The sequence below is a fragment of the Pithys albifrons genome, chromosome 1, assembly GCF_047495875.1.
Source record: "Pithys albifrons albifrons isolate INPA30051 chromosome 1, PitAlb_v1, whole genome shotgun sequence".
NCBI classification, from domain to species: Eukaryota; Metazoa; Chordata; class Aves; order Passeriformes; family Thamnophilidae; genus Pithys; species Pithys albifrons.
The window spans coordinates 41,172,958-41,245,046 of NC_092458.1; positions in this window are offsets into that span (position 1 = coordinate 41,172,958).

Genomic DNA, 72,089 nt, shown 5'->3' on the forward strand with positions numbered 1-72,089 from the left:
CATTAGGAAAAACGACCAAAAATCTTAGGGAAGTCTTTGACTATTATTAGAAATAAAAGTTTGTCTACTCTGATAATAATTTTTTCAAAATATAAAGTTTTTAGTACTAGAATGAAGATTTATCCTACTTAACTCTAGATGATAAAGAGTCATGAGACTTTCTGTGAAGTTAACAGGGTGGCTGTGTGACAAGGCTTTAGCTTTAGATGGTTAATGGATTTGAAATGATAGTGCATGTACAATTATGTTGATTGCACTGAGCAAACCCAGTCTTTTGGTAATATGTAAATACTTTATTTCAGCCTATTAGGTGATTGAACAACAGTTTACATAGGTTTTCCTATTAGGAGAGAGAACCATGCTCTGGTCAATGGCTGCTTATTTACTGGAGCAACTTCCAAAGTTTTCTAGTTTTCCCATACCACCATCAACCGCCGCTTCAGCTGTGGACAGCTGCTGGGATAACTCTTTCCAGTGAGTATCACCTCCTTGAACTGGCTTTTCTATATGATAAATTGTTCGTGATTGTACTATAGTGACATTGTAGGGCAAAATAAAAGTCTTGAGATTTGTTTCTTGATAAGAAAGAAAGGAATCATTTTCTACTGGTGAGTAGGCAGTAAATAGATTTCCCAAAGGAATTGCATATAATTAAGCAATTAACACACACAGTCTACAACAAAGGCTAAAAAAAATATTACCAGAGTGGACATTGTTGAACAGTATTTCTTTGTTAAGTATTATACAAATTTGTCAACTCAAATTAGTTTAATTCTGCTAATTTCCAAACCCAGCGTCTGATGGCACTTGAATGCATGAAAATATACATCTAGAAATTATAAACATGTGACTATTACCTTTTTGAGTTATCAGGACATTGTTCTTAATTGTTCAGATATTCATTGCACATGAATATACAAGAAAAAAATAACAAAACATTGGTGTTAAGCTTGCACATCTCATTAATGTGAAGATTTCAGTTCAGCTTTGCAGAGATGGGAAGCTGGACCTAAATATGTCAAATTGTAACAATACAAACATTACATATTAATACAACAATCGACCCAGATCATGCATCATTTGCTCAAAGAGAATGACTCATAGTCATAAACATAAGGTTGGTAGGAGTGAAAGGGGAGGTTGGTGCACTTGAGGTAGTCTGCTAAATTTAAAATTATTTTCCTCAAGTCAGTAAAATCCATAGTAAATAGAGGCTATTTAAGGTGACATCAAAAATCACTACGAGGTAAAGAATGTGACCATAATTAATGTTACAGGAAATTACCTTTTTTGTCATACAGAAACAAGTAAGTATTTTCAATGTCTGGAAGAGAAAGGTATTGTCACTTAGACAATAGATGACCCAAAATTTCACCTGCCAGCAAATGCATCACACTGTTACAGAGTGCAAGTGTTACTAAAATAGATTATCTTGACCTTCAATAGCATGTCTAGTTTTCCAATTTTAGGGGTCTGATCAGTATTCACACCCTTCCTGTATGTTCTGGGACTAGGTGGCCTAAATCTGGGCTCTGAAGTTTGGACTAGGCCGAAGCTGTCAGCTGACTTGAGCTGGGCTGAGCTAACAGCTGACCTCTTCTAGCCAATAATTTTGTATTCCATACCACATTATGACATCATCTCCAGGGAAGTAGGAACCAGTGTGGGAGTGGTTAAGGCAGTCACTTCTCAGCCTTCCTCTTGGGAGGACGCACGATGCTGTCCCAGGGGGGATGGAGAGGACCAGGCCCACCACTGGCTCACAGGGTATCTCAGGAAAGTAAACTGTGTTGTTCTGGGTCCCTCCTTTCTCCTTGAGTTTGTCTCCCTGGGGAATGAGTTTTTTCTTAAGTAATGTGTAGTTAAGACAGTAGAATTTGTGTGTTCGTTAAGAAGTGGGAAATTTGTTGTTGCAGACTTGTGTGAGTGTATATTTGTACTCTCTTCTAATTGTCTCTTCCTTTCTGTAAAAATAGATGTAGTTTTAGTATAAAAATGGATTGAAGTGTTTTTTTGTTTTTTTCTTTCCCCTCTCTTTTCCTCCCTTTCCTTGGTGTTAGGAGGGAGACTTTTCTCTCTGTGCTTGGGGGTGTTGGCAGTTGCTTATCTCAAACCAAGACACTGTATTATCCTGCAACTGTACTCTTTCCTGGAATGCAACCCGGAACATGTCTCTTAAGTAACGTAGCTGTCTACCTATTACAACCTGGTCCAACTTTACCGGGTGTTACATCTTAATTTCAGGCTTCAAGAGACTTCACTCACACAGAGTCTTGTAAAGCCCTTGTTTCTTTGGTACCTTGAATTAGCATCCCGAAAATAACCACACATTTTTCTCTATGAGATTTCTTTATAGGCATTTTCCCAAAAAGGGTTTTACAGAGATAAACATACAACTTCTCAAAGCATTACAACAAGTTACCATGATTAGCAGGCATTGCCAAAGAGAACCTTTGTTACACCCAGCAAACACGAACTTCATGCTACTTAAAGTGAGATTGAAACGGAAGTTAAATCCAGATAATAAATGTTTAGTTTACCAAGAAGAGGAAGAAAAGAATAAAGGAGGAGTAATTAAGAGAAGAAAAAGAGAGTAAAAGAGGGGAGAAGGAATATAGTTACCACTCAGAAGGTCACATGTGGATGGCTCCAAAGGGAACAGACCAGAGCCCACAGTGGAGACCTCGTCCTGCCTCCTTATCTGCTCTGGTGGCCTCTGACCCCCTGGCCACTCTGGGCTCCCAGGCCAGGGTGAGGGGCCACGTTCTCTCTGTCCCCGAAAGTCTCAGCTGGGTCAGGGGCTCCAGGAGCTGTGGGGGTTTATAGTTTTCCTGGGCTGTTTGTGACTGGCAGCTGCTCTGGGGCTGCCCCCTGTGGGCTCCAGGCCCTGCCATGAGGGATACGACACTACCACACCTCTGTGAGATTCGACCCAACCCTTCCGCCTTCACACACATGCCCCCCCCCACAAGATGGTTCTGACCCAATAATAGCTGATCTGGTGTGTAGCACTACCCACAATTTTGCTGAAACATCACTCCAAAGTATTTGCCTTTGGTTTTCCATCTGCATTTGAGTAATTCTAGGCCCCTCTGAATGAGTAATTCATACTGCCTCTTTTTATCTCTTTACATATCCTTCTAAACACCTTCTCTCCAAGACTGAGTTTCATCACTGATTTACGTAAACTTCTGCTAGCAGCTAAACCTGGGAGTGTCTCTTTTCTAGAGTCTTATGCTAAGACTGATAATGAATTACATGATTCTTTCAGTCTCATTTTCTTTAGCTGGGAAAGGAAGCTGAAACATGGCAAAGAAATCCTGCAGAACCTTAACCACCTTGAAAGGCTACCCTGGAGGAAAAAAAATTGCAAAAATAAGTACAATTAGTAATTGATGACTAAAATTTAAAGTTATTTGTAGCAAATTAAGAATGAAATGGGTTTTTACTCCTTCACATGAAACTTGTCCATGAAAACTAATAGGACTAAAAATTATACCTAGTGTCACCTGAACTGATTTATTCATTTTTAGAATGCCCCTGAATCTGTGTACCAAGCAAGGCAAAGTAATGACATTCTGGGAGAAGTGAAAACTCTCACTGCTTCCCTGCGCAACTTGTCAATTCCACATCCTGAGGCTGAAAAGGAAAACTAGGCTATAGCAAAACTGGAGCAATATATTAAACTTCTGTTGCTCATTTATTCATTGTGAAGGAGTGCTCCTGGTACACATCTGAATACAGATGACTTGCAGTTCTGACCCAATGCATACTGTGAAGCATAAAAACTATGTCTAGAACCTATGAGGACAAGATGCAAGTGCCATGTATTTTTAGCTCATTGTTTATTAAACAAAATGCCAAGTTGAGTTTGCAGTGAGCAAAGAGGGCTTGCCAGCAAGTAAAAATGTACAAAAAAAGTGAAGTCTCCAAGCTGAAATTAAAACAAGCGATAAAGCGGACAAGCAAAACAGAATAAGCACATAAATATAAGGATGACTTGCACTATTATCCCATTCTTCTTGTGCATGAATGCACTGTTATGGAGACACAAAACATACTTTATATGTTTCCTTATGTCAGACTGGCAGTACATTGACGTATTTTAAATGATAGTATCATTTTTAGAAGTCCTAATCACACAAAATTTGGGAATGAGAATGATATTCTGGGGGACTCTTAGCATTATATTATCAGTACATTGTTCCAGTAACGCTACGTGAATTCCTTCTTTTTATTTTCTTGCCTCTCAATCTTTTATTCATTTCTTAAAGCCCCACATGATTTCACGTAGAACTTCTTTTGAAAGCATCATTTCTTTGATCTACATTTTTGTGAGCTTTCAATGTCTAGCAGGTATAAAACGTATGTCTTACTGATTCTCATTGCCTGAAAAATTGTTTTGTTTATAATTAGATCCCTGGACTCCATGGAGTTAGCATTTAATTTCATTTATACAGGTGTAAATCAGCAGTGAATTAGCAAGCAAACTGGAAATAAACCTGAGAAAAACAATACCAGACTTTGACTCTGTACATCAGTTGTGTATCTGATGCTTTTTTTGAAGTTAGGGTCAGACCTGAATTTTGATCTTATTCAAATATTGTTTTTTCTTGCTTGATACCAAACCATGCTAGAACAAGACACACTACAAGAAACCACAAGAGAAGCTAAATCTAAATTTCCATACTATTATCATGCTGAGATATTACCCTTATCTTTGACTTTTGATATTGATAACCCAGCTTGTATTTTATATAGTTTTTAAATTAGACACAAGCTGGCTCTGATCAATCAGTCGAGACTGAATGAGGAAAGGCGAAACGGGATGGAAAGAGCAAGGATTTTTATTGCTGCAATCACAAATTACATAGTTCCCCAAACAAGACTAAAAGAAATGGCAGACAGAGAGATGACATTTCTATATTCAGGTCATCTTTGAAGACATGACTATATTGATTCAAAAAAACATTAAAATATCTGTTAATATCTGTGCTACTTACCAATTCATTAAAAAAATATTGCTACTAGGACTTCGTATAAAAGAGACATTTTTCTTCTGTTTCTATCAAACATGTCTGTCACAATGCATTTGCTGTCATGTTAGAAAAGTAATATTTCTGGAAAGTAGCACTTGTGGGAATTCCATTACCCTTAACGTGGTAGCTGGGTAGTGTTGTAACTACCTGAGGGCATTGCTTCCAGGCAGTTGTTTGAAATATTTAATTCCACATAAATCAGTTCTGGTACAGTTCTGAAAATGTGCATAGCATATTAATGTTTGAAGTCCTGAAGAAAAAAAAAAGCAAAAAAAAACAAAACAAGCCAACACCTATTTTTTTTTTCTTACACTTGCGACTTGACACTGAAAAAGACAACACTTTCATTATTTATTTTAACACCTGAATGTCCAAAGCTTAAAATAAAAAAAAAAATGAAGTGGTCATTGAGCAAAATTCATACGAATGTCTTTCTTGGAGGAAAAGATATTTCAATCATTTGATCTTACTTTCCTAAAGATATCTGTAGTCTCCAAAAGACAGTGAAAAATATTAGCATTCCCTTGAGATCTTCTTGGACCACGCCAAAATTTATAGAGCCATAGTGCTAATTTCTTAGTCCTTTTGTTAGTGTTTGTTGGCAGAACAATTCCTTGGAATGTGTGTGAGTTATTCTTAAAGTATTAAATTTGTGAATTAAACTCTAACAGCAAAATCAAGGCCTATATATTTCCATTTCCCATTGGTTTATGTTTACAGAAAGAGTAGAGTGTTCTGCCACTGAAGAAGGGTCCTTTCACGATATTGGAAAAAAAAGAAACACTTTTTTTTTTCATTTTAGAGAATACTGATATAAAAAATATTCTTTTTATACGTCTCTGTAGGACAGACTATGTTGAGCAGCTAGAAGGAACGTTGACTCAAGTGTACAATGCCAAAAAATTGTTAGCTTATTCACCAGTACAAGATAGTGGTTTTAAGATTTTGTAGTCTATTTGAAATTAACACTGCAGCACTTTAGGGGAAAAGACACTCAGAAGCAACCAAAACATGCTCATTGTCTCTGTACTCAGTAATGTGCAATGTAATTTTAGCTTTTTTAAGTGGTGCTTCTGCCAGCACACTGCTAACAGAATATTGTGACAACATGTTCTGTCCTTTAGATAATGAAGAAGTGTTTTCTATGAACTGTCTTTCATTATGAATACAAATAGGTATTGCTGTAAAGAGATTTCTTGACTTGTTGTATTTCAGTGGCAAAGAGGAATCAACTGGAGATTCAACATTTAGGATATTAATTGGTATTTGTTATGAAATAGTTGCAATTTAATAATTAATTAACTTAGAAAAAAATTAAAATGTTTTCTTGTATTATTGTCTCATGTAAAAGACAGAATATCTGTCAAAATACCAGTATCTCTTTCTTTCTTAATGGATCTAGTGTGAGGAGCCTTAGATCTAAATGAAACCACTCCCCCTCCCCCCAAAAAGCAAAGCAAAACAAAAAAAAAACCAAAAACCAACCAACCAAAAAAAGCCCCAACCAAAAATAACCCACCAAGCCCCAAAAAATGAAACAAAAAACCCACAATACCCCACAAAACAACAACAAAACACCAAAAACCCAAACACAACAAAACAAGGTAAACACCTCCCCACCAAAAAGTCCCACAAAAACCAAACCAAACCAAAAAAACCCACAGTAACAACCAACCAACAAACAAAGGAAATAGATATCCTGAGATGTCCACCATATATTCATTGATAATGTTAGCTGTCACCTTTATATGAAATGGCAAAAAATGTTCCAATCAATATTTTCCACACATGTAGATGCAAATGTCCCATACAACCAGAAAGATTTTCCACAGCTATGATAATATTAACTTTCTGACATTTTTCCTTCAAAAATAGATATGTTTCTATTGGACTATACCTGTCCCTAATGTTAAATCCTTCCAAATGTGGAAAATTTGAAATTGGAAGGAAAAGGAACATTAGTCCCTATGCAGCAACTAGTACCTGCAGTTCAAGGCTTTTAAGAAAAAGTCTTTCCTACAAAACTTTGCATGCATCTCTTTTTGGCCTACTTTTATTTTTTTTTTACTCTGTTGTTTCACCACATGCAGTTTTCTCTGTGCAATTTATGTCCATATTACTGTGCAGCTTCTGTCTTCAAAGCCAGGTCTTACTGTTTCATCATATACCTTACCAACAGGTTGGTGATATCTCAGTATCTGCTTCTGCCTCTTTGAAAATAACACAATTGGTGTTCATATCTATCAAAGCATACCTTTCCCCTTGAGACATTATACCAAATCTGCATATGCCAGATTTACTCATGGTACTGTGAATAAATCTCAGAAGACCTCGTACAATATTCCTTGTAACTTTATGCTATATCTTAACACTTTGTTTCTCCACTTTTTTTACCTGGTACAGAAACTGTGTCATTCTGGACTGTAAAATGGTCCTTTCCACTATTTTCTCTGTCACTATCACAGATTTTTAGAGGTACGGAGCACTGAAGACACCTTGGTTCTTCAGAATATCTGTAAGAAATATGCTAGTTCACAGTACTGAAAAAGGAATAGTATTTCCTTTTTCAAAGGAATAGTGTTAGTCCAAGTTTGAATTAAGATAGCTTGCTTACACATAGATCCAAAGGTAGGTTTTGGGAGCAGATTTTTAATGATGTCTATAGTTGTCACAGGTGGGAGTGGAAAGTTTAGACAAAATTTATTAAGGAAGCCCTGCTGGTGAGTCATGAGGTGCAGAAGGGACTTGCTTACTTTCTAAACCCCTGCTCAGAGGAGAATCTAGGTGTGGCTGAATCCAGTCTTCACCTTGGATGTTGGAATTTAAGTAATTACAGAGGTGTGATTGAACCATTTTGTCACACAGGTTTTAATGCTTGGCAAAATTAGAATATTGATATAAAATTAATTATTTATTATTACAAATGATCAGACAAATATCTTAATCAGAATTATTTACTACACAATACAAACAGCTAAAAATCTACTAGTAAAGTATAATATAGCATAAAGTAGTGCAGTATAAAATAGGATAGTGCACTATATTGAAGCAAGTATTAAAGCAATTATATTAAAGCTAGTAAAAAGGAAATAATTATTAAGTAGAGATTTCATGTAACTCACCCATACCAGTGCTTATGCGGAGATCTTTCTCTTAATCTCAACTGAATCCTGTCCTGTATCAAAAATAGCCTGGCCATTAGGACCAGGGAAGTGATCCTTCCCCTGTACTCTGCATTGGTGAGGCCACACCTTGAGTGCTGTGTTCAGTTCTGGGCCCCTCAGTTCAGGAAAGATATTGAGGTGCTGGAGCAGGTCCAGAGAAGAGTAACAAGGCTGGTGAAGGAACTGGAGCATAAGTCCTATGGGGAGAGGCTGAGGGAGCTGGGGTTGTTTAGCCTGGAGAAGACGAGGCTCAGAAATGACCTCATCACTGTCTATAACTACCTGAAGGGAAGTTCTAGCCAGGTGGGGGTTGGTCTCTTCTCCCATGCAGTCAGCAATAGGATAAGGGGGCATGGGCTCAAGCTCTGCCAGGGGAAATTTAAGTTGGAGATCAGAAAAAAATTCTTTCCAGAGAGAGTAATCAGGCATTGGAATGGACTGCCCAGAGAGGTGGTGGATTCACCATCCCTGGAGGTTTTTAATCTGAGATTGGATGTGGCACTGAGTGCCACAACCTAGTAAATGGACTGGAGTTGGACCAAGGGTTGGACTTGATGATCTTGGAGGTCTTTTCCAACCAAATTGATTCCATGATTCTGTGATTCAAGGAAAATCCTTGGAGGGCATCCCCAGCCAAGGGAGGAATCTCTATACTTACACGCAAGAAGGGTTATGTCAGATGAACCTGACTGTATGAAAAGGGACTGAACTTTTATAGTATATAGTGTTTGACTGGTAGTCACAGATCTATAGGTTGGCAGACTAGCTTATCTGTCACATCTTGTTTCAAAAACAGGATGTATATTCAAAGTCTGGTGAACCAGGATGGTTTTAGCATAATTTAACACCAAGACAGCACCTTGGCACCAGCAGTTGAGCTTGTCTGAGAGGATGCATGATGGCTTACAGAGTATTTATTCTCTGATTGGATTGTAGATCTTATTAGGGTAAGCCTACCCTGCCACAATAGTACAAAAAATTCAGTGTAATATTCTCTAGTCTCAGGGATCAATGTCAGCACTCTATCCGTAATCCAGAGTCACAGCAAAAACACTGGTTCCTAAGCTGTGAGGAAATAGATTTTCCATGTGTAGCATTCGTGTCTTGCTGTGGTACTCATGTTGCTGGGAGCAGAAATACAGATACATAGGTAGGACTAACATTCTGCTTTAGAGACAAATTTTATAATGCTGAAGTTAGGTTGACAGCTAACACATTGTCAGCATGAAGGACCTCTGCAACTCAGCCTTGCCTCTCTTGATGGTTTGGTGTATCAAAGAGTATCATCAGAGGATGTTTTATGCTTCAAAGGAAATACAGCTACTGTCATAGTGTTGAGGTATTTTCTACAAGTTAAAGGAATTCCATGAAATTTTAAAATAAGGAAAAAATCCCGTGTCTCATATTGATAAACAGAGAAGTATACTAACTTCATATTATATTTAGTTTGAAATGGAACAAGCCCTATAAAATATGCCAGAGGTAAAAAGGATATGTTGTAGTGACCAATTACCATGTTCAAGATAAAACATTTGTCATGAGACTTTATTCAGACCAATTAATTAACCTGAAACCTTGTTAAATCACACTTGAAAAGATAACAGAACTGTCCCCAGTTGTTATGACAGCAGCTGGAGTGTGTCCTCTCAGTTTATTAATAAAACATGTGGCTTTGTTAGTTCCTCCATATTTCACTTTTGTAGCAGAAAATAATCACGTTTATTGCATACTTTTGATATGAAAGAAATATTTGCAAGGCATAACTAGATCATGAATGTAATGTCTCAATTGTGTAAAGCATAAATTAAAAATAACAGTGTCTGCATAAGAGATTATTCTCCACTGCTGCACTGTATTGTCTAAGAAATTTCTCTCTTATAATTCCTAAAACAGGAAAAAAGCATAAAGATTGCTTTTCAACAAGACTTCTTTTAGCATGCTTAATTTATGTGGTTTCAAAGCATGTGTACATCTCCTGTCCATGAAAACTATCCTTCAAACTGTTCACAGTCTTTTGGGGATTTTTTTTTTTAATTTGCCAGGTTGCATTTTTAATGTTCTTATTTCTTCGGGGGAGAATCAAAAACCATTTCTATAATTAGAAAATTATGGTACAGTTTACTGAGTACAGATTACTGAGTAAGTTTACAGGAGATGCGGGAAAATTTGTCTTTGTGTCCAGATCATTAAAAAGCCTACCTATTTAATTTCAAAAATGTAGCAAGTTAAATTTGAGTAATTTATCCTTGCAATAACTCAATTTTTTGATTCTGGTGGATTTTTGAATTTTTTAACTGATTAATAAATTATTACTTACTCGGAGTTTATTAATAATAAAGAAGATAATCTTTCACCTGTAGGGTTTGAGTTTCATCCAGCTCAGCAGGAATTAAAAGCTGTTCTTCTCTAATTAATTTCATGAGTTTATACATGAGAGATTTTCAGTTTGAGCTGCAGTGTCACAAACTTATCACCACACTTTCCCTAATTGCTAGATTACTCAGGCAGGAAGAGCTTTAAAAACTCACTTAAACAGAACTCAGTACTGCCTATCTCCTTTACAAAGGGTCAAGCCTGACTGAGAAAGCACATGTGGTGAGCAATGTTTGTTACAGACCTGTGAGCACACAAAGAAATGAATTGCCTGAAGCTGTCTGGATGAAACTTCTCAGCCTGACTAGCTCTACATCAGACTTTGAAATTAATAAAATAGGTGAGTTTTAAGTAATTTAGCATTTTCTTAGGCATATGGAGAAAAATAGTACATCCTTTAAAATTCTTCATTCCTGTGTCCACTTCCGCCACTGAAGACAGCAAAAGCCTTGAGCTTCTGTACTCCCTGCAGCCCTTTCACTGGGTCCTTTTTATTTATGTACCTTTACCATACACAGAGAGACTCTCAAACAGGCAATTTAATATTTATTTGTTAACACAGCAAATATTTTTTGGCAAGTATACACAATAGATATCTGAGAATAGTGTGGTATTAAGCTAATATATTAATATGATCAGCTCTCCTCATGACACATCCAATGGGTTCATGCTGGCCAGGAATGTGCCAGTTAGGTGAGGTATGGTTGTTTCCTTGGAACAGGCTGATCCTTGATGTGGTTTTGTTGATATTCTATTTTTCCTAGGTTTTATATATTTTCATGCCAGCTGCTTTCCTCTTTCAACTTTAAGCTATTATTTTTATCTACTTAATAACACTTTTATCAGTGTTTTTACTAATCTTACATGGGTATAGTTTAATAGTACTGCCTTATGCCTCAACAAATTTCTGAGCAAGACTGAGGTTACACAGCAGAATTCACCAAACTAGGCTTCAGGTCTCAAAACTGTACCTTGTCCATTTTATCACACTCTTTTACTGTCTAACTATTCAGTTAATAAAGTCTGTTATCAATTAAAAAAAATGAAAAACAAATATAGACAATGGATGAATTTAAAAAAAAAAAGCTGTCATAACTAAGCCAAGAAAAACAAAGTTACAGACAACTAAAAATAATCTCAGACAAACCTCAAGCCTGTAAAAACTCAGTCTTGAGACCTTGTAAACTCAGTACAATATGCAAAAAAAAAAATAGAAAAGATACGTGATTTCTAACACTTTTCAGATTATTTTGAAAGACCATATTTTGTTTCATCATTTCCTCACTGTTTATTGTTTTGGAGATGCAGGAAAATTTGATCAGCAAGGAGAAATGAGAAGCATATATAATTTCACTGGGGTTTTTTGAGAAGAGGGTTTTTTTTTTCATTTTCCACATAAATTCATTAAAATTACTGCTACCAGACTCAGATGAGGGAGTCATAGTATTTCCACTATGTTTAAATCAAATACCCAGTTTTTAATTATGGATAGTTCTCTATATGGGTTATCAAAAGGGCTGGGATTGCCATTAAAGCTTTAGGTTTAAGAACCAAATTCTATTCTTTGCTGCACATCAAAAAAGTGGAGTAAGTACTTGCCTCAGGGTAATCATCTTTACACTTAACAAAATCTGGAACTGTTCCTGTGGAAAAGTCAGGTCTCATACAAAACAAACAGTGCCATTATCTGTGCTTGTGCAGTATGTATTTGATGATCATCAGTAATGATTTTGTTGAATCTAATTTATCCTCTCTACTAAAAATAAAAGCTGCAGAAAATTACAAAGTTATTAAGGTGCTACCAGGCATTATCTCATGAGGAGTAACACATATTATTGTCATTTGATGTTAAACAAAGGCTCAAAGCCTGGGACAAAAAAAAAAAAAAAAAAAAAAAAAAGAAAAAAGAAAAGAAAAAAGAAAAGAAAAGAAAAAAGAAGCAGCTTTGCAAAGCCTGGTGGTTTCAGCTGTCTCGCTGTCTCTTTATCAGAAAAAAAAATAGGAGAGAGAAAAAATGGCAGAAGAAAAAACAACAACAAAAATTCCAAAAGTGTATATATTTTTTATAGTGCAATTAAAACTGGTTTTAGTCCCACGTTGCTTCTAACTGAGAGGTCCTGTACATTTGATAGTCTGCCTTTGAAAGCTACAAATTTGACTGTAAACTTTGCCATCTTGCACAGAGTAATGACAATTTACATGTACTCCCCTAGCCTGTGCTATATTAGTTTAATGTTGGAGTTGAATTAACCTTTTACCACCAAGCGATTAAGATGCACCCCATTTTTTCCAAAAGTCATGTCCTGCTTTTAACACACAATCTGTCTGTTCACATTCTCATACCTGGTTTTTATAACTGTCTGTAAAACTGTCCTTTATAAACTTAAAAATTCAGGTTGTTCTGCTGTTCAGGAAAAAACCAAACCAAAACAAAACAACAAAAAACCAAGCCAGTTGTGCAACAGCACATTTTATAGAGTAGCTTAAAATCTACACTAAAAGAAAATGAAATTCTGTGTCAGACAATGAACAAAGCTATGAGCTGTGAGACTGGTAGAGCTTTGCATTTTGCTTAGAGAGATGGACAATATTTTTTCTTGGTTTTCTCAAAAATCAGATTATATCTGCATTGGTTCTACTTATGCACATGACAAAGGCCCAATAATAGACTGAACATATCGATCATTGTAATTCAAAGCACTCTTTTATTACATATTAGAGTGGCTGATCAGGCATAAAACCTTTTATACCTCTCCAAATGAAAACTCAATAGTTTTTCATTGTCGAGGTTGTAATTTACATTCCCTGGTATTCTACTTGAGGTCAAGTCTATGAATTTCATATTCCAGAGTCAGTCAGTTCTTTGAGGTGAGAGAAACACTGCTCTCCAGACCTTTAAGTGGAATAATCTTAAGGAACTCGGGTCTGATATACCATGTTTCTTGTCATTTAAAATTGCTATCTTAATATAGTAACAACACATCTACATAGAAAAGCAAACTCTAATTACTTATCTTTGCATTTTATACTCATAATGTACCTATATCTTTAGAACTAGAAATTATTAACTATCCCAACAAGTTTTTATCCATTTCAAGTGGGGTAACAATCAGACTTCTTGATGCCTTCTGTCATTTTGCAGATGTTCAGATCTGGTAGTATCAGAAATAAAAAGGCCTTATCTTGATGGATAACAATCACAAAATAATAAAATAATGAAATACAAAGAATTGAGGGGAGTAAATTAAATCTTTGACTACTTCACAGGGTAATAATGCAGAAAATTTGTTTCCTGAATTCCATGTTTTCCAAAGAATTGTCATGCATTATTGTCCAGAAAGCTCGAAAGAGGTCCACAGTGTGTTGGAAGTGTTTAAGATTAGGCTAAGCTACATAGATAGTAAAAGATATGCAGGCTTTTCCTAGTTCTCTCTACAAGGTGAAAATTAACTTAAAGAAAGCAAACTTGAACTTTCTGTTTCTGTGTCAGTACAAATATGGAAAAATAATAATAAAAAAAAGTTCAAAACTTATTCACTTGCAAAGTAAGACAAAACTTTTCAGCAGCTTGCTAAGTAACCCAGAAAATGGCTAACCAACATACATGTGTAGTCTTGTACACTACAGTTTCTCAGGTAATCTAACCTCATGGACAGAATCACCTTCATTTTCCCATGTCTTAGCAGACCGTAATCTGATTCACAAACAGTACTGGGATTCATAAGTAAGGTTTTTTAATGTCTTTCCTATATAGAAAAAGTGAATCTCGTATTAGGATTGACACATACTCTGTTTACAGTTGAATAGTCTTGGGTGACGTACTCACATGCCAAACACTCTGGAAGAACCAGCATCTATCTTACCCTACCCAAAGACCTGAGGGAAATAGCATCAACCCGTGAAGACTTGTAGAGAGAACAGGAGTACCTCAGTTAGTCCGCAATTCCTAGACTTTCAAAGTGCTTTTCCTTTCACACCTCACTAGAGAGTTCTTTGGAAAGAAAAATGTCAAACCTGTGTGGTAAACAGCTTCATTCAAAACTTGTACCTCATGTTACATAAGACAGTATCTGCTGTCATTTTAAAAAACATGCCCGCAGGAATCAGTGCTTCCATGTTACACAGTATCTCACAAGCAGCACTTATTAAGGGTATTGAATATCCAATTTAAATTCCTTCTGCAGTCACAGAGGATTAAGTTTGACAAAATCCTTTCCTCAGAAGTGTGCTCTTTCCTAAGTTAAAACTTTGAGGTGACTAGTAAGAGAAGGTTTTGAGACCAGTCCATTTAACTGTGGAAAATCAAAATGCACCAAAAGGAAAACCATGCAATTTGCAGGAAGGCAACTCAAACAGAAAAAGAGATAGATGGAATTCAGTTGCTGTTCAAAAAATATTGAAAGGGAGAAGAGGTTCAGTTGCCTGTGAAACTTCATGTGGGTGCATGCTAAGTCAATCTAAATGCATCTTGAGTCACCAGGTTTTTTGAGGCAGTTTTACCTATTTTGGTTTCAGGGAGTTCCCTTATGAGAAAATCATTCATATTACCTAATAAATGGAGAAAGTTTTAAATAAGGAGGTAAGATAGGAATAAAAGCTGGAGAAAAGTTTTATAGGAAGATTTCTTCCATCTATTTTGGGACTTTATAGGATGGGTCTCAATGTTCAGGCTTGTTTTTAGTTAACTCAAGGCATTTTATGAGCTGAAATCCCTTGGAGAGTGCCTACAAAGTAACCCAGGGGGTGCCTACCAAGTCTCTTTTTGCAGTCTCTGCTTGAGCTGCAGTTTCCTATTTCCTTCCTGTTATTCTCATATTTGCAGCTATAGTCACACCATGTACTCTGGTGTCTTTTTTCTTCTAGATATACTTAGTTGCTTTTCAAGGAAGAAATATCCTGCCCTTCTTCCTGTGTGTCTACAAGATATTTTAAAGGGAAATAAATGTGCAGTCAAAGAACTAATAAAATATTCTGATACTGACAGGAAGCATAGCATCTATTTGAAGACAGGATCCCCCTGACAGAAGCCAAAATGTAGGTAAAAGAATGATAAGCAATTTGAGGCTTCTTTTTTTTTCCCTTAAGATCTGGCCCTTAAGTGGGTTATTGTTTGTTTTAAAATATTTATCTACAATTGTCTTTTAAAATATAATATCTACTACTAAAATTTGCTGGAAAAAATAGCTGTTAGTGACATTATACAGATAAAAAAATATCGCAGGAAATCAGTATGGTCAGCACAGATCTCTCAGGAAATCACTAGTCTGTGTAGAAACCTTCACCCATTTATTATTACTGGAAAATTGTAAATCGATAAAAACTGTTTTACAAAAGCAATTCTTCTAACACTAATATTTTAGTGTATGTTCTTAATTGAGTGTTTATTATACGCTAATTATTTTGACAACAGAGCCAGAATCTTACTAAAAAATATGCTATTTCACAGACCAAAAATGTTATGCAAAAATATATTTATGGCTGAAAACATTAAACATTTTTTCATGACAGCTGAGTCACCTCAATTTACAGCTTTTCTTCAAAGTGCATAAATAGAAACCCTTTTTTGATTGGCTTTATATTGTTTTAAGAGAAATTTAATCAAGCCTGGATACAACCATATGAAAGTAGTCATAGTAGCAGCGGTAGTAGTAGTAAGAAGATTGATCTGGATCTTTTGTTGCAACTGGCAATGTAATAATCACATGCAGCTATGACATGGAGAATTTATATCCATTTGACAGACTAGCCCTGCTACAGCAAGACTTATCCAGTAACTGAGACAGCCAATTATTAAGAATATTCAACCTGGACAATGGGTTTAAGAAAGACAGTACAGATGAAACTTACATTTGTACAGCTCTTACAAACACATTCTTGTTGCTGTAAAATGTTAGAGCAGAACACCGTAATTAAACTGTATACAGACACAACAAAATTTTTCTGCCATTTTTACTGCACACACTATGGGCCTCTACTCTGTCATTTCATATCTCCAAATGTTCTTGCAGCCCACAAGGGGTCCAATCCTCTCAGATAGTGATACATTTCTCATAGCTAAGGATAGCAATGGAAAGCCAATTATAATAGCTTCCCTACTAGGTCCTGTGGTGTTTGAATCTTTGTAATCCTTGTGGCTTAGTTTTCTCTGAACTGGACTGTTAAATTTCTAAGAGACTGCCCTTCGAGGCAGTTACCATTTTCTGAATCAGAACTAGTGAAGAATAGAGTGGAGGAGACATGCTGTGCTCTTCCAGGGGGATTTTATTATAGTTACTTCTGTTTGTTAAGTTCAAACTTTTAAAATGAAGTTGAGGTGAAGACAGTTATGCTACACCATCACTTCTCATTGCCACTAACTTTAGAGAAGAGAAAATATTTTTAAAAGGTTGTATATACCTGCAGTTCATCCTTCCCTCCACCTTGCTAGAAACTGAACTGTTAAAATACTATCTTCTCAAGTCCAAATATTCAAGACTGTGAACTGGATGAAACATGATATGTGCCCTGTCAATAATTAATTAGGAATCTTCTTGAAGTTTAATGACATGATTCAGGATAAAAGCCAATTAAATCAAGTTTCTTCTGACTGGCAGGAAAATTATTATTTCACACACACAGTTTGCTTCTACATCAAATGGGGAGCAGCTTAAAAATTAAACACCAACTCAATTTAATAAGAGTGACCTTGAAAGGACAAAAAATGGATTCTAGATAAAACGTTATTCAATAGCCTTAGGGGGAGAAAAAATAATTTTAGAGGTTTATATTCTGCAATTTTCTTTGTTATTTCCTAGTGTAAAATCAGATCACAAACATCTACAAGTAAGGACTAATTCTACAAGAAAATTAAATTTTTAATGACTGCAACTCTTCGTGAAATTAATGAATAGTTTCACAGTCTCTCCATTTTGCTCTCCAGAACTGCAGGTAAAAATATGAAGCTTGTAAAGATTTTATTTCAGCATTTTCAGTATAAAATACTCCCATAAGCCCCATAAATTTACTTCTTTTTCAATCTGTCTATTAAAATGAAAGGTTCTTTTCCACCAGATTTCGAGAAGAAATATAGCAGATTTCTTTTTGTTAAATAGTATTTTAGGACATTTATGGAAATGTCAGAGAGAAACAGAGGAGCAGTTTGGGCTTATTTAGTTTGGACAGAAGGAGACTGAGGGGTGACCACATTGCTCTCTACAGCTTCCTGAGGAGAGGAAGCAGAGAGGGAGATGCTGATCTCTTTTCCCACGGATACAAGGGAATGTTCAAAACTATGTCAGCAGAGATTTACACTGGAAATGAGGAAACATTTCTTTACCAAAGAGGTGTTCAAACCCTGAAACAGGCTTCCTAGAAATGTGGTTGATGCTTCAAGACTGTCAGAATTTGAGGCATTTGGACAACGCCCCTAATAACATACCTTAATTTTGATCAGCCCTGAAGCATTCAGGCAGTTGGACTAGAAAATCCCTTCTAGTCCTAAAGGATCCCTTGGACTAGTAGGTCTCTTCCAACTGAAAAATAATCTGTTCTATTTGGTCATACACAGGTGTATTCTTTGCATCGTCAAACTTTTTCCTTCATGTCAGATTCTTCTTCTTTATTCTACTGAGTCAAATTGAAAAAAAAAAAACACAACACAACAAAAAACCACCTATTTTTCTATTTTGGCTTAGGGCTTACTTTCTTTTCATTTCTTTTAGCCCTCCTGTAAGACTTACCTTGAAAGTATTTGAAGTGCACTTCTTTTATAATTCAATCTATTTTAAATTCGTCAGAAATCAGACATTCTTCCTTCACAGAATAGTTATCATTAATTTCAAAGGAATTGGTCCTAAACTTTTTATGAAGTATAGAGTTGCCAAGGAATACATGTACCTAGGGTACCTCTTGACATAATTTTAAATGGTTGGAAAGAAGCTGAAAAACTGAGTTCATTGAAATAATCTAAGACTGAAATTTTTCAAGATTAGAACAGTCTCAGCAAAATAATTTCAACACAGTAATTTCAACATGATAAATTTTATGTAAAAAATATTTTAAATTAAAGAGGATACAAAATGTTATGGAATACTACCACTCTGCATTAAGAATTACATATTTCATAAATTCATTATTTCTGATCATTTAGTCCAATTATTTGTTCAAAGCAAGATTAAATTCAAAATCAGATCAGATTTCTCTGGTCCTTCTGTAGTCAAGATATGAAATTCTCCTAGGTCAGAGATTCCACAACCTCTCTGAGGAAACTGCTGCAGTGCTTAACTTTTCCAGGACACTGCTTAACCCCAACATTTACAATATTTAAAGTATTTCATTTGATATATATTTAGGTGTGTCTCTGCTCTCCAGACAAAATATAAATCACAAGCCATTCATGTTGTTGATTTTTAAGCAATGTATGTGCTAAATATTTGCACTCTGAAAGTGACTATTTTTCTCCTTTGACTCAAAAATACCTGATGGGAGGGAAGGAAGATGGGGCAACCAGGCTCTTTTCAGTGTTACCCAGCGACATGACAAGAGGCAATGTGCACAAAGGGAAATACAATGACATTTCATCTTAAGAAAAGAAAAATAATTACTTTGAGGGAAGTAAACACAGTTGCCCAGAAAGGATGTTTTGTTTCAAAACCTGACTATACACAACCATAAAAAACCAGATCTGCCTGACCCTGCTCAAGCAGGTTCAGATGATCTCAAAAGGTTCTTTCTAATTTCAACAACTCTGTGACTCTGTGATTTAATTGCTCTTGGTTATCAAAAGGTATATTAATCTCAGCTCATTTCTTATGATATGTTTGTAAATAAAAGCTCCCTTTGTAATGATCATTTAGAACCCCCTTGGTTCTCGAGAATAGTAAAACACTAATTATTCCTCCAACCTGAATCATCAAAAACAAACAAAAGACTTTACAGAGGCATTCAAGGTGTGATTAGAATAATCTGAGCTCAACAACAAAGTCATAAACAATTAAAAATATAGCAACTATAGCAAATAAAGGTAGATGTGCAATTAACTTAATATTGTGTAAAAATCCACAGGATGTCTTCCAAGTCCACAGGAAACCACTAAAATGCTAGCAAAGCCAACAGACAATGAAGAAAGCTGCATCACAAGAAGTAGAGACAGGAATTTAATCATATTAATGGAAGGACTAAAAATGCATTAAAATAGCTAGCAATGTGCTATGAAAAATTAAAACTCCTTTTTCTTGATAATTTAAATAAATTAAATAAGAGAAATGGCTGTATTCTTATCTTTGAAATTGCCCTTTGAAAATGTAACTGGGCAGTCTTAAATAATCACAGTCACAAAAAGTTATTATCAGAACATCCAAGCAACTGTATGAAGTAAAAATTGAACTATTTTCTCTTCCCTAGATGCATAAAAGTGCTATTGCCCCCAAGGTATCATTACACTAGTTCTACAAAGACTCAATATTCATTTAGTGCTTTGTATTCTATTAAATCACTTTTTCTTTTGGTATCTTTCCAGGAGCAGATATAAATTAAAACCACACCTCTAATCCCTTTCAGAATATTAGCATATCACTAAAAATAAATATTATTATTTTAAATGGAATTTCCGTGGTATGTAATTAGTTATTCCCTTTAAAGATTTGTAAACTACAGCTTTAAGGATTCAAATGTGTAAGAAATTGATTTGGACTATTAACAATTAGTATTTTTAGCTACTTATAGAGGGAAAAATACTAAATCACCCCCTTGTATAACTTGTCTTCCTTCCCTCAAAGTAAAAAATAGAACTAATTAATACACTTTTTTTCTTAGTTAACTTTGTTTCTCTTTTTTAACAAATTTGGCTTTGCCATTTGTAAGCGTTACTATTCAATCCACAGGAATATTTGATTGTTAATGTATTCAATTTCCTTACTGTCAGGCATTCCCTCTTCTCCTTCCAAGACAGAAGGCTGCCATCATAATATTTATAATGTTGCTATTTTATCTTGATTTAATTTGTAAAAAAAATGTGGCTTGATAATTATCCAAATATAGTTCAACATATATCTAATAGTTTAAAAACAGGAGCTGTGTGAAATATGTGCTTTCCTAAACTGACCATTGGAGACCAGGAGAGACACGCTAAGGAAACAGAAAAAAATCACCAAAAACTTATTTATGGTACACTACATCACAACCTATTCTTTATTAATTGTGAGAGAAGTTGAGATGATTGGCTCAAAGCAGATATAGACTTCTAAACGTAGCTATCAGATTTCAGACTGAATCTCATCAGAAAACTGAAAACTTGCATAACTGCTTATACATGCAGAAAAAGAATTATTTGGACCAGGAATCATTGACTGCTCACTTGAAATAAAATTTTTTGTTTAAACACTTCACTATCTCTCTTATCTTCATGTAACATCTCCTAAAGATTTTAGTTTTGTATGATAGTGTTAACTGCAACTTTGGGTATATATTATAACTGTCGTTATACCTATATAATACACAAGCATATCTCATATATGCTTTGAAGTTTTAAAAACTAAATTCTGTAAAAGACTGAATTTTCCTTGTGAAAAAAAACCCCAACAACTAGATACTGGAGTTACATGTTCTGAAAATGGTGAAATGAAATATGTTATCCATTCTGAAATGAATAACTCATAGAATCACATCAACACAGAATCACTGAGATGGAAAGGGACCTCTGGAAATCATCTACTCCAACTTCCCAATCAGAGAAGAACCATAGTGCATCTTCTTAACACATGTCCACCAGATATTTACACACGTTGATAAGATCCTCTTGAGCATTCTGTTTTTCCAGGATGAGCATTTCCAGCCCTATCAGCCTTTCCTCATATGACAAATACTCCCTTTCCTTAATCATCTCCATGACCTTTTATTAAACTTGCTCTTAGTGTATCTACATGTCTCTTGCACTGGGGAGCCTAGAACTGGAACTGGCATTCCAGATGATGCCTCCTTTCTAAATCTTTCCTAGGTGAGGGCTGTGTGTGCATGTGTGTGTTATGAGCACCCCAGTGCCAGCAACTGGACACAAACCGGCAGCTGAGGGGCTGTATTTTCACGGTACCATGACTGAAGCATATATGCATACATGTGTGCACATGTGATTGTTAGCAAAAGCACAAGTTGGAGGAACTGGTGAGGGGATGAAGTCACTTAGGAGCAGAGTTATGTGAATGAAAGCACTGGGGGATTTGTGGCTTGCTCTCAGGAAGTTATGGCCAGCTGTGTGTGCAGGTGTGTGACAGATTGTACTAGCAACTGAAGCAGGGCTGTGGTCTGAGGGGCTTCTATGTGCAGGTGCAAATAACTGGGGAGAACTGGGATCCAAGCACCTCTTACTGATGAGACTGAATGAGCCCCAGTGCTGGAGGGATCTACATTGTACAATACATATCACTAGTGGAACTCCTTCCTGCTCTTTTAGTTTAATCCCAGCCAACAACCACATACTATGCAGCCACCTGCTCACTTCCCCTCCAGTGGGATCGGGAAGAGAATACCAAGGGTAAAAGCTCAAAAACTTGTGGGTTGAGATAACAACTGTTTAATATGGAAAGCAAAAGCCACATAAGCAAGCAAAGCTAAACAAAGAATTTGTTCACTGCTTCCCATGGATAGACAGATGTTCAGCCATCTCCAGAAGAGCAGGATCTCACAATGCATAACAGTTATTCAGGAAGAAAAATGTCATCACTCCAAGCTACGTGTAAAGATGCACTGCCCTGCCCTGCCGAGATTAGGCCTTGCCACCCTCCGCACTTGTGTTATCTAGGGAGGTGAACATTTTCTTGTTAATTTTCTCCTCTCTTTCTGGGAGGTTTCTCTGGAAGAGTTTTTGGGTGGTTGGAATCTGTATTATTTCATTGGGTGACTCGGCAGTTACTGTTGTTAGTCTGGTTTTCTTTTTCTCCCATTTGTATATATATGTATTATATCAAATTCTGGTTTTAATTGTTTTATTTTTGTATAAGAAGCTTGCTACTTCAGGTTTTGGGGTCTTTTTTTTTTCCTCTCCCTCATTTTCCCTTGGCTGGGGGGGGAACCCTTTTTCTCTGTGTTGGGCAGTTGGCATTCTGCCAGCTCAACCCAAGACAAATGTATATATGTTCACTCTGCATGTACATGCTGGTAACACATCTTAGAGACATAAAGCAACAGCAACCTCACCCTCTTAGGCAGTTGAATCTGACATGATATATCTGCTTCTAATAACACAGAAACATCCATGATCAAAAATCCATGAGTTATGGGTTATGACTTTGATTAATTTTAAAAGGCTGTGGTAAGTATATACTTCAAGTGACTAAATGCTAATTCTTAGAATTTTATTTTCATAATTGCCCTTGGCCTGTGGTTATTAATTCTTACTATTACTTAAAGAAAATTTTTAATATAATTATTCATAAGCGTATCTGCTTACAGAACCTACCTATATAATTTCTAATCCTACAATAGTAGATACAAGCCATTAATTTCTTTCTAGTGATGAAATAAAATTTTATTTTGTGTATTTACCTAACAACTTCCAAAATTCTTAAGATTACAGTAATCTTGGAAATAAGCAATATTTTAAACAATGGCTAAAATTATTAATCTCATTGATAATTATAGTACTTTAAGTGACACATGAGATTTTAGATATTCCAAAATCTTTTACCAAAATCCTGATTGAACCAATAATGTGTACTAGACTCATTAGATAATTTGTATCATTTGAGTTACACTTCTCTTCCTTCAAACAGAGAACATCCATAGACATAAACTTTAAGAGGCAGATTATGGTAGTAGGAGGAAAGATTAAGGCAGTATATTAAATTATTCTCTAAAGAGAAAAATGAAAAATATTTTTGGAAGATATACACTTCACCGTACAATGTCAATGCATAGATTTGTAAGAAAACTACATATTTCTCAAGAAAGCAACAGATATTTCCTCTAATATTCAAATATTTTATGTGTCTTACATTTATCGTGTTCTTTAGAGAAGCATCACAATCAATATCCCAGGGAAGTGAGGATTTTCAGCTGATAAATTAGGTCTTTATTTGGCCACTTCCCTCTCCTTTTTTCTTCAAGGGACATTAGAATAATAGGTATTCTAACCTTCATTTCAGTCTGTTCTAGCTATAAGTAAATTACATGGAAAGATATAAGTGATTGTTCGAAATTTGTATTAATATACTGTTCAGTGCAAGACAATATATATACTTAAAAATAAACTGAAAGGTCATCTGTTAAGATCAGTGCAGCTGTCCAGACAGATCTCTGGTGGGAACATGCTACTACCCACATATCAGCTGCAGGGTGTGCCCTGCTCTTCTACCAGTATCAAATAGCAGCAGTGAGAACACATGTGGGTGGTGTGCCCAGGTAGAGGAACTCCTCTGCTTAGTGACAGAGCTCTGAGAGGAAGCGACTAAGTTGAGGAGCATCAGGGAGTCTGCAAGATAGATAACTGGATTCACACCCTACCTTCCCTGGGGCAGGCCAGTCTGGTAGACAGAATGAGAGATATGGAGGATTCCCTATCTTCTCTCCACTTGTCTGAATGTATTGGCTCAAGGGATAGGGGATAATGATGACAAATTCCTACATGATGCAGCAGGTGTGTCTCTTCTATGACGAACTCATCTTCCCAGGAGCCCTGGCATAATAGGCCTCTTCTCCCAGGCAACAAGTGAGAGAAGAGGAAATGGCCTCAAGTTGTGTCGGCAGAGATTTATCTTTTTAATGTCTTGAATTTACACAGTAGTTGTAAACTACATGGTTAGAACCATAGACTGGTTCTAACAATCTATGATGGGAAAAAAACCAATGGATCAGAAAGAGAGAATGTATTAACATATGTTGTCTTCCTTTAATATGTTTTTCAGAACATAATAAAGCAGTCTTTACACTAAATATTTATTTTTATGGTAATATTAATTTTATGGTTTTATTCTATTTATTCAGGTCACTTCCAGAAGAAATAAACTGGGTCATCTTATAGAAGGTTTATTCTTAGATAGAAAATGGTTTTAAAGTTACTTTCCTAAATAAATAAAAGAAAAACTTACGATGCTTATTTTTCCAATAGCAAGATATATTTTACTGGTTTCACTGTGGAGAACAAATTTTGCATTACAAAAGTCAAAACAGATTTTAACTAAATTCCACATTCTTCTTGGTTTTTTTATCAAAACCTTTAAAAAGGCAAAAAAACAACCAAACAAATTAATACCATTTTAAGCTCTTTTATTTCTTTTTTAAGCTGTTGTAGTCTTAAATCAGACATAGAACCTCAATACTCTTTCAGGGGACACTACTTTGCATTAGTAGAAATGCCATTCTCATCATGCTGATCAGTAAGCAGGTTTTCTTCGTTTCTTTCAAAGTAATTTACATTATTCTTTCATTTGATGAGCTAAAGCCAGATTTGTGTCATCTACAAAATGTGGCTTAAATTTACTTATTAGTTTTAAGCAGATTTTGATAGCAGAATATAAGACAGAAGGATTCCAAATTCAATAAAAAAAAAAGGCAAAAAGAAAGCAAAACCAAAACAAAAAACCCAAATATTATGCTGTGGTTTAACTCTGTTAGGCAGCTGAGCACCACACACCTACCTGCTCAGTTATTCCCTGCCCTATTGGGATAACTACAAGAATCAGAAGAAAATTTGTGCTTCGAGTTAAAGGTAGTTTAATAGGAAAGCAAGAGTCATGCACACAAGCAAAGCTAAACAAGAAATTCGTTCACTGCTTCTGTTCAGCTATCCCCAGGAAAGCACGGCTGCATTACACAGAATGGTTACTTGAGAAGACAAATGCCACTGAATCACTCTGAAAGTCCTTCCTTTCCCTCTTCTTCACCCACAATTATATGCTGAGCATGATGCCCATGGTATGTAATATCCCTTAGGTCATTTTGGGTCAGCTGTCCTGGCTGTGTCCCCTTCCCATGCACCTCCAGCTTACATGTTGGTGGGGTGAGAAGTAGAAAAGACCTTGACATGTAAGCACTGCTCAGACATAAATAAATCATCCCTATGTTAACAACACATGTTTCAGCACAAGTGCAGAACATGGACCAACACAACATGCTGTGAAAGAAACTAACTCTACCCCAGAAAAAAACAGTATAATCTAACAAATTAACAAACAAACTAGTATTGCTAGATTTTTTTGTTGTTGTTGTTGTTGTTTTTCCCTTTTGCTTTCTTCAGTCTTGAAAATCTAGAAAGTTTGGTTTAGGGATTTTTGTGGGCTTTTATTTAGAATCCAAATGCATAAATTAACTGCAACATAAGTACCTTAGAAGCCAAAATGTTACTCAGAAATGAAATGGCATTTTCTCCAGCAGCCAGAACCTATATGTAAAACCAGCATGAATTTGGTAGGACAATACAGAGAAAGTGAATACCATAGACAATCTTTTTCAGAACCACAGCTTAGGCATATGATTTTTTGCACCATTGTTACTCATGCTCCTTGCTATGTGATGACATTCTGAATACATTGTTTTGAAGCAAGTCCAAATGGCAAGTCATTATATTGTAGAAGAAAACATTTTTAACTCAAAATCTTTATGCTTCATAAATTTATAGTGGAGATAAAGTTAAATTAAATTAATTTGTTTCAGGAATAGATAGCTACACTTTTCCTTACGGGTGACTTGACAATGTCAAACAGCCAAGTAATGAGAGTGCCAAAATCAAGGGCTCCCTACTACAGATCCTTTTTCTTGTGAGAAGGAGTACCATTTTTTTAAACTAACACATGGCCTGTGTTGTGAGTTAGATGCTGTGAGAAACTGGAGAAAATGATTACTGGCTCAGAACAACTGAAGTGGCAGGGGGAGGGGAGGAGGCAGGGCAAGTTCTGCAGAGGTGGGATGGTGCAGTGCTCCATACCCTACTCCTGGAGCATCTAATCCAGCTCCAGAATGTCTATTAGCCACTGGCACACCAAAAGCTCCACCTGGGGAGAGGGCCCTAATAGACAAGAGCAGATAAAAGTAGTTGCATAAAGGTACACATAGGCACAGCCAATTTTGGATTTTACAGGAGCTGAAATTGCACTGGAATTCAAGTGTTGATTATGAGTCTTTCTTTTTCCCTTTCTTTCTCTCTCTCTCTCTCTCTCTCTCTCTCTCTTTCTCTCTCACTTTTCTTCCCCTAACTTCCTCTTCTTGTAACTTAAGTTTGGATGGCTTAGAGTTTGCTAAGTCAATACTTTGCAAAATGCTTTATTTTGAATGTTGCTTTAAAATTTGCCAAGTACCTAGAGTGTGATGTTATATTGTCTCACTCTGCAATTTAACTGCAGTTCAAGCTCAAAATATATACATAAAACTTTGCAATGTGGATGAGCAAAAGGTGTTTACTTGTCTGTAACAGGATTTTTTATATTTTTTTGCAAGCTAAAGTTTGTTGTCCAATCTCCTGAAAACTTTGAGTTTTCCCTAACGCCTTCTCAGGAAATCGAAGTACCTTAAGCCTCCTTTAAAAAACTTGCTGAGGAAGTCTGGGGCTTCAAAGGTACTTAAAATCAAACTGAAACCAAGACAACAACTTCCTATTCATGTTTCTCATGAAAGGTTAACCTCACTTACATCCAAAAATACTAAATTACTTCCTTTATAGTCTGAGATTCCTTGGGTGCCTAACTGCAGAGGATTTCTTAGGCACATCTGTTCTAAGACACTAACATCGATCTATGGTCAGGTAAACTGAATTAAAATCCCTTTAAAGACTTTGAGAGCTTCCATGTGGCACAACTGACTTCATCACTAGTGCTGGAGGTGCCTAGCTCCAATATTTAACTAGAAAATTGCAAGTTCTTAGTCCCAAAGGAAGATAAACGTAATCATTTGCCAGGAATATGACCACCACTAAAGTAAAGAATACTTTAGTCAATCTCTCTCCATCTATATGGAGAGAGAGATGAAATCAACCCTGAGAGCAGGAATAAGTGTTCCATGTTTTCCAGCTCAGCTAAATATCTTAAGCATCAGATTTTATGTTGTCTTCTCTATTACCTCTCTATTCTCTATTAGTGACTTTTATATGCCTGATTGCAAATTAAAAACTCTGGGCTTTTAAAATCAAGAATTGGATGTCTTTATAGTCAGAACACTGTCATGGAATGCAAGGCCTCTTTCTTCTCACTAAGACTGAATGAAGTGTAGAACCATGGACTTTCTACATGCTGTATTTCTTTCAGTTCTCCACAGACTCACTGAAAGATATAAATATTTACTTCTCAGACTGGATCAACCTTGTAGTTTGTAAAAACCCTTGGACATCTCTTTTAAAAGTGGTTGTATCTCAGCAGATCTTTAGAAACATTAAAACTTCTTAATTTATATGCTAGGATAATTATACAAAATAAAATGATGCAAATACCTGAGCTAAGTGTGCAATATTTTGATGAGGTAGAATCTAGGCTAGTCACCTAAGTTAATACTAAGATATATTATATGAATTCCAAAAACTTATAGATTGGAAATATACATGCTCGTGTCCTTCCACTAAGGTGCAGTTAACTCACTGTAATTTTTATTTGAAACAGAGTTGCTATTTACAGAAAGTTATAAAGAGAAGACCTGAATGTATCATGTGATAATTTATGAGTACTTGTTTGCATCTTCACTTGGAAGACCTACTTATGGACAAGCTCTGCAGTTTAAAGTTTAGTAGACAGAAGTTGCCTTTTCTTAACACCTGTTTGTTGGTACTTGAATTCAGAAATGGCAACATCACCCTGACTGAGTTGCCTAAATAAAACCACCCTTCTGAATTACAAGTCCTGTTGTAAACAGTTGAATACGTTTTCCTCATCCAGATAACAAAGCTCTCTGTATATATTTTGAACTTGAATTGCAAATAAATTGCAAAATGAGTCAATATACGATTACACTCTCTAGGTATTGAGCTCTCATATTCCAAGGACCTGTAAATTAGACTTTAGCAGAAAAAGTGATATTACTGAAATAAATGGACACATATACACTGGCTGCTTGGAACATGTAAACTTAACATCTGAAGCAACAATTCTGCTGTTTCATCTCTTTTCATCCCTAACAGTAACCAACAGGGGGTATCACAGTTTGCTACTTAATGAGTTATAAATGATCTCATTAAGTGTTTCCTTGCAATTGTCTTTGCACTTCATTAGTGAGGTGGTTGTTTATTAGATTGGAATTTTATTGTCAGTCTAATAATTCATTCAGTTTTAGTTACATTTATAGAGGTTTGGATGATATTGAATGAGGATTTGACAAATTAGTTAAAAATATTGCTCTCAAATAATTTATTCTTCAATAAGAAGTATTTTTGATTTTTCCCTTTAGTGGATTGAACTAAATGTTCAGGATGATATGCATCCAGTATGTTTTGCAGATTATTTTACCCAATAAATCTTCTATTTCATCAGATTTATTTGTCCCTAGAATTTGGAATTTGGAGGAAATGGCATTTCCTATAATATACTTGTATCAACTTAGTAAATCAACTGACAAGCAAGTCTGTCATAGGCCAGAATGGACAGAAGGACATTATATGTTTAGTGGATTATTAGATTGCAAAAAGGTTGGTTATTCATTATTGTGTTTATGGGTTAAAACAGACATTAAAAAAACTGTGTAAAAGATACACTGTGAATGATCAAGAAAACAGCTATTACAAACAGTTACAAAGGAAAGGTATTATACAATGTCTGCCATTTCCTATAGGTCAGGATTTTGGTCAGGAAGGCAGAAATAGCATAGCAATTAAACTGTATCTCCTCCAGTTTAAAGGCTTGCTATTTACAGATTCTATTTCAAAGATTTACTTTGATTTGTAGGTATCGCTTTTTTGGTGACTAATGAAGATTGTGGTGTTCAGCAAATACTCCATTGAATCTAGACAAGAAAAAGTCCATTACTAAGATTTTCTTGAATAGTCAGCATACGATTTTGCTGAATGTAGGATCATTGCAAGGCCAGTTCACAGACTGCAGTTTGCCTGTAATGAATGATAATGATTATAGACTTGTATACTTTTTGCTGTCTTTTGTAAAAACAGTAAAAAAAAATAAATTCTTCATGGTGTTGTCAAATTGTCACTTTAATATATTCATGAACCCACACACATAGTGTCCAAATAGATAATGATATTGAAAAACTGCCAGTTTCTTATTTTAAAAGTATACATGGGAGACCATTGGAGACAATTGCCTTACATTAAACCTTTTTTAAGACAAGAATTTGACGTGACAAGAAATAAAAAGTGTATACCTATCAGATATGGTAGTGTATTTAGGAAAGAGAGAAGTGAATTTGTCATATCTTAAAGGTACAGGCAAAGAGTTGTTCCAGAAGGCAAACTAAACCTAAAGTGATTTCAGGACTTAGTAATGACATGCTGAGAACATACTCATTAGAACTCAAGACAGAAGTAAATAAACACCTATATGTTAGACTTAGCTTTTTCTTTTTTTTTTTTTTTAATTTGCAAAACTAGATTTAGAATTATGTCTTTCTCATGATCTTTTTTCCCTATATGATTTTGGAGAGTAAGGTGAATAGTACTGTTTTCTTCCATGAGAGGGTTATGATTCAACAAGATCCCTAAGATAAGAAAGTTCAGCTGACAAAAAATTTAACCACAATCTGCCAATTAATATGAGATTCTGTGGTAGAATAGAAGCAGGGACTAACCCACTTTAAATTAAGTACTGAAAATGGAGATAGATATCTCCCTAAACATCTACATTTAGTCATAGTTCAGTCACTCTAGAAGAATTAATCCTGTATACACGCTTGTACTGTAAAGGAAAAAAGTTCATTGTAAGAAATGTATATTATTTTAATCTCATCTGAATATATAACCATATATCCCCCTGCCTCAAATCTTCTGTTTACCTGCATAAAGTTTCATCATTTCATAGAAGTGCAGAAGCATCCATGTTGAAAAGGACCTTCAGAAGTCACACAGTCCAACTCCTACACGAAGCACATCCAGTATGAGCAGCTTGCTCAGAATTGTGGCCAGTCTGGTTCTGAATATCTCCAAGGATGGTGATGACACCAAGAAGACTGTTTCTGAGTTCAATCAAGCACACAGTGACAGACCTTTTCCTTATATCTAGTCAGAATTTCCCACATTTTGATTTTTTCCCACTGTGTTTTAGGAACAAAATTTGTGGCTCACTGTCTAAAATTCTGACTCTCCTTTAGTTTGTTTTAACAGTCTGTTATTGGAGGGTGTAGGCAGCAGTAAGATCCCATGGAATCCTTCACTTTTCAAGGCTGAACAAACCCAGTCAGCTCATACTCTCCTTGTACATCATGAGGTGCAGCCCCTGTACATTTTGATGGACTTCTGCTATACACACTTCTGGTTGTCAGTGTCTTTTTGTTCTGTGGAGCCCCAAATGGGCACAGTCCTCTTGATGCAGTCTTCATGTCTTCAGATATCAAAGAGAAAGGAATAATCAGTTCTCTTCATCTACTGGAAGAGGATTAAAGGCTTAAAGTAACTGTTCTGGTGCAATAGCTTTCTTAAATTGTGCAGCATTTCTCCTTCAGATCCTGAATAATGCCCCACTTTCTTTCTGTCTTCTAGTTCTGCTGTGTCACTGCAGGGGTTTCCTCTGGTCTGTCTTCTGAGGTAATCCGGACAGCTAAATGTGGGTCACATAAATGAAAACCCCTTATCGATACCACTACTCTCCTAGGACAGTGCTGTCATTTTCCCCCCTTTCTTTCTGAATCTATCTTGAAGAAAGTTGTCAGATGAAACATAGACCTAACCCACTGAAAATTACAGATTGGTACTAAAACAATTACTAAAAAGCTTACTTTAGAACGTAAGGAAATTCCTAATATTTCACCGTCATCATACCATGAAGTACACCCATGCAGAGGAAGTACAGGTGGAGACACCTAGAGAGAGCAACATAAAGGGAGTACGGCAACTCCATTTTATATCCATATGTTTGGGGACTGATGCTGCTCTGTCAAAGGACTGGGCTTACTAGACAACATTCAGATCCTCAAACTCAGGAGTGGTAGAATGAGAATATTCCAAACATTGGTCACAGTGTAGCCTCAGCTTTCCAAAGTTTCTTGGTAAAGAGACTTCTAGCCAGAGGTCAGAATAACTGAGTAGGAAGAAGAAAGATCTTTTCCTATGCTTGCTATCAGCAGAATGTCTAAACTGTCCATTCCCAAATGGTACATATATCAATACCTTTATCTACTTTGTTCAAATTTTAGATGGAAAAATCCAGATCTGATAAGGCCTGGAAAAAAGGTTACTGAATGTTGTTCAATACTAAATGTTAACTATTGTGTAAAATACCTCATTAACCAAGGACAATTGTTATGGTGTAATGTCTGCTGGTAACTAAGCATCACACAGCCACTCATTCACTTGACCCCTCTGCAAGGGGGAAGAGAATCGGAAAAGTGAGAAAACTCATGGGTTGATATAACAACTTAGAGCAAAAGGCACACACACAAGCAAAGCAGAACAAGGAATTCACTCACGACTTCCCAGCAGGCAGGTGTTCAGCCATCTTCAGCAAAACAGAGCTTTATCATGCAGTAGAGTAACTTGGCAAGATAGATGCCAGCATTCTGAACACCCTCTCCTTTCTTCTTCTTCCACCAGCTTTATGTGCCGAACATGATATCATATGGTATGCGATATCCCTTCAATTAGTTGGGCTTACCTGTCCTGGCTGTCTTCTCCCAAATTTTTGTGCACCATGAGTCAGCTGGTTGGTGGGGTGGTCTAGGGTCAGAGAAGCACCGCTCATCAATAACTAAAGCATCCCTGTGTCATCAACACCATTTTCAGCAGATATTTAAAACAATATCACCATACCAGCTACTATGAAAAAAATTGACTTTATTCAAGCCAAACTCAGCACATTTGCATATGCAATTATCTGTAAAGATGAATAGTTAAAAAAAAAGACATATGTATCTACAATATGTTGGTTACCCTAACAGCTTGATTTAATTTGAGTAAATGTCATCTAATTTTCCTATTTACAGCTCTTCTTTTTCAGTATTTGTACCCTTCAAATATTTCAAATTGCTATTCGCATTAGCAATTTCCTGTAAGCAATTTACAGTACTAAGATTCTTTATTCTTTGATATTCCCATTAGTTCTTCCAGAGAGTGAATTTGTTTTATTTTAATTTCTAATTTTTTTCCAGTCTATCAAGCTATTCTTCATTTTAAATTGTTACATCTACTCTGTGTTCTAAAATCTAATTTCTAATACCAAAAAGCAAGGAGTATCTGACTTTACATTCCAACATCTTTATTTATGTAGTTCAGTGTTGCGGTTTTTGTTGTTGCTGTTGCTGTTGTTGTTGCTACAGTACCTTGGAGTTCACAGGCATTTGCTATTGTCTTCACCCCCAGCCAACAAAATTTTCCTCCCTCCTTCATATGGTCTTTTTGAACTGTTATTCCCCCAATGCGCAGCTTGAATATTTCCCAAGAGTAAATATCATTTTATTTCCTGCCAATAACTCAAACTTCCTTTGGTCTTACTGGATTATTTCTTTATTCACAAAGGTTATTTGCAATACATTCCAATTTCATATCATCTGAAAATTTCATTAATGTGCCATTTGCTTCTCCATCCAAAACAGAAATAAAGTTGCTAAATAAAACTAGGTCTAACCCAAATCCTGGGTACACCTCCTTGGCCACTGCAATTTAACATAACTTTGCTGATTGACCTTCAGGAGTTTTCCATCAGTGTGATGGTACCAGTTTGAATTACTTTAGCAAAGAACAATGAGGGTTTCACATTAAAACTATTCAATACAAGAGATATGAATATGAATTTTGCAGCCAGACTGTATTTCAGGTCATGAAAGTTTCTAGATCAAGTTTAAGTGTATTTGTTAGAAAGCTGAAGTTCTGAAATAGCAGAGATTATTTGCGACCTCTGCATGATGCTAGAAGATATTACACATGTTCTACAAGAACTACCCTGAGACCAGACAGGATACCCTATACTATTAAAACTGACACTAAGAATTGATATTTAAAATTAAATCACTCCTTTATTTTCCATCTTTACTCCATGTAGTTCAGTAAGTAGCTCAGACAAAGTTCTTGGCTTTTAAGCATGTACATCTTCTGTGTTGTCTCCTGGAGGAGTCCACTTTTTTCTTTTTGACTAATGAAAATTGACAGTAGAGCTAATTTTAGCTAACACTAAAAAATATCTACAGTTCAATGTGGCTTTCCACACAAAGACATCAAGGAACATTTCAGATTTTCTAGGATATATGAAAACACCCTCACAAGGCTAACACAAAAGATATCAGAAGTATAGGAAAATCAAGATCTTCTTGGATAGCTACAATACCCCAAACATCTCAAAAGCACTAGATTCCTATCTGTATACAATGAAATTAATCCTCTGTGTTCCACTCAATGTCTGAACAACTCAACACCTTACTTTTATCGCCTCGCCTTTTTACCTGTATAGTATGGCTGGGCTTTGTGAATGAAGATTTGGGAAGGGCTCTCCCCACCTGGGTGTGTCCTTCAAGCCTGTGCAGTGGATTTTTTTTAGGTGAAGCACAACATGAGTGAAACTGGCCCCACCTTTTGCTCCTAAGGTTCATCTGCCATGGCTGAGCGAGCTTGAACGGTGACAGCGAAGTCCTCAGGACTAGAACCTACAGCCCCTGGTATTCCCAGGAGATCTGCCATCCAAGCACTAACCAGGCCTGACCCGGTTTAGCTTCCAAGATCTGACGGGGTCAGGCTTCAGGGTGGCATTTAACTGCCTCTTTTTACCTGTAGTTTTAGTCTATAACCCTATACTAAGATCTCTTCACCATTCACTTTACAGCTCTTGGTCTAAACATTCTTGTTACAATAAAGAGAGCCCAATAGATAACAAGATAATAGTCATTTTCATATTTGATAAATATTAACCAATTAATAAACATGCACAAAGCTTAACAATAAATTAGCATGCAACACCCATAACTAATTATGCTTCTCTACAAAGCATTTATACAATCATAAACAGAAACTACCGCTGGAGATCTTGAAGTAGTCTCACTGAAAAGTGTTATTATTCTAGGGAGAAAACATAAAGATCATCATCTGCACTGTCAGCACTACCTGGTGTGTTGTAGAAGATGACCAAAGAATGCTTGTCTGGTGACTCAATTGCTCTTCTGACCTGGCCACTGGAGAGGTTTCCCTTTAGCTTTGTCTTTATCTGCTTTCCGTCTGATAGCTTTAAATTGATGCATGTCATCAATTGCAGACCCTAAAAGGAAGTATTCTTCATTTAAGATTATTCAAACTTCGTGCAAGAACTGTACTGTCACTCAGAGACCTACTGAAATATAAAATCAACTGCATAAATTAAAAAGGGAGAGGAAGCTGGTATGTTTGAATTAGCTTGCTAAAAACTGGGATGTAGTTGGTGCATATATCAAAATCATACATAAAAAAGATTTTCAGGTTTTTCAATGTGCATGAATTTAGATTAGATAATCTAAGTCTTGGAATACAACTACTGAAAAACACAGATGGAAATCAACAAAGAGGTTTGCAGTAATGCAACTGTTAATAAAAATAAAAAAGGGTGATACTCCCATCTTTGTTTTGTTTTGGCTTTTCTTTCCTCAGGTTTGTATTTACCAAAATTGCACTTTTTATGAGATATCTGTACATTCTTCTTTACCACAGCATGTAGATGTTTAAAAATTCATCACAATAAAGTGTGGTATCACTCATTATTTTTCATGAAGATCTTACTTATTAGAGAACATGTTCTCAAAGCTCCTAAGAATCACTTATATGTGGTTTGTAGCAATACTCAAAGCTTTTTACTTGTTTACTGCTTTTAGTTCTATAGTGTTATTTACATTCCTACATTATTTACATGGTTTGGAGCTGCTGAAGAAACAAGCACAAATAAATCTCAGTATCTTCAAAAAAGGCACCAACATATCTTGAGAGGACGCTTGAAAAGGAAAATGAGGCATCTCAAGTACAAGCTTTAAAGGTCTATTGCAGTATCTTGAAAGTGAAGTAGCATTCATGAAATAGTTAGTTTACTTTGGACAAAGACATTCCTAAGAAAGCATCTGAGGCCACTGAGATCATTCTAGTTTCCAGAAAACAGTAGAAGAGATAGCTAGCTGTTTAACTAGACGTGCAGATTACTTTAATAATACTTTTTTCTTTTTGCATAGTTTCTTCTCACTAAGATTTATTTTTGTACTAATATTGAAGATATTTAAAATATATTAAAATTGATTACAGGCATAATTATATACCTATTGTTTTCCCTATCTATGGAAAATAAACAAACACTTCTTAAAAATGCATGTCAATATAAATCAGAAAAATTCCCTCCCAGGAGATGTCCTGTGAGCTTTATAAAAGCTTGGTACCAGACATCTCTTGCCATGATGTGCATTTTAAGCATAGGGTAAGAGCAAAAGCCTTGAAGATAATGGCACTGATTGAAATATGAAGGCCCAGAACCATAAACAATATAATAATGGTGTGACTGCCTAAATCAATGGTCAGAATATAACTCACTGAATAAGACCCTCTAATGGAAGAAGGTTCAGTGGAGATGGGCAAGGGTGATATGCCTGTACAGCTCAGACAGTAATGCAAAGAAGCTGACTTAGTCTCATCACAGAGGGGACCAGAGAGTCATTTTTTTTTACAGATAAACCACTATCAACAGCTGAGTAGATCAACTGGTGGTGTAAATATTTCCCTAAGTCAGTCAGACTAGGAGGAGTAACCATATGGCTCAGCCTAACAGAGAGTAGAAAACCTAGACAACTAGCAAAAAGTATTTCTACAGACTTGAGCTGGCTTCAACTGATCTATTCCTTCCTCGTGATTTGGGACATGAATGTAGTGATGGTGAGCATTTCATAGAGATCAGTAATGGGTATCACATTGGAATTGTGTTTGAACTGTGCATTACACTTGCTATGTGTCACATTCGTATTGTGCTTTCAGTACATTATGTATAACTTGGCAAAATCAGTAATCCTATGTTACATCAATTATCTTTGAATCAGTACAACTGATATTAAAAATTTTACCTCCATACATGGAATGTCCTGGATTACTTGGTCAGAAAGTATCATATTTTGACATATGGTCAAGTACTGAAATTTCCCAGCCTCAAAAACACACTCCTAACCTGCCTCAATGAGGAATGAGCTTTTAAGGCTGGCCAGCTCAGCTTTCGTGGGTAAGACCATCAATATCTGTAGTTATGTTATTGTACACTCACAGGTAAAGTAGGATATGATTCTTAGGGACTGACTGCTTTGAAAATGCAGTCGTAATACAAAAATAACAATTGGCAGTGTGATGTCAACATCAGTTAAATTTTATTAGACTGACCTTCTTTAACAGTCTTCTAAACAATCTTATCATATCTATGTCTAATTCCCTAATATTTTCACAGATATATAGATACTTAGTTGCAACAGATGTTTTCAGAAGAGGTTCTTTCTGCAGAAAAGGCAAAGTCTGGGCTTATATGACCCTTGATTTGAAGAATTCCTCTCAATTGTTTCTGCTGGAGCCTTTGAGGGCCATAAGAGGAACATGCCTGTCTACTGGCCCAGTTCCCTCCTTACTGCAACTCTTGCCCTGCTGGTGGAAGCCGGGGTTGACTTGGGGAGCACAGTTAGCTGTTTGGATTCAACAGCCTGACAAACCTTGGGCAAGAAAGGGAGTGATAGCCCTTTGTATAAGGAGGTGGGGCAGGAGCACTTGCTATCCTAAACTGCAGGGCCTCTGCGGGAAGATATCAGAGAGAGAGAGGGGAAGAAAGGAAGAGAAACACGTTCCCAGAGCACTGAGTAAGGTCCTGTGCCAAGAGGGCTCCACTTGCCAAGGTCACCCTGCTCTTTCTCACCCTGGGACCTGAAGCGCTAGTGAGCTATGGTTACATCCCCAGACCAGCAACCGTGAGAACAACTGGCAGTGACAACCCTTAGGCCTAGAGGGGATCTGGATGGGTTATTTCAGCACCAGAACAAAGGTGTAGATGCTCAGAAGAGTGCACATGGAAGGTCAGTTTTACTGGGCTAAAGGCCAAGCTCCCACGCAGCTGCTCAGCTCCTCTTCTTTAGGGGTAGGAAATAGAAAGTTCATGGGTTGGAGAGATAGCTTACCAATTGGTGTCACGTGTAAAAGAGACTTCACTAGACTTGAGGAAAATTAACTACTTTTTTTTTTTGATAGCTAAAATAGATTAGGATAGTGAGAAATAAAGTCAACTAGGGAAACAAGACTTTTCTTGCCCCATCTCCTAACAGGTGGCAGAAGTGTCAACAGTGTGGTGTCAACATTATAGTGGTAGATACTCAGAAGTGTGCATGTGGAAGTGGGTATAACAGTTTCTTCTGTATTATTACTAAATCTTTGTGTTGATTACATAATTTGGATTTTTAAGACACTAACTAGTCTAGTATTCAAATTCTTAACATTCAACATATGGTGTGTTTCCTTTTGTGTGTTGCATTATTCGGAGTGCAACATTCTCATGCTCTTCCTGGAGTAATTGAAATCTTGTCACAGCACATTAGCAAATGTTTGGTGAAAGACATCCTTCTCTAAATTGCCTCTCTTTGAAAGTAAGTTCTTGCATGAAGAAAGCCACATGTGTGTAACTAACTCAAGCCCACACACATGTCATCATGCAGTCATCTTGACCTAACATGACAACATAGATGAAGCCCCTCCCTTTCTGTTAAGGCTATTTGTTATTCTGGTATCTTATAAGACAGACTTCTCCGGGGACACCCCCTTGTCATGGGGAAGAAGCTTGAGTGCCCTCATGAGGTTGAGAGCTATGCTAGAGGTGGTTTGTGCCGCCGGTAGGGTCTCCCATGCCAGACAGGTCTCAGCTGAAGGGTCAGACAAAGTGTGTCCACGGGCAGGATGGGCTCGCTAGCCTTCTGGCAACCATCCTAGGAGAAGGACAACTCCAATCCCAAACCCAGGCAGATGGAGCTCGTTTAGCACTGTAAGACCATCCATGTAAGACAAGGATACTCTAACCAAACCTACGTCCTGAGGTATTCGCTGTCACCATCCAAGCTCGCTAGGCCGTGGCAGATGAACCTTAGGAGTAAAGGGTGGGGCCAGTTCTGCGCACGCTGTGCCTCACCTAAAAAATCCATTGCGCAGGCTTGAAGGGTTCACCCACATTGCAAAGCCCTGTAGTGACAGGTGAGGGTCAAAAACGGCAGGTGATAGGAAGCAGCTGGAAGCCACAGACCCAACCCTGCATGCAGGCGGTTCAGGATATGGGTCATTAGAGACTTGACCACAGAGATGACAGTCTCTTGCAGCAGCATTCTGAATGACCAAGCAGCCTTTTCTAGGGACAGCACTGCTTCCTCCACACAGAGAGGGGCCTAGCAAAGGTGGCCCAAACAAAGCTCATCTCCACACCCGGTTGGATAACTGCGGCCAACCGGCATCTTCCATGCGGTCAAACAAAAACAGAGAGATTTCAAAGGCATACACCTGCCTTCAAAGGTGTGCTCAAACTAACACTCGCATGTTGGAACATCAGAACCATGCTCGATACTGGGGATAGTGGACATCCTGAGCGTCGTTCTGCTCTAATTGCCCACGAACTGTCACGGCTCAACATTGACATTGCTGCTCTCAGTGAAGTTCGTCTTCATGAGGAAGGCAGCCTGGTGCTGGCTGCACACTCTACTGCTCAGGCAAATCCAAAACCGAAAGACACCTTTCAGGAGTTGGCTTCATGATTAAAAACTCCATTGCCTCCAAACTTGAAAATCTGCTGACAGGTCATTCCGATCACATTATATCCTTATGCCTCCCTCTACACAACAAGCAACATGTTGTTCTTTTTAGTGTATATGCCCCAACTCTGCAAGCTGACCCAGAAGAAAAAGACAAATTCTACACAGACCTGCGCCACCTCACCCAAAATGGTCCTGCAGATGATAAGATCATAATCCTTGGTGACTTCAACGCCAGAGTAGGTAAGAATTCTGAAGCCTGGAAAGGAGTCCTGGGCAAGCATGGCGTTGGAAACTGCAATGACAATGGACGCCTCCTGCTAGAGTTTTGCGCAGAACGGCAGCTCACCATCACCAACACTGTCTTTCAACAGAAAGACAGCCTGAAGACAACCTGGATGCATCCTCGATCCAAGCACTGGCACCTCATTGACTATATCTTAGTACAACAGAGAAATGTCAGTGATGTCCGTCATACTCAAGTGATGCCGAGTGCAGAATGTCAAACACACCACCGCCTTGTGCGCTGCAAACTTAACCTCCACTTCAAGCCCAAACCTAAGAGAGGTGGCATTCCAAGGAGGAGGCTCCAAGTCAGCAATCTTCAAACAGCCACAGTGAGAGACACCTTCCAGGGGAACCTTCAAACTAGACTTAAAGAGAATTCCATAGATCCCTCTCCTGAAGCGCTTTGGCAACATATTAAAAGTTGCATCCTGCAGTCCTCTGAAGAGTCCTTAGGGTTCTCCTCCAAGAAAAACAAAGACTGGTTTGATGAGAACAATCAAGAGATCCAGGAGTTGCTGAAGAAGAAAACTGCTCACCAAGCACACCTTGCTCAGCCATCTTGCCATATAAAAAAAGCCGCCTTTCGTCTTGCATGCAGCAAGCTCCAACAGAAACTTCGAGACATCCAGAACAAATGGTGGCTCAACCTAGCAGAAAAGACACAACTATGCGCAGATTTGGGTGACCAAAGAGGATTCTATGAGGCCCTGAAAGCAGTGTACGAACCCACACACCAGGTTCAAAGCCCCCTACTCAGTGCAGATGGTCAACTGCTTCTAACAGATAAAACCTCCATCCTGAAACGATGGTCTGAGCACTTTCAGACTCTCTTCAGTGCCAACCGTGTAGTTCAAGGCTCAGCAATTCAGCACATTACACAACAACCGGTGAAACGTGAATTGGATGCAGCCCCTACTATGGGAGAGATACTCAAAGCCATACAACAGGTGAAAACTGGCAAGGCAGCTGGGGTTGATGGAATTCTACCTGAAATGTGGAAGCATGGAGGTCAAGCACTCCATGCCAAATTCCACGAGCTTGTTGTGCGTTGCTGGGAACAAGAGGAACTACCACCAGATCTCCGTGATGCAGTCATCATCACCCTCTACAAGAAGAAAGGAGAAAAATCAGACTGCTCAAATTACCGAGGTATTACTTTGCTCTCCATTGCTGGTAAAATCCTTGCAAGAATACTTCTGAACAGATTAGTACCCACTATTGCAGTAGATCTTCTACCTGAAAGCCAGTGTGGTTTCAGAGCCAATAGGAGCACCACAGACATGGTGTCTGTTCTCAGACAACTGCAAGAGAAGTGTAGGGAACAGAACAAAGGTCTCTATGTAACCTTTGTTGACCTCACCAAAGCTTTCAACACTGTGAGCAGAAAAGGCCTGTGGCAGATCTTGGAACGTCTAGGATGTCCCCCCAAGTTCCTCAAAATGATCATCCTGCTACATGAGGATCAGCATGGACAAGTCAGATATGGCCATGCACTCTCTGAGCCCTTTCCAATAACCAATGGTGTGAAACAAGGTTGTGTTCTTGCACCAACTCCATTCACCATCTTCTTCAGCATGATGCTCCAAAGAGCCACAGCAGACCTCAATGAAGAAAATGGCATCTACATCCGATATCGTACCGATGGAAGCCTCTTCAACCTAAGGCGACTGAAGGCCCACACCAAGACCCTGAATCACCTTGTCCGTGAGCTGCTTTTTGCTGATGATGCCGCCCTTGTTGCTCACACAGAAGCAGCTCTGCAGCGCTTAACATCCTGCTTTGCAGAGGCTGCTGAGCTTTTGGGCTGGAAGTCAGCCTGAAGAAGACGGAAGTTCTCTACCAACCTGCACCTCAAGAAGTCTTCCATCATCCTCACATCACCATAGGCAATTCAGAGCTTAAGTCAGTCCAGCAGTTCACCTATCTGGGAAGTATCATTTCCTCAGACGGTAAGATTGACAAAGAGATAGACAACAGGCTAGCAAAGGCATACAGAGCCTTCGGAAAACTCCATAAAAGAGTCTGGTCCAATAAACACCTGAAGAAAAGTACAAAGATTAGTGTCTACAGAGCCATTGTACTGTCTACTCTTTTATATGGGTCTGAATCCTGGGTCATCTACTGCCACCACCTGCGGCTTCTCGAACGCTTCCATCAGCGCTGCCTCCGTTCAATCCTAAACATCCACTGGTCTGATTACATGACCAATGTGTCTGTTCTTGAACAGGCAGGGGTCAGCAGTATCGAGGCCGTGCTGATGAGAACGCAGCTGCGCTGGGCAGGGCACGTCTCCAGGATGGAGGATCACCGCCTTCCGAAGATTGTGCTCTATGGTGAACTCGCCACCGGCTGCCGCAAGAGAGGAGCCCCGAAGAAGAGATACAAGGACTGCCTGAAACAACATCTCAGCCTTGGCCATATTGACTGCCATCAATGTTCCACTCTGGCCTCCAATTGGGATTCATGGAGACACACCATTCACGATGCTGCTGCTTCCTTTGAGAATGCACAGAGAGTCAGTCTTGAGGAGAAAAGACAACGCAGAAAGAACCGTTCCTTGCCAATGTCACCTTGGGAGATGTTCCGCTGTGCCTTTTGTGACCGGACCTGCCTATCCCGTATCGGCCTTTTTAGCCACCAGCACGCTTGCAGCAAGCGTGGGTAGTGCTCTTCTCAAATCTTCGTTCGCGAAGCCTGGCCATGATAAGACAGAATTAGTACATTGATAGCCTTTCCTCCAGCATTTCGCTTAACATGTTTATTGAAGAGTAAGTAATAGTTACATTTGTTTTCTAAAGTAGTTTTCCAACTCTTTATCTGTTTTCTCAAAAGTATTGTTGTTCACACTGCATTAAGTAATTTTTGTTATTGCTTATTAAATAAAATGGTCTTCTCAACCATCAGCATGCAGATCACTGAATACAATGTGTGACCAAGTAATTGCAATGAAAAACAATTGTAGATAAGCCTTTGTGAGAACTGCAATATTAATGTGATAATTGAAATAATTTCTAGTCATCTGTAGCTTACTGGTTTTTAATACCTGGGAAATCAAAACACCAGTCAATTAACATTTAACCTACTTACCTATGTAGGATTTTTTAAATGTAATTGTCTTTTTCATGTACTATATTGACATTCTCCAGGTAAACTTCACAGTGTGAAATAGTTATGGGTAATCATCTATACATAGAATAGCAAGGAGTTGTACAAGAATAATTTTATTTAAGCTATTAAAGTCATTGTTGTTTAATAATTTTGATCAGCAGGAAGATTTTAAGGAATTTAATTGCAACATCTACTGCTTTAAATAAGATTTTAAATAAAAACCATAGAACAGATTCTACTCCAGTGCTATACTATATATAATATTTGTCCAATACTAGACATATACCTATTTTTGCTTAATGTTAGAGAACTATTTATTCACTAGCAATAATAACTTTAATACCCTAGAATGTACATTACCTTAATGTGGTTCTCTATCATGATCATGATGAATGTGAATATTGTGTGATTTACACTTATTACTTATCTTCTTTATGCCAGTTATTCTTTGAGACTTTTATCACTTACTATGAAACACTGGAGCTGCTTTTTGAATTTCTGACCAAAATAATGTTGATAACGCAGTGATGTTTTAGTCCTTGCTGAACAGTCCTTACACAACATCAAGTCTTCTCTGCTTCTCATACTACCATGCAAGTGAAAAGACTGGTGGTGCACAGAGAGTGAGCCTTTTATACCAGGGGCTCGAAATGACAAAAGAAGGGATAATAAAGAAACTGAATGAGGTAGGTTTAGACTGGACATGAGGAAGGTTGGTTAGTTTTGGTTTTTGTTTGATTTGTTTTTTTGTTTGTTTGTCATTTTTGGTTTTTTTTGCTTGTTTGTTTTGTTGGGGTTTTTGTGTGTTTGTTTTTTTATAGTGAGAATGGTGAGACTCTGGAACAGGTTACCCAGAGAAGTTGTGGATGTCCCATCATTACAAGTGTTCACAGTCAAGTTGCATAGGCTTTGAGCAGTCTGATCTAGTTAAAGGTGTCCCTGCCCATTGCAACAAGATTGGTCTGGATTATGTTTAAATGTCCCTTTCAACTGAAACTATTCTGTGACTCTATGATTTTAGGAAGTTTTCAGGGAACACAGCAGGGAGAGCTGATATCAACTGACCAAAGGAATGACCCACACGATATGCCATCATGCTCAGTGAAGAAAGCTGGTGAAACAATGAGGAAAGGGGAGGAGTTATGATACTTGTCTTTTCAAGTAACTGTTACAGATGAGGGAATCCTGCTTTCCTGGAAGTTGTGAAGTAGTGAATCAATTATTCTTATTACATTGATTGCATATACTTCTTTTACTTTTACTGTTAAACTGCCTTTACCACAATTCACAAGTTTTTGCACTGTTATCTCCCCAATTCTGCAGAGGAAGAGTGAGCAAGCAGCTGTGTGGGGCTTAGTTGCCTACCGAGACTAATCCATAAGAAATAGAAAACTGTGCAGTATTGCCTTTTATCTCTTCTTATTAGACCTGAACATGCCTTTTCAAATTGTGATCATTACTTCTGTTTAATCACAATACTGTCAGGTGTTTGCTCATGAACACTGGGTAGTATAGGGGGAAGCCCCCTTATACCGAGCTGGGCTGTGGACTGACGGTCAGAGGAGCTCAGGCACAGCAGACATCAGAAGGCTTGATCAGAAGGCTCACAACTTAGGGAGTTTATTCAAGATAGGTTAACAGACAGTTGTTCACAGCTCATAGTAGAAGAAGTTAGTTCCTATTAGTTCCTATTACATCACCTCACATCCTAGTAGATCTAGATCTGACTAAATCTCACATCCTAGTAAATCTCTCTCTCATGCAGTAATGTCCACACCTTTTATGCACTCTCACATCTGACATGCTACCATGTAATTGGTTAACCAATTCACCTTACATACACCCCAGCCTCTCATTGGTCTCTTAGCCACCACACATACTCCAAGTAGCTCTGTTCTCTTTAAGGTAGAACTCCAAACAGCTTTCCTTAAGGGATGAACTTACACTCACCCCTACAGGGTAGTCCCCTTTCTATGATATAGTAAGATTAATATAAGTTGTATCTTCTCTGAGGAATTCCAAACTAAAACAAGTAAGGCCAGCTACACAAAAGTAGGAAAAGCTGCTTGTAACTTTCTTCACATATTGGGATGACTGCAGATGAGTTTTCCAGAAAATGAAACCAATTAACTTGTCTGATCTTACCAAGTTTGTATGTGTTTTGTTTTGTTTTTGTTTTCAGAGAAGCTGTTAAAAAAATTGATTTTGCCAGTTTAGCACATTAAAAATAATGAATGATAGCAACATATTTGCTAGACTCCAACCATTAGTATTTCCTTTTTAGGAAACCAGACACATTTTACCATACTTACTTCGTTATGAAATAGGAGTTTCACTTCTGCTTTCTCACTGTTCTCTTGATGAATACAATTACTCAACAATCTGTCCTACACTAACTATAACAATTGTTTCCTATAGTGGATAATTTAAGTCTGCAAGACTTCATAGCTTTTGCTGGCAGTTTATGTTTGACAATTGGGATTAAGTGGGAAGGTTAAAAATCTTATAGGTAATTAGACAGTGTTGATGGAAATAGATACATAGAATACTAATATTTAAACATGAAACAAAAGGTAGCATTGAGTATTTCTTATATTTCATGCTACCTAGATCAAGGTACTTTATAAATTCTGTTAAAAAGCTAATAGAGTTTTTGTTCCTACTCTATCCCTTTCCATAGCAGTTAGGAGAGCCTAACAAATTTGATAGTCATTAAAGACTCCATAGGGCAGGATATTTGGTTCTGGTTCTAATCTGCACTGTTTCCTTTTCTCATTTTAGGGAAATCACTTTAATCTCCTGCTATTTCATGTTCTATCCCTTTGGCTATCATCTTTCCATTGACTGAAGAGAGAAACTGAATTCCAATGAGTTGGTTTGTCAGAAAACAAAACATACTATTGACATGAAAATTGCATAAATCCTATAATCTATCTTCAGGATTATGTTCTCTAGTTATCCTTCATATTGCTGATATTTGAAAATAGAGGTTTAAGTATTTTAGTGTTATGATTTCTTATAGCATTACTGGGAAATTATAAATACATAGTTTTTGCATCTACTTGCAAGATATCATTATTAATTTAGTCATAAAAGAAATGTACCAAAACCTGGGTACAGGTACCATAAAATGTGAATATGTAGTATTAAATTCAGCATACACTGAACTATGTTTACTAATACACCATTGGCATATTCCCTGGCAGAGACTTGACCCATTCCAAATGGCACTTGCCCTAGTAATTTCTGGACATGATTTAGCTCTTAGTAGACAGTGTTTGTCAGGATAGACCAGGACTTTATTAAGTGGCAGAAGTACTACAAGTGGTGGGTCGACGAAGATGCAGAAATCGGAGAGCCTGAGGCTGTGGGCTCGAGCATTTCATATATTGATTTCTCCCCTGTTAATGGCCTTGGTCATCAGGTCTACCCATAATGTTTCCCTATAGGAGTCCCTGTCCAAGTTCTTCTTCCCAGAACCCCCTTAGGTTTTTCCCGCCAACCCTACCCTGATTGACCCCAGTTTGGTGCATTGCAGTAGTTCTCCTTTTATGGCTCATTGTTCCCTATTGGCCCTTTCCCTGTACCTCCCCTTTGCTCATGTTTTGACCAATAGGATGCTTGACCCTTCCCCTTCCTCCTCCCATTTTCTGCAACTATCCCCCGAACCCTTTATAAGCCGGGCACCCCAATAAAGCTTGCTTCTTCTGTTGCCTCCTGGCCTCAAGTGTGGTCCTTCCTTGGGGAGACTGCGCCGGGCTGGGTGCGGAGGGAGCCATCCCAGGCTTCGAGAGGCGGCCTAAAAGAGCTGCTAGCTGACGGCCACTGTGCTGCTCGAAGCAGAAGACCCGCGTTCCTGATTTAGGAGCTTTTTCATCCATCGATAAGTGTTTGGGAGCCTAAGGCACTTTTGCTAGCACGGAAACAGGCTGTACCATGGATTAGCCTTTCATGCCCAGGAACAATTAAGAGCAATTTTAGTGCAGACTTAACATTAGTGTGGATACAGCCATAATATGTTGCTTAAATGTTTCTTATTTCTGAGGATCTTCAACCTGAGATCTAAGAGTTTTACTTAAAAATGAATATGTACACAAAACTTAGAAAAATAATTTTAATTCCTGATAGCCTGCCAGGTACTATTTACCCTTCATGTGAATTAAAAGAAAATATATTTTCTCGCAACTATAAGATTTTCTTATGTTAAATATGAATGAAAGTAACAGCGATTTGCTAACATATTTTAATGATCTGAAGAGATTCAGTCAATCAACTTCCTTTGCTGTGTTCACAGACTTCTCAAGAATATCAATTTTTGTTTCCTGTGTGCATGTACAGTTGTGACTTCAATCTCATTCTTTATCTCTTTTTTTTCCTATTTTCAAGCAGAGAGAATTCATTGCTTTTCTCTAGAAGGTAGTCCAGGGTGAATATAAAACCAGATGAATATTAACTGCTGCCTAAAGCTTTAAACCTTTAGATCCCATATCTAAGAAATGTCTTTTTTATATCTATACACCTTCTCTGTGTGTTCTTTTTAAGTGCAAACACTGACATTTTATTTAATGCAGTCATCATACACTGATTTTGTGTAAAATATGAGGTATATTTTGGTGAGATGATTAAATACAGCTTAAAGAAACCAAACAAACACATTTGAGTGACTTGCTTGAAGTCATCAAAGTAGTCAGCAGGAAGACTGCCTCTTCTGATCTAACTAAAGGAGTCTGTTCTCTGTAATGGGCAAAACAGATCTCTTGTCTCTGTAATGAGCAAAACAGAATACTAGGTCTCTTTGCAGATAAACATAAAGCTGAGATCACTTTCAGAACTTCAGAATACTTTTTTTCCTCCCCTGAAATATACCTGGAATACCATTCTTCATTTTATATACCACTGGGCTATTTCAAATTTTCTCAATCAATGGAGCATAACTTTTATCACTATACCCTACTTCTTGTCTGACTTTTAGGCAGTGCTTTTCACAAAGAACTAGCAAAACCAATACTTATCATGATCTTTTAATGATGAAACCTTTACTGCTTTTGGAAGTTCACTTATCTAAAATAGTGTAGTTCCATTTCTTGAAGTACCTCATTGACAGGCATCCAGAAATTGTGCCTATAAATTTACACTTACCTGAAATATTGTAAGAAGGTAGACAGGTATCAGTCAGTCAACTCTCAGAAATGATAACCCTTTTTATTCAGCCTTTTTAGATATGAGCTTGAAACAGAGTAAGTTTCTGTTCAAATAATGATCATATAATCAGTAGTATAATTCTTGCTTCGAGGTATGTAATAGCCTACTAGGAATAAGAACTTGTTGCACAGACTGTGTATCTGCTTATGTGCATATTGTGCACATAGCAGTATGCGCTTGGGGCTTTAGAAGAGCATAGGATCAATAACAAATATTTCAGGTGGTGTCAGTGAGAGTCTTGCTCTGAGTGGTTTAATACTGGAGGAAACAAAGAATTCCGTAAAGGACTCAGAGTTTGCAGTTACAGGAAAAAGCTGATAGTACCTTGTAATGAATGTTTTAAGTTTCAATGAAAGCACATGTTAAGTGCATTTCAATGCATTTTCATTGACAAGATTATAATTTCAAGTAATTGGGATTGAACAAACAACTGTTCAAAACTCAGGGCAACAAGCTTTTAAAAACTCTGTTGTCTGAGTTGCAGAAATTGCCAACTATTCTCCTCCAATGACCTTTTAAAGATTAAGCAGTTGTTACTTACAAAGGATTTCCAATGTAGGTAAAGAAATACTTATTTAGCTTTTCTCTTATTCAGGGAAATTGCCAACTATTCTCCTCCAATGACCTTTTAAAGATTAAGCAGTTGTTACTTACAAAGGATTTCCAATGTAGGTAAAGAAATACTTATTTAGCTTTTCTCTTATTCAGGGACCACATTTTTAAGCATTATTTTTTTCATACTAGAATTGTATTTCACAAATCTGTAAGTTTAAATCTTAGTGTACAATGAACAGATGAGTCCTGAAAATAGTACTTCATTCTTTCAACCCTTTGCAAATGTTTAGGGCCTATAATACAACAGTGTCATCAGATAAGGGTGTTATTGAATATGAAAGCTATAAATACAAAAACCATACAAACAGAATTAAATTAATCTTACTTGAATTTCCATTTACATTTGAAATGAATGCACAGAAATAAGCTATATGTTATAAATACAAAAAATGTAGGTTTCTAACATAGGTTTCTAACTAAAAGTCATGTTATCTCTTTAGTGGTAGTGGAGATTGGTTGTGGGATTCAGTTGTCTAAACACAAGTAGCTAATGCCATTTAAGATATTCTATGAAACAGAGAAAGTCTACTTAGGATTGGAAAATAAGTTGCAGGGTTTACAAAAGTTCCACAAATTTTTGGACATGAGGCCTAATTCTGTTACCTATATGTGGGAAGTGGTATTTGATATTCCCTTGGGATCTTACCTGATCTTCAGTTGTTGATCCGAAAAGATAAAGGTCTCCCATTGGTTCTCAAGGTATGTACAAGCCTATTAGAGGACCAATAGAAAATTTGCATCCAAGTTGGTAGCTAGACTTCAGGAGAAATACTTTAAGGCATTTCAAAGAGCACAAACCATATAGATGGTGGCAGCTGCACTGACCCTAAACTGCACTGACTTCTAAATCTATGTCTTGAATGTGGAGCTGAATGACAGCCCAGAAACTGTGGATGCCACCATTCAGCTTTAGAGGGTCTGGCCTGAAAAACAGTTGCTATGAAACACACTGATGCAATGGACCAGGGAGTCAAGAGTGACTACCTTTGTTAGATTAAGTCAGTAGCATAGATGTCACCTAATATTCTCCATTCATTATACAGGAAGTCTATAGGATTAACTCATCTGTATATATGTTTAATTGTCCACATTTGACTAGCTGAATACAACTAAGACTGGTTTTTATGGCAATATTCATTCCATTCAAATGACTGTCCTGAAACTTCTATTTATTTCTTCCAGCATGTAATTTCCTATGCAGCCTTGTAAGTTTAAACAATCTCTTGAAAGGTCAGATGTCAACTACTTTGATCCATTTCAACATTTATAAAAGGTGATGTTTAACATGGCTTCCTGATAAAACAAACTCCATCATTTTTACAAGAAATGCTTAATGCATAAGCCTCTGAAACTCTAGCAATTATGAATAAAGGTGACTTAACAAGACCAGTTTTAAACACATATAAGTGTTCTTTCCTAACTTGTATATAGCTTAGGGTATGTATTTTGTACACATAGCTCAGTGCTAAGGAAACAAACAGACCTCCAACAACTAAGTGCACTGCTCAGAACAAATATAGAGACCACCTCTGTTCTACATCAAAAAAAATCATGACAAAGAAAGCAAAGAAAATAGAAGTTGCAGAGACATTTCTATTAAAGTGGAAACAGTAATTTGGTCATTTAAGGAGGTAAAGGTGCAAAAAAATCTCTCTGGGGAAGATCAGACAGCTTGTACTACCACCTCAGCAGGTATAGGAGGACCACAGTGTTTATTCTACCTCTTCTGTCAACTATAAATTCTGACTGAAAGTAACTGAGACCCTCATTAAGTCCTATTTACATATTAAATATGACACCCTTAAGAATTCAAATAAAGAAAAAAGGGAACATGTCTTACATATATGACCACAGCTACCAAACCCCCACTTATGAAATGAGATTGTTATTAACCCATCCCTTTGAGATGGAACAAAAAATATAGTGTAGAAAAGGAAGGTTGGGGCAGAAAGAGAAGAGAAACTTGCTTGCTGCAGATCAGTTGACAAACTCTGTCTCTCCTCCTACCCTGAAGGAAGGAGGTGAACTTTGCGCCTCCAACTGCATTGGAGCAGACCTAAGTGTGTGTATATGTGTGTGTGTGTGCGCGCACGCGCGCATGAGTGTGTTTGTACACGTCTGTGTGTGTGTGTGTATAGATAGAGGTGTATATAACACTACTAGTTCTCTGTTACTGTACATTTAGTGCATTTATCACCAGCAATCCTGGGCCTGCCTTCCTGTTGCTTCAAGAAACCATTCTACTTGTGAATCTAGATCTATAGTATAGAATTGGTAAACTTCACTATTTGTGAATCTGTGATGATGCAATTTCTTATTGAAGTCAACCAGGCTGCTGAATTAGCTATAATCAGAAATTAAGCCCAATCTCAACCAACCCCGCTGATCTCTGAGGACTAGGTGAAAAGTGGAGGGGTTTATTCTCTGTCAAATTTCTATACCCTTAATGTAACAACTTGATATCTGAATTCTCTAGGTGTCACAGGGACATAGGTAATGATTGTTGCAGTCATTCTACCATATGGTTTCCTTCTCATGCACTTCCACTGCTCCAGTGTGATATTGCCCCCATCGGAGGTAGTCCTTCATTAATTTCTCCAATATAGGTTCTTCCAGTGTGCAGTGTGTGTAGTGTGTGTGTAGTCCATGAACAGTGTGCAGTGTGTGTGTAATCCATGAACTGTTTTGGCGTGTGTCTTTTCTTGCCTTAACAAGCAGAATGCTCCAGCTTTCTTGGTCCCCTGTGGGCCCACAGCTCCTAACAGAAGACCTGTTCCACCATTGCCTTTTCTTCTTTGGCCACAGTTCCCATGTGAAGCCTCTTCAGCACTGGCTCTCCATGGGGTCAGAGCTTCTTCAGGACATATTCTGAAAGACATGCTCCTGCATGAGGTCCTTCATGATCTGCAGGTCAATATCTGCTTCCCTGTGGATCTCCATGAGCTGCAAAGGAACAGTCTGCCTCACCATGGTCTCAGCTTTGGCATCTGGAGCAACTCCTCCCTCTTCATTTTCACTGATCTTGGTGTCTGCAGAGTTGTTTCTCTCACGTGAATTCTCACTCCTATGTCCCAGCTGCTGCAGTGCAGTAGTTTATCCCTTTTCCTAAAAGTGTTTCCACAGAGGTGCTACCATTGTCCTTGATTCACTCAGTTTTGAACAGAAGCAGGTCCATCTTGGAGCAAGCTGGCTCTGTGGCACGGGGGGGGCTTCTGCTGCCTTTTCACAGAAGCCACTTCTGCAGCCCTGCTGCTGCCAAAAGTTTGTTCCATAAAACTCATGAAATAATGAGTTTCATTCTGTCTAGTAGATATAAAGACAAATTTCTTGATATTTATGAAGAACACATCTTTGATAAGAAGTGCCACAGAAAATCTTATACTCTTCCTTGAATGTATATTTAAGAAATCATTTTTATATATTAAAAAACCCTGCATGTCACATGTAGAAAATACATGAAGGAGGAGTATGGAATTGCTTTTAGGAGGTGATGAAACTAAATACTTTGCTATTTATATATACAGAAATAAAATTAAGGCTAACTTGAGACTTAATTTTCTTTTGTCTTCCATGTATTTCCTGCATAATTAAAGACACATGATACCTCTCTTTAGGAAAGCTCAACCTAACTCCTTTCATCTGATGAAATTTTAGCACATCAATCTTTAGCTGCAAGAAAATTCTCTTAGTTTAATATTCTTCTTATTTTTTCTCATTTCTTTTGTAAGACCACTGTACTGAACTACTGAACTACATCTCACATGGGTGGTCTAATCATGCACTTTGTTTGCTACCTTTGTTCATCTAATTAACACCTCTGTTAAGGAAGGCCAGCAGTCAGTTCAACATTAGTTGCAGTTCAGTAATTTGTGCTTAAATTAAAGCTCAGGTTCTTGCTCTCTAACTCTTGTTGATTGGTGCTTTTCTTCTGATGGTGCATTTCTAACAACAGCTTTCTTTGTGGATTAAAATTACATACAACATGAACAAGAAAGGGTGATTAAGTCAGTGAATTACACTCTATGCCGCTAAGCAAGTGGCAACACTAAATTATGGTTTTATATCCAAAGTTTGAAATAGAAAGTTGTTCTATTGTTCCAAAAGCATAACTGAAAAGAGCTGGGATATAGAATGATAGGTTCATAGAATCACAGAATAGTTTGGGATGGAAGGGACTTTTAAAGGTCATCTAGTTGAAAACACTGCAATGAATAGGCACATTTTCAAATAGATTAAGTTGCTCAGAGCCCTCTCCAATCAGACTTTGAATGCCTCACCTACCACCCCTCCAGGCAAACAGTCCTCATCTTTCACTACTCTCACAGTAAAGAATTTCTTCGTTATGTCTTAATCTATCTTTTTTCAGTTTAAAACCATGTCCTCTTTTCCTATCACTACATGCCCTTGTAACTAGTCCCTCTCCAGCTTTCTTTTAGGCCCCTTTTAAGTGCTGGAAGGGCATAATATGGTTTGTCTGGAGCCTTCTCCAGGCTAAACAAGCCCAACTCTCACAACTTGTCTTCACAGAACAGGTGCTTCAGCCCTCTGATCATCTTTGTGGACCTACTCTGGACCTAATTCAATGGGTCCATGTCTTTCTTGTACTAAGAACCCCAAAACTGGGTACAGTACTCCAGGTGAGGTCTCACCAGAGCAGAGTAGAGGAACATAATCACCTCCCTCAAACTGCTCCCATGCTTCTTTTGATGCAGCTCAGAACACAGTTCACTTTCTGGACTGCAATCACACATTGCTGGAGCATGCCCAGCCTCTCAGCCACCAGCACTCCCAAGTCCTCACCAGGGCTGGGTTTGATCTGTTCATCCCCTAGCCTGCATTGATACCAAGGGGCAGGACCTTGCACTAGGATAGGGGAAGCTCAAAACACAGCTGCAGCAATTCCTCACTCCTCTCTACTTCATGTTATGAACTGTATATTAGTAGCATTTATAGCATTTGAAAGTCCATTCTATTGTTTCTTTACACTTAACAGTCCAATGACATGTTGGAGGGTTTACATGTCCCCACATGTAAAATCTGAATTCCAGACTGAAAAGGATTATAAACACCCCAGCTAGCTTGAGACTTCAGACTGCCTTATCTGGATAAATTTAAATTCATCCAACAGGCCATTGGACTACTGACTCTTTTTGAGTACACTTGGCAGGTAAATGAAGAAATAAGTGTTGTCCATAATAACATGCCCATTGGCCACCAATTTCTAAGCCTTAACAGTCTGTTTTGATACTGGGAAAAAAGGTGTTGTTCAACTGCAGAAATCAGTTCTTAATGTTTCCTTGTGAACTGTTTCAGCCTTGACCAATATATTTCTGTGTAGTATTTTTAGATATGTAGACCTATCTTTTAAAAGCTCTTGCATATTACATGGATACAAATTAAAAGATGAGGGGAAGTTCTTTTTTGAGATTTTTTTCCTCCCTATGAGAATTTTAATCAATTTTGAGACAGGACAAAACAACCAAGAGAAAGTCGAACATGTCAATGGAAAAAATTAATCTGAAGTCTAAGTGCTGACTGAAGTCAATATTGATATTAGAGCAAAGATGTTCAGTTTAAGCAACAGTGTTGGGTTACAATTACCTCCCTAAACTTGCTTGCTGAAATTATAGAATAACTATACAACTGTCGCAGGTTAGGCCTAGCTGTTGCCAACCCTGGACTGGCCCCCCTTCCTCCTCCCAGAACCTTCCCAGCAAAGGAAAGGGAAAAAAAAACTGAAAAGAAACGCACTCTAAAGAAACTGAACTGAATAAAAAGAATAAATTATATTTACTAACATTTACAAACCACACTGTATACACAATACATAGGATCCCACCCCCCAGGGGAGAGGGGAAGGGAGAAAAGGGGATTGATTAGCTGGAAAATAGGGAAGACACCAACCCAACCCAAAGAAACCGAATGAATCAAAACAAACACAATTAAAAACTTCAAGGAAGGGGAACAAGAATGAAACAATCTCACCCAGGACAGGAAAAACACCAGGGACCCAAGGGACCAGACTTCAACCACCTCCCTCCAGCTCCTCAGCCAAGGAAGGGGAAGCAAGAACAACACCACTCCCCCACTGCTACGTGGAAGACACGTGTGGAATACTTGTAACTTCCTTAGATACAATGGTTACTGAGGAAGCCATGGGTCAAACCATTACAACAACTTAAAATATTTGATGAACTGTCAGCATGTAAGGAAAATTTAATTCACATGTGATAAGAAGTTAACCTTATTGTGGCAAAATTTGTTTTCATATACAGATAGTTTTATTTCCTAGATTTTATGCATACCAGATTTATTTTACTTTTAAATTCTTCTCCTTTTAAATATACTGGGGACCTGAACAAATACCTAGAAAGTGCATTTTAAATAAAAAATTCCCCCAAACACCAATATTAGTGTGAATTAGCTGTTTATCCCTGAAGTAAAATCTCCAGAATATAAAAACTGTCATACTTAATTGAAAAAGTGATCCATCTAGTCTAGTATCTAGTCACTGACCTTAGTAGTAATAGTTGCAATATGAAATTATACATTAATTTGCAACAGAAAAATTTTCTTATAACTTCATTAGATGGATTTACACCGTGGGCATATATGAAGGAAAAAGCCCAGTGTTTATAATCTTTGCTAAATGCTCAGGAGTCTAGATGTACACCCCCAGCAACACTGATTGCCAGCTGCTGGGGTGGAGAATCCTGTTCCAATACACCTCTAGAGACACTGGACCTATGCCAAAGAGGCTACACCTACAGGTACCCTACTGCTCCTGTCACAGGATTCAAGGTACAGGTAAGGTGTGATCAAACCCCCAAACCCTGCAACTTTGACAGAAACTGACACTGTCAACCTTCAGGTGCAAGGGTGATTGATTTCAGAACTGGAGCAAAGTGGTAGTTATTCAGAAATGTTGATGGGGCAGGCTGTATAAATTTTATTTGTATTACTACTATTTTTTCCTCTATTTATTGGAAAATTTGAATGGGTAGAACATTAATTGGACTAACACTTGTGTCTTAGATCCATATATATAGTGTGTTCATTGTACTGGTAATGAGATTTTGAGAGTATCAGCCATTACTTTTTTGGTGATGTTCAGATTTTTAATCCCACTAAGTAGACCTCCTTCCCACAGTGTGAATAAAAACAATTTTAAATACTTTTCATGCTGTTCTTTTGTGTCTTTGTAGAAGCAGTCCTTCTATACTTGCAACTCATTTATTCACTACCTGACCTTCCCATTTAATAATTATAGAATTGTCTTCTTTTTTTTTTTTTTCTTTTTTTCAGTTGCATCAAACAGTGAAGAACAACCTATTTAATACTGGACTGCATCAAAGATAGATTAAAAGGAGATCTCAGAGGAAATTTCATTCTTTCCAACTGTGCCATGTTAAGTAATATGACAAACTATAAAATTATGTGATTTGTCTTTGCACTTGAATCACAGCTCTCACCATCCAAGGACTTTTGCCCACATCAAATGCACCACCAGACTGAAGGAATGCTTTCAGTTCACTCACCATTGGTTCTTTCAGGAGGTTGGCAAGGGAATCACTGCAGTAAGGATACAGCTTTTCTAGCAGACCTCACTCTAAAGCACTGATTCAGCAAGAAGCACAGTGGGACACATCCTGTCACCTCAGTTTAACATTGTGTCTATTAAGAATCAACTATATTATGCTTAGTCATATCATAAAGAAACTGTAGATTGCATCTTCCAAATTCTCACAGGGTTTCTGAGACCTAATGTTTCTTCTTGGGTCATGATACCGTTGCTGGCTGCAGTTAGACTAGGACCACCTATTCTGTTGCTTTCAGCTACCACAGCACTCACTCTTTGCAAGATCTTTGTAAGTTCTGCTAGAGGCTGTTCAGAATTAATGATTTCTTTCTAATAAAAGACCTCATGTCCACCACAGATTATCTGTGACAAATCATTCCCAATCTAATGCCTTCAATTTCATGCAAATTAATGTAAGCAAAAAGCATGGAATGGATGCAAGAGTTGAAGTATTACTAATATGTTGTCATGTGAGTTATGAGGACCCTATCCTAAATGTCTACATGTAGAAAGGCCAGCCAAAAGATAAAAATTTAAAATCTCTTGTGACTTCATTATTTATCATTTTCACATGTGGTTAATTCTGATTCATTTTCTCACTACCTGATACATACAAAACTAGCTCAGCTTGAATGTTGCACTCAATTATCCTGAACACTTCATAAAAATACAGTGCCTGATCTCCTGGAGTTTCTGGGGTGATGAATGTACCTTCCTGGCCCTTTGAAACTGCTATAGAAAATTCTGTTTAAGCACAGCCTTTCCCATTTATCTTTGTTTGGAAATCTTCCCTTTGCTTATGGTCATTGCTGTGGACCGTATTACTCAGTCCTCTTGCTGTTCTCATTTGGGGGGGAAATAAATTATGCTCTTTGCCTGAATCAAGGGAATTATCAGCAAAGGTTACCTTGTTATGTTTTTGTTTCTAGTATATGAACAGAGGGAGAAACAAAATTCAAGACGCATTAGCAAGGAGAATGAACAGATTATTAGAAGTGTCTAATCAGTTATTCCTAATATAAAAATGTTCATGTTCATGCAATTTGCAAAATCACACAGGCAGTGGGAAATTAGGTTTTCACAGTACACACCTGTGTCATACTAGCTCTGCTTCCTGATTGCTAGTGGTTTGTTACAATTTTTATGCACTCTAATTAATATAGGATCTCACAGAATCATAGAACAGTTGAGTTTGGAAGGTACCTCTGGAGAATAACCTTTTCTAGTTCCCTTGCACAAAGTAGGGACCAAGTCCAGTAGACTGATCAGCATCTGATCCAATTAGGTTTTGAGTGTCTCCAAGGATGGAGAATACACAGCCTTCCTGGGCAATCTGTGTCAGTGTTCAATCAACATCACAATAAAAAGTTTTCTGATGCTAAAAATAATTTTTTGTATTACAGTTTATGCCCATTGCTCCTTGTCCTTTCACATGGTGCCACTGAGAAGATAGCAGCAGCACTGCACTAGATAGGTAACAGATACCGCTCAAATTCAGTTAAGAGAATCAGCTGTTGAAACATTTGGATAATTCAGTAACTGTTTTCCCATGGAGACTATTAACTGAGTTATAGTTGATATGAAAACTTAGAGAGGAACACTGTGTGTATTCAAAGATTTGAACTGAATTACATGTCCCACTCTAAACACAACCTTTATCCTTTTTCTACAGTGAGCCAAGAGGAGGGAAATAGTTAGCAAACAATGTTACAGCTGCTTATATTTACTAAATTCAGAAAGTCCTACAGGGTTCTGATATCTTGTAAAGATAAAAAATACAATATATGATCTGTTCAGTGGCATATGATCACAATGACATTCCTTAAAGATTGGTCTCTGAGGTACCTCTGTATTTAAACAGGCATCTCTAAATAGGCTGGAGAGTTATCTAATAAAACATATGATGCTGAATAGCTCATAAAACCGCTACAGTGAATTTGTTTCTTGCAGTATTTCTTGTCTTTTTTTTTAATATATGTACTTCTATGTTAGCTATTAGGGTTGTAATTGGTCACAAACCCCTATATTTACAATTAAATCAGCCATTATTTAACTCACCATAAAATTGCAGCTAATTTAAAATGAGACTTGATTTTGATTTTGCTGTAGTGAGGCAAAGTGAACAGTTTCATTCCATATTCTACTCACCCACAGGACTGTAGGGTCTTTCTAAATTCTTTAGCACCTAATATTTGTGATCTCTTAAAAAAAATAGAAAGTTATATTTGGGAATGTGCTTGTAGGCTTAGACACAAGAAAAGAATACTGAGCCATGGCCTGTAGCAGAAGTTGCTCAGTTAGTCCATTACACACTACTTACCCTTCATAAACATCTTCTAGCCTTCTTCAGCCTGATATCAAAGAAACTTGGATTTGTTGTGTTCATTACATGGTTCTCATTAGCTTGTGAAAGTTACTGGAGAAGAGTGATACTCTACACAAGTAAAGTTCCTGTGAGAAAACGTGGCTACCAAGTGCTTCAAAAAATCCAGTCTGGTCCAGAGAAGATATTGGTAATTTTGACAGCTCAATTTTTCACTAAGAATCCTAACAATTCAATGTTTGGAAGTACTGATCGTACTTTAAATAGTTTGAAAAAAAAAAGTCAATAAAAGTGTATGGAAAAGTAAAAAAGCCAGCTTTGAGCATTCTCAAGTTGTATGAAGAGAAGAAGCAAGTGCCATTGCAGAATTCATCCAGTGGAGTCTGGATTCAGGTCCATGAAATGATAGTCAATCTATCTACAACAGTAGTAATCCTTCCAATAACTTCAATACAAAGGGCAACAGATAAACCACTCCCAAGTGTCTAGTAGATTTACAAAGAGACAAAAGTCTAAATAAGAAGGAATCTTAAATTATCCTGATAGAGATTTCTGATTTCTCTTCCTTTGACACTAAGTGCTTATAACTAAAATAAAAATATCTAGTTATTAAAAATGTTCTCTTTGCGGCTTCTGTTTATGGTCTAACAATTCCAACACTATAACAACAAAATGAACAGAAAGACAACATTTGACACTGATATTTTTCACCATTAACTTTATTGTTAAAATACTTAATAGACAAGTAACAAACACTACGTACTTCATTAAGGATACCTAATCAGGCAAGGTCTTCCAATGCCCCAAGTTTTGGAATAGGGTTTAGAATATTTCACAAGCAGAAAGGAACCATTTACCTGCAGGAGAATTAAATGATTTTCTCCTACCCTCCTCTACATTTTCTGCTGGTAAACATAGGTGCAAAGCTTTTGTCATTATTTTAGATCTGTTAAGAGGCATATCCATCTGAACATTCCAGGATGTAAGTCAATTATTATTGTGTTCGATATTGACACTGAAGAGTGATCTTGGTACCCCAAGATTTTTTTGTGTGTCTAATTCCAGTTGGTTTAAGTCTATAAATTGCTCTCTAAGGTGTGATGTAATTCAACTCTATGTGAAAAGAAAAAAAAAAAACAAAACACAAAACCCAAAACCCTCTGAACATATTTTTACCTCAAAGTTGTTTAGAAATCACAGAATCACAGAACATGATGAGTTGGAAGGGACCCACAAGGACCATCAAATCCAACTCCTGGCCCTGCACAGGACCATCCCCAAGTGTCACAACATATGCCCAAGAGCGTCATCTAAAGACTTCTTGAACTCTGTAAGGCTTGGGGCTGTGACCACTTCCCTGGTTGGATAGCTTGGAAAGGTGTATAGGTTTATTCATAATATGCCCTGAAATGACTATGCTTCTGTCTGTGTTAAGCTTTTATTGTTTAAGGATGCAGTCACCTCTTACCTCAGATTATCCTACTGACATCGTAAAGCATCTTAAAGATGTTTTGGAGTACCATTTGACATCCAGTAAGATTCATAAGTCTGTAATATAAACTACTCAGAAGTGGTTCTTTCAGTATTTTTTCTTTTCTACTCCCCCCCCCCCCCATCTTCATTTTTTGAAACTCGTTTTCTTACAGTTTTCTTACAGGATGGAGCTTACTGTAATTACAGATTCTATGAATCACACTTGTGGAGTAGAGAGGGTGTGACATTATAAAACAGAAAGAGTCCTAAACTAGAGTAAATGAGATCTGTGCTTTCTTATTTGGTGCTTTTTTCATAACAGCTCAGCTGAAGAATTAGTTTTTCCTTTGATGCACTTGAATCTTTCCATTGTTTACTCTGCTTTAGACTTCTGACTCTTGGAAAGAAATCACTTAGGATATATGCCCCAGTTGACTACTATTTCTCCCCCTTTACTGAGCCTTTGTTGGTAAGTTTGCTAATCTCTGCATTACTAAATAAATGCAGCAGGAATGGTATATAATATTAAAAATAAGTTGAGCTTAAATAGAGCTCCTGGCCCCATGGTGTGGTTGAAGGCTCCAACAGAAGCTGGTCAAGATCATCAGAACTACTAGTGTACACAGGGACTTGGCAATATCTATTTTAATTTCAACTTGTATGTTTATTTTCAACCAGTGGAATAATTTCATCATCTTCCATCAGAAAAGGATGCAGGGGTGTTGCTTAACAGTCAGCTGAACATGAGTCAGACAGTGCCCAAAGGGCTAAGAAGGCCGATAGCATCCTGGCCTGTGTAGGACACAGTGTGGCTAGCAGGACTAGGGCAGAGATTGCCCCCTTGTACTCAACCCTGGTGAAGTCACATTGTTTGTTTTGGGTCCCTCAGTACAAGGACATGGAGGTCCTGGAGAATGTCCAGAGAAGGGCTATAAAGCTGGTGGAGCACAAGTCTATGGAAGAATGGCTGAAGGAGCTGGGGTGGTTGTTAAGTCTGGAGGAAAAGAGGCTGAGGCAGGAGCCTCTTTCAGGCAACTAGCAACAGGACCAGGGAAAATGCCCTCAAGTTCCACCAGGGTAAGTTCAGGTTGGATATTAGGAAAAAAATTCTCCACTGAAAGGGTAGTCAAGCATTGGAACAGACTGCCCAGGAAAGCAGAGGACTCACCATGTCTGAAAGCATTCACAAAATGAGCAGGCTTGGTACTTCATGACATGGTTTAGTGGGCATGGTGGTATTCAGTTGAAGGGTGGACTTGAAGACCTTAGAGGTCTTTTCCAATGCTGATGCTTCTATGGTCATCATTACCTTTTAAGTTGCAAATTGGATAATGGGAATGTGAGTGGTCACACTCTGTCTGACAGGGATAATGAAATATCTCACCTGGCTCTTGAATATAGTTAAATGGAAGATTACACACGAATTCAGCAACCAGAGGTTTAAAAATACTGTCCTAACATCTTTTGCATGTAATATTTCAAGGATGGATCGATAGATAGATAGATAGATAGACAGACAGACAGACAGACAGATAGGATTGGATACTTGTTTCATATATGCTCTGTTCCAGCCTCTGAAAACCTATATTTGACAGTCACCATAGCAACAAAACTGATTAGGCATATTTGAAAGAAACAAATGATGCAATACTATTTTTATTTAGAGTTTCAATAAAGGAAGCTTATTATTGTAAACAAGTATATTCAGTTCTATTCTGAAAAGGTTAGATGGATGAAATGGTTGAAATGGTCATAATTGTAACAAAAACATTACTTTTTTTAATACATGATTCAGAAATTAGATTCAATATCGTGTGTCTGTACTCACAAAAGTAACCTGCAAAAATAGTTTTGGGGTTTTTTTTCAGATCTGTCTTACAGCCTACATCTTTGATATCTTTTCAAGTACTTTCTGCTTCAGCTGAGTTGTTTCAAAGAGCATGTGTTTTTTCAAGACAGAAAGAACAGATGCAAAACTGTTATTATATTGTTATTGTTACTTGATGCACTGCTCTAAACATCTCAAAATGAAGGAATAGCATGCCCTGGTAATCTATAGATGAAGAATTTCTAGAATCCCTCTTTGCTTATTTAAAGCAAAATGTTAACTTTACACTAATAGAAGTTTGCATATTGATCTCTGTAAGGAAGCTATTGGTGGCTATTGCAGTGCAGAAGACAGTGGTTTAAACACATATTTATCTCATACCTTTATCCTCTAAGGATTTATAAGTAGATAGGGTAATTGCTTTTTCCACATGATATTACAATACTGCACACACATTCCTGGAAACAGGAAGAGAAACATACCCTATTCACATTTACAATTAGCCGTGCTAAGTTTTAGAATATAAATTCCATCTGTTTCTTTCTGGGTTTTTTGTGAGTTATCATCATATTTAATTAAATATTCATTGTATGCGTTCCAATCTGGCTTCAACCTTACTCCTTCTAATAGATAGGAGCTCAAAGTTGAGAAGAAAAATAAACCTCAGTATCTCAGTTCCTGGACTATCTCACTCACCTAACATGACAGGTTCTGGGAGTGTTTAAAATAGGAAAGACAGTCATTCATGTCCAAGAATATGAGTTAGGTAAATTGAGTTGTAAGAAGGTATTTTCAGACAGTCCTCATCTGGCATAAGCTGCACTTATTTAAAAAAGCTCAGAAAGAATTCCTACGTTCTTATTTCAGCTAACCAGACACAAGCCAGAAGAGAGAAAATAAAGACACTGTTTCATATTGCTGAAGACAATAAGATATCCTTGATGTTGATACTGAAATCATACTACTTACATGGGCAAACATCACTATCTCTGACTGCCTTTCAGATAAACTTTGGTCTATCTGCAATCTTCATTATAGATATATCTCTGAGTGTCTAGGGCAATCTAATTATTCCTAATTTTGGCTGATTTATCTAACCTGAGGCACTTTGGCTCAATTCAATTGCATACACATAGGCAGTACCATTTGGCTGCTAAATTCTTTCTCACAGCCTTCACCTACTGCTTCAGAAGGATGTGTTTGTTACAAATCTTGTGTCAGTTCTGTGAACCTAACCTGACTGTGTTGGATGTCTTAGGCTGTTCTAAGTGACATTAAATGTCAAGTCACGCTCTGAGAGTCTGAAATTTAAATATAAATCACATTTTGGTCTTCCATTTTTGATGTTAGTGTTGCAGGGTTTTAACAAAAATAACTAATATGGCATATGAATACCAGAGGATCAAGTGCTGCACAAATGTTTGTGATGTAGTGGATAACTATGTTTTATTTGAAAAGGCTTTTGAAAAGTATGTAGTAAAAAAAAAACAACAAAACAAACCCACAATTGCTTCTCAATGAACAATAAACATAAAACACAGTATTAAATGAGAGGAGTACTGGCAACTATGAACAGAATAATAGATATTCTCACTGGAACTCATGTTCACTCAGTTAGGGGCACATACTTTACACATACAACTAAAATTCTCCAGAGAACATTAATTTCATAATTCTTCCTTTTGGAAGGTTGAAGTTTCAATCACAATAAAATTATTTTCAAATCATTTATGGATTTTTTTATTCTTTTACCTCTCAAGCCAAAAAAAGGGAATGCAAAGGCAATATTCACCACCTCCCACAAGGAGACTGATGCCCAGGCAGTATCCAAGCAACAACTACCTTGGATAAAGCAAACACCCAGTTCCACCTGCTGAGTGTGATGTTATGTGTTGAAAATATGCCCTTGGTCAATTTGGGTTAGCTGATCTGTCTGAGTACCCACCGTATCTCTTGCCCACCCCTAGCCTACTCACTGTCAGGGGCAGAAGTAAAACAGGAAAATATTTGATATTGTTCAGCAATAGACAAAACATTGTCAAGTCATCAATGTCATTTTAATCTCTAATCCAAGACATCATCATGCAAGCATTAAAGAAATTATCTCCATTTTAGTGAGGCCTAGTACAAAGAACTAAAACTTTTAGGTTCAGGGCACAGATTTGTCTTCTTCAGGTAGCAGATGAAATATAACAATAAGAACTATATAAATCAGATCAAATACCTTTGCAGTTCATACACTCTTTCTTGTGGCAGATGCATAAGGAAGAGTAAAGACACAGCATAAACATATCAATACCTCGCGCCCAGTAGGCTGTCATACTTAAAATAATTTCTGTTTCAGAGCCAGAGTGTTTTCATTGTATCTAGTAGTCCATTGGGCTGTTGTCTTACATAAATGTGCCTTTGTTTGAAGTTTTTAAACTGTTATCAACCACAATACTTGATACATCTGCAAGTTTATCTTAAACCTGCAAAACACTTATGAACAACAACAATTAATTTCCTTCATAGCTTTATACGTATTCACTGAGTGCATGACAATGAGTAGATATCGTTGTCTAGATTCTGCATAAAGATACAATAAATAATGCACACAGCATTATTTTGTAGTGAGCATTTGGCTTATTGAAGTTGTCTTAAATTATATTTAATGCACATTTATACTGCGTGTGATACTGGTTTATAAATAGATACTACTTAGGTTACATATATTTGTAATTATAAACACCTATACAATTTAATACTATTCATTATTTACACATATAAAAATAATGAAGTTTTTCTGAGTATTATTAGTCACCCATCTCAAAAAGAATACTGCATAAGTTGAGGAGGCTTATGTATGAGTAATGAGAACAATCAAAAAAGCACAGAGAAACCACCACATCAAGAGAAACTGAAGAAGGTGATTCTGTTTACGTGACCAAAAAACCCAATCAACTTCAAACAAACCAAACCACAGAAGATATGACAAATCTATGAATTAAAGAATGGTTTAGATGAAACAGATCATGTACTCCTTTATGTTCTCACAAACACAGGAGGGAATATTACTAAGACTGGGAACTATGAATTTTAAAGCCAATCAAAAGTAAAGAATCAAAGTTGAAGAATTTATTTTGGAATCCTTAGTTGCAGAAGTGTCAAAGGATGAAACTTTACATTTCAATATTCCTGGATTTATCTGATTGCAATTAGCTATAAAAGAGTCTCAGGCCTTAAATTCCTCTAATTTTTAGGCATCTGAATTAAATGTGTACTGTATGCTTTCCCTCATATGAACACCTACAGTATTCTGTCATCTTCTTTCACCATAAAACAGCTGAGTCTATTCCACCACAGTGGAATATCAGTGAAAATGACGTTGAGTTCAGTAATACGGTGATTTCTTCAGACTACATTTAATAAGGTGAGAGGTGTGTTTCTTGGCCATTGAGCCAACAAACTGTGCTGCATGCCTACTTAACCTCACTTTGCAGGGCTTAGGAATAGTTTAGGATCTAGGAATGGGCTGCAAAATTTTGTACAGGCTGAGAAAAAAGTCTTCAAAGGTTTGTCAGTTACATTTAGAGTTTGTTTTTTTCTCTTGGTTGAAGAGGAACATTAATCATCTGAATTAAACAAAAACCAAGACATTACAAGGAGTTTTTTGAAACAAAGGAATCAGATGGAAATGAAGCCTAGAGGCAACATTAAGATGTGGTAGAGACCCAGAACAGGAGAGAGTAGCAGTCAAAACCTGTTCTGACAGTGCTAGACATCCTACCACCAGACGCACACCCTTAGCTTAGATCTGATACAGCAGCCTTTATGTGGGACATCAAGAGCAGCTTGCACCAAACTGGTGGGTTGTCATTATGTGGTGCAAGAACTAGGCACCTCAGTTTAAGAGTGTGCTTGTGGGACCTTGTGGGGCATCGAGTGGATCAGTGAGCCACAGGAAATGAAAAATACATTAAAGCATGAATACCCATGTCTGCTGTAGGAGAGGAATGCAAGTAAGAAGTTTTGCTTCCAGAAGAGGGGATCTGCGCTTGTAATACCTCTTCCTGTGGAAGGGGTTATGTATATTGCTAAGAGTTCATGCAGTGGAATAGAATTATTTAAAGAAGTACATAGGTGTTTTTAAGTGTTGGTCAGTATTTTGCAAGTGACTAGTGTCATACTTTATTTCTTATTACTGATATCAACACTGAGTTATCATCAGTTACTGACTTATGCATTCTTTATGAAATAGTAAACATTTCATGTGATTTGGATTAAAATGTGTGAAAAGAGTGTGGATTTTCCCTGCAAAGTTCTGAATTCAGGTAAGTATGCAACCTTGATGCATAGGATATCTTTTCCAATTCTTTGATCCCTGTAAAGAAAAACATTGATTACTTGCAGGTTTCTCAAACACCTTAGAATACCTGAAATGACATACTAAGCCTATACTCAGGAAAGAATCCCCCTTTATCAGTGCTATTTTCAACCTAAAACTTTCCAGTTATGGAAAATCAATGTCGTTACTTTATTAATTTAGGATAGCTTTTAACAAGATCCATTGCTATTTCCCCACCAAATCTTAGCATCAAAATATCTTCTAAGTTCTCCTCCTTGAAACTAAAATGACAGATTGCATTTAGACCCTGAAAAAAAAAAAAACCAAATATTATGATATCAAGACTACCTGGTAATTTAGAAACAATACTATAGTGTTAACAGAGTTTCGTGGAAGAACTCTTAACACAAATCCAGTGAGAGAATGCATTCATAGGTATTAAAAAATAGGATAGGATTCTTGTTTTAACTGAAATTAATCTAAGATTTTTTTAATTGTCTATACAATTTATTTATATCATTCATCTTTGCATTATTAAACTAAAGTAGTGATAACTTTTGAGAAAATACAGAAGAGAGAATAAAGGGAATAATCCAAGAAAAAAAAATTAGGTTCCTGAAACTAAAGTATTATCTACTTGTTTAGAAAGTTTCTAATCTATGCTTTCTGGAATTTGGAAGGCTGTGTGATTTCACGGTATGTACTTGTGTTGTTCTTTGTTATTGGTAAGAGTCTCAGCATCATATCAGGCTTCACTGGACACTTCAGGAATTACTATGCTTGAAAATTGTGTTTCGCATGCTTAGCAGGTGTAACATGCAAGCATTACAAAAAAAGAAAAGCGTCTCAGAAACATAACTATGCTAAAAAATATGTTAAATCTGTTATAGTAAAACCTATCTACTAATAAATCCAATAGAGTTTTAGAAGAGCACATGTTGTAATTTTCCATTTTCATAATTATTAAGGAAATATTTTTCCATATATATTTTATATTACAAACTCGTTTTTGATCAAGTGCAGCTGAAATAGATATAGGTCTAAAATGGGAAAGTTGATGTTCTCTCTTTTTAATTTAACCTGTTATTAAAAATATTTATGCAACTTTTTCAGAGAACAGGAACTTTGAAATACATTACAACAAAAGGAGAAATAATTGAAAATATATCAATTGCTATGTAATTAGTATATTTTCACATGTATAATCCACTACTTCTATTTTAAAAGAACAAATATTTTTAAACACATTAACTTGTAACCCTCAGATGACTCTAACAAAATCAGAGAAAATGGCAGAAGGGGATCAAAAGCAGAGATAACAGCAGTAGAAATAAAAGTTTTTTAAAAATGCAGTGATATTTCATTTATATGCATGTCAATCACATGTAGGTTTAACTGCTGATGAATTATGAAGATGAGGAATTATTATGGTTTATGTTCATGCAATCACACTCTAAGTTTTCTGTTCTGAACAATTGCACCTACTTAATCTTAGAATGGCAAGATATGAGGTTTGAAGAAAGTCACAAAAACATTAAAGCTGCAACTGAATTGTAGCTAAATTACCCAATGCTTCAACACATTTATTGATTGACACCAACATTTTACCTAGCACAGATTAATCTAATCCTTCTTCCACAGGCGGTTTGAAGGGATCCTTGTAGAAATTGAAATCCACAAACCTGTATATGGAGTCATCTCTTGACTCTGCAAGTAAACTTGACCATTCAGGGCCTTCTCCACTTACAAAAATTGAAAGTCTTACAATCTTAGAGGGATGCAAGCCATTCTTTAGTCCTCTGTAGAGATAACAGTCTTTCCACCACACAGCATAGATGCTATGCTAACAGAAGCAAAAGAACTTTAAGGAACTTGAAAATAACAAAAAATATTACTGAAATGGGTTTGGATAAATGAAAAATAAAGGTATTAAACTTTTCCTGGGAAATGTGCTCAAACTACATGCTCTTAGTATATCTGTCCATCAGTGTTCTCAGAAAAAAATCCTGTACAAGTACTTAATTGTGCATTGTAAATAGTTATAAGAAAGATAGCAAATATTTTATTTTTATAAGTAGTTAATTAAAACAATTTGGTCAAAAAACTAGTGCATGAAACGTAGTAAAAACAACTTAAAATAGGCTGTTGTGATGTAACCACACTTGGAAGCTAAAACCAATGCAGGTACTTCCTCACTGCCTCCCAGGACAATGAGAGAAATAATTGGAAGAACAAAAGTAGGAAAACTCATGAGCTGAGACACAGATGGTTTAACAGGACTAAATGCAACTGTTTAAATACAATGGTTAGTGATATTTGTGAAGCCCCAGGCTATTCACATGTGTCTGGCAGATAGCACAGGACTATTTTCCTTCTCTGGCTCTCTGACATAGAAGAAGATAAGGTAACATGCTCATGTACCCACATATTCTATGATCTTTTTTCCAAATATAAGAGCAAAACAACTATTATTTCTGCTCTTCAGTGTGGGTCAACTCAATAAGGAATGAGATGGTCACTTCATAGGTGTTGGAGAACTGACAAAATGATCCTTTATTAAGATGGAGAGGCTTGGAACTCTGGGAAAAGGAGTTTTAACTGGGAGGAATAAAGGTGGGGCATGCAAAGAAAGGAATAATCGTTTCCAAATATGGAAAACATTACAATGCAGCATAGGCTAGCTGACCAGAAGGAGCATTCAAGGACATGAGGGACAGGAGGGGAATTTCAATACATGTAACAGGAAGCAATACAATGCATTACAAACAAATCAACTGACAAAACTCAAAAACATGAACAAAAGGATATCTCCAAACTCCAAACAATGGTGTCTTCTAAGGCAAATTCCGTAAGTTCAGAATCCTCATTCCATCTCTGAAATTCCTCTCCTCCAACACTTCAGTATGTTTTAATGCATCTTATTTGGTTGTTGCACTACAGATCTTGGGATCTCAGAAAAAGAAATGACTGAAACTTTTCTTTGAGACTAACATTTTTCTTGAGGATGTATTTAGATTAAACTCTGAGAATGAAACCCTATGCATGTCCCCCAAAATATGCTAACAAACTTACTTGGCCTGTAACAGATTTCTGAAGTGGTCTCTGTAGGGAAGCACAGGAGATGTATGACTCGGTCTCTGTCATGAAGTCTGCATGAACCTATGCTGTGGACCTATACTAGGATCTGTGGACACAATAATACAAACAGTCAGCTATGTGAACATTTCATTTTGCTTATGTAGCCAAAAAAAGGAGTTAAATTTATTGTTCTCAAATGACTATACAATAACGAGGTACAAAAAATAATTGCTTTCCTTCAAAGGATTTGTAGAAAAGTTCTTAGAGTAAGTTTTTCATATATATGATGCTATTTGATGCCTTAATTAAAACAGAATTTCAGAAAAGCTTTGCAATTGAGAATATGTTTGTCTAAATTGTTCTCTGAGGTACAATTCCTCTAAGAGGATATAAATGAGTAATATCTTAATATTCTTAAAATATGTACTATGTTTTAAATACAAAAATTTTATCTGTATATAAAAACTGTCAGACTGGAATTATTAAGTACCACAGTGAGAAAATTCTTTGATCTCAATTTAAATTCTTTCTATCCTAATTTCTCATAAGGATATGGAAACCAAATCAAGCATTTGTCAGCTTAAGTAAAGCATTACCTGTCAGCCTTGACAAAATGTCAGTCTACTAGGAAAAAGTAAAAATCTGCTTTCACTTAATTTTTAGTGTGTTGTTCTTAACAAACTCATGTGTAGCACAAAGGTCAAAGTTCACATAGGAAAGAGGAAAGCTATATACAATTTGTAATGTATGGTAGATTTCCAAATACTGTCTTATGGTCTTGAGAATTATGAACGACTCCACTAGATTATGATTACAAAGAGAGATATGTTGACATGCATAAGGGATACAGAAAAGAGATGCACAGCATATTTTTTCCTCATGTAAACCAGCAGTTCCACAAAACAATGAACAACCAAAACAGCACCTATATGTAGAACAAAGTAAATATTCAGAAATTGCAGATTCCCTATCCTATTAATCTTTAATTTTCCTACAATTCTTTTGGGGAATGGCTTGAATACAATCACAAGATGCTACTTTTTGTATCAGAATATCTTCTTGATTCCACTTCTGCCCTTTCGTAGTGAATCTAGAAAGATAGTCATTCTGGGTTGTGACACTGATAATAACCACATGTATAAATGAAATTTTTTATATCTCTCACTCAACATTAGAACAACAAAAAACAGGCCTGAAAGCTAACAACATAGACATGAGTAACAGTTCTTTTTTTGCAAAGAATCTTCCAGGAATGGTGGAAAGAAACTACTTCCTGCAAATTGCAGCAAGAGAGTCGGATCAATTCAAAGGTTGCCTCAGGAATTTTGAAGCTGAGAGGTTCAATCTGGTTCTTCTTTCATGTTGAGGAAGAACTAAGGATATCACAGGTAAAGTGTGGGTTGGTGGCTTTGGGGTTTTTTGAGGTAGTTTTTTATGGGGGGGAGGGAGAAGAGAGTTCCTCTAGAATAGAATGGGTCTCAAGAGGAACCATATGGTTGGAATTGATGTGTATTTATTTTTTTCATCCTGTTCCACAATTTTATCATAAATATAGCTATACAGAAATCTTGATTTGAAGACCTGAACAGTCAAATTAAGTGATGTCTGCCATTTTCCACACATATCATAAGTATGGTAATGGATACAAGAATGTTTCCTCTTAAGCAAGAGATTAGACTGTGGCTTTTAAGGTCAGAAAACAGCTGACCTTAGAGTTACAGGGGCATACCATCTTTTCACATATGGGAAATGTTTCTTGTCTATATAAAATTCTACTATTATATTTTCTTGAGCTTTACTGCCTGCTATATACTGTACAGTACAAAAAAGATATTGTAGAAATGTCACCTTTTTCATCCTCACATTTTTAACAGACATATATGTTTGCTGTACTACCAGTAAGCAAAGTAACTGTCTTTAAACTGTCTTTAATGGAACACAATATTTTAGTGTAAACACTTGGCTCACCAATTCTTGATAAATACATAATACATAAATACACAGCCAAAAAAATTATTTTGAAACAAACGTAGAAACTCTGAACTTTCATTGGGGGGGAAAAACCCCAAAACCAAACAAACCTCTTATGTAAAATCTCCAGAAATTGTTCATGTCATTTACCTGTTCACAGCAGTTCTGAGATGAAGATTTTGTATAAATTTATTAACATTTGTAATTTTTAACTGCAAAACAGTAGACTACCATTACTAAATGAGATTAAAAGGCAAATTAAAACTGTATCAGAAAAAGATAGTAAATAGTTTTCTCTGTTTTTTTGTTTGTTTAGTTGGGGTTTTTTTTGTCTTTTCTCATGGCACATAGTTTGCAATGATATATATAGTCCTGAGCAAGTCTCTGGTGAGGATCTACCTTTCATTCTCTGACTCATCAAGGAGTAGCACTTCCATCTCTCTGGCCTGCCATCAGGCCATGAACAACTCTGCAGGTCACTGCCCAAACCTAGGAATTAGGCAGCTGCATGCACCCCTCTATCATGACAGCCCCTTGCCCACAGATGGCTTCTGCCATGTCCTCAGCTTACAGAGGCTAATGCCCATCCATCCTCATATTACAGATACTTGATTATGGTATCCCACTTCTGACATCAACATTCATTCTTGTAGTTTAAAACCAAACTGACTGTACAGAGAGTAAATGGACTTGAACACCACTGCCCATTCCAGTATAGATGTGATTAATGTTAACAAGTGATATGACCTCCTTTTCCCATGGGGAAAACAACACAGTCCTGGAGAAAAGTCAGTTTGGTCAGTGCAGGAGTTCTGTGTATGCTGTCTGTGATCCTGGGTGTAGGCCCTGGGATCCCTTCTGTTTTCTATCTCCAAGGTCTCTCAGAGTCTCTTCCTGGTTTCTCCTTGAGTTATTCCAGATCCAGTTAGA